Here is a 72,089-nt window from a genome sequence, read left to right as displayed (position 1 = left end):
TAAGTAGCTTGGGTAGCAGGATCTGCTGCTTGTTTTTTTACGAGTGGCAGGATCATTGCCTGTTTCCATATGCTAGGAACAGAAGCTTTTCTCAGTGAGGTATTGAGAATTTCATTTACCACTGGGTTAAGGATGGGTACATGATCACCCTTATCAATGAATACCCCTATGTATTTGTATTCTGTTGCTGATTCAAAACATGTTTTGCCCCAGAGCCAAACCAGTGGTTTACTGTACTTTTTGTCAATAGTCATGGTTTGTGTCTTCTCAATATTGATGTTTAGTCCATTCGCCTCAGAGTATTCTTGTTTTGTAGTGAGAAGATGCTGTAGGTCGACCTGTGTATGCCTGACCAGGACTATATTATCTACAGAGTGGAAATTCGACAGTACTAGGCCTCCTTGCCTTGGGGCATGAGAATTGCAGGCATTAAGTGACAGTACTAAGTCCTCCAAGAAGAGATTGAGGAGGGTCGGGGCCAAGACAGACCCCCGCTTGGGGCCCTTTCTCATTGGTATACGTCTTGATAAGAATGAGCCGTTACCTAGCTTTACCTGTACCCATGAATCTATATGGAGAGTGATTAGTAGGTTCAGCAGAGTCTGTGGAGTGCCCCAGCATGCCACTTTGCTCCAGAGTCTTCCATGATGCAGATAATTAAAGGCAGCCTTGAAGTCAATAAAGCATTGATGTAACATCATTTTTGATGCTTTTGCCTTATCAATTAGCAGTGACATAGCCAAAATGTTTGTACCAGCTGAATTTGAAAACAATGATTGATTAAGCGGATTTATTGATCTATTGTTGGCCCACAATGAGAGTTCCTCTAATAATGTTCCTGACAAGTATTTCATCTCATAGTCTATCAGGGCTAGATATTAGTTTTTTGGCAGGGACTTACCTCCACTTTTGAATATTGGTGAGATTATTGAGCTCCTTCAAGAAGGCTGAATTAAACCAAATTGCTTTATTTAAAAAAAAAAGAGTGACTTTACTGCTTCAGCCAAAAATTCTACGTTCTGTTTGAATAATGCCGGGGAGTCCTGTATGGCCCCAGGTCCCCCCTCCGGCCAACCTTGTCAATTTGCCATCTAATTACTGTGATGTTAGCTGCTGGAGGTGATTGGTTCTTACGTCTGTTAAAAGAGGTGCTGAGGAGTTGCCTTCTAAGTGGATGGCATGGAGGTTTTCAGTTAGATCCTTTTTTCCTTCTAGGTCTGAAGTTTGAGGGATACAATCCTGATGAAAGTGGTCCCCTAGGTACCTAACCCAAACTTCTTCAGAGATGTGAGAGGTAATGCCCACATGTGAAATGCGAGTTAGCGTGTTAATTGACCCCCAACATCTATTGTTGTCATTGTGCTTGATATTGGCTAAGAGCTTTGCCCAGACCTCTTCTTTGCATTGATTGTTGGTGGCTTATTTCATCTATTTAGAAGGACTTTTTGCTGAGGCAGTCGTGTCTGCAAAGCGTTGTCCATTGGGTTGTGGTTGAGAGACCTTAGCATATGATTTATCACTCTTTTGGTGTGCTTGATTTGGATCCATTGCAATTTTTCGGATGCTTCCCATTCCATTGGCAGTCTGAAGCACCTTTGGTTTGAGTGGAGTTGCGTAGGAACCCACCAGGTTGTTAGTGAAGGACTCCCATCTCTCTATTTCACTTGGTGTTGTTCCAGTCCATGCCTGAAAAAGAAAAGAGAAATAGCAGAATGCGAGAGGTGCCCGATTTTGCTTGTGCAAATTTAATCATCTTGTAGATGATAATAGACATCGACTTGGGTGTGGCCCGTGACAGCTCCAAAATGGGCATAGTTGTTTTTTATCAAAGTCTCTTGCAGGCGGTAGTTGCAGTCACCTTTGTCTCCTAGCTGAAATCAAACAACCTGTTTGAACAGTGAAAGTGAAACAAAGGTATAATCTATTGCTGTGCATGTTGTTGGAGAATATTAGTTGGTACCTGGATGGTTGTCTTCTGAGAACCTCCCATTGGAGGCTCTTAGATTGAGATACCTCCAGTACTGTTATGGTTAGGCGGCCCTGTGTCTTTTTTCCCTGCATGAGTATTTCCCACAATAAAGTTTGAGCAGCAACAGCATCTTCTGAAGAGGAGCCTAGCAGAAATAGATTCAGGTCACCAGTGAAGATGATGTCTGTTGTTTCCCTCTCGCTTGTATATGCCACCAGCTCATATCAGTTGCCATACTGCCTTGATTTTTCTTTTTGGGTGGACATGAGCATTGATGAATATTGATTCAGAAATCCTGTTTTGTGGTTATTTTTATTGCATTGATTGCTGATGAGGCACAGCGTAAAGAGTGAGCCGAGGCTGTGCAAGCAATGGAAACATAAGTACTCAATCCGATCTGCTAGGTGGCAAAATTCTGCTCCCCTGATAGCGGGTGTTTGAGAAACACAAAAATCTTTGGAGATGCGGTGGTTCTGTCAGCTACGTTTCCTGAAGCGCAATGACGTCAAAAGTAAGTAGATATTCAATAAAATCCGGGTCTGACAGCCTACTGGCTAGGCCATTAATATTCCAAGGGCACAGGGAAAGTAGATTGTTGCTTAGTGTAGCAACTACTGTTTTAACCACTCTTGCAATTGGCTTCCAGGTTGACTTTTAATTATTCTAGAAATCCACCTGAGGTCTTTATATGGATGGCAGAGATTGACTATCTCCTGATGATATCTGTTTGTGTCTTCAGAGGTCTTTGTTGTAGTTGTTAAATGCCCCTTTGCTCATATAGGGTTAAAACAAAGAGGGGCAACCCAATTACCTGAACCAAGGGTCAATGAAAATCATAATACTAACAAAGGTTCTGGTATATAATAACACAAAGCAATACAGTACAGTGAAAAATGTAATTACATATTAGAGAAAAAAATCATACGTCACAAAACAAAAAAGAAAAGCAATGATACCCATACAGAACATATATACCCTTTTTACTGAGACCGTAATACAAAATACAGTCATAAATTGAAGGTGCTCACAAAGTTACTCAAACATACTAAATCAGGAAACACAATTATAAGTGGAAGCAGAAAAAGTAATAGCAGAGGCAAATTAATTCACAAAAAACAATACTGAATGGATAAAACACAAAACCAGAAATGGCAATTTATGCATCCTCTTGAATAATTGCCAAGAATGCGCGTCGACACGGTTTCAACCAAATACAATTTAACTGGTCATCATCAGTTCAGACAACATTTGAAAGAGCATCCAACACAGAATTTTATATGAGGTCACCATCCAATGTTAAGGCTAGCCCATTAACACAAGAAAAATAACAGCTCGGAAAGAATCACAAGTCCAGTCTATAAATTACTGGATCCAAGCACAAGCAGGGACAGCACAGCAACTCAAGGTTCCTCGGTCAGCAGCTGGAGCAGACTCAATGGCCAGTATACAAATCAATAATTGAATTTCTAACCAAAACTCCAAAGCGGCATCTCTTTAGGACGCCATGCTCCTATAAGCACAGAGCCAGTGGTGTTATTCGAGCCAGCAGGAGGTTTGCTCCTACCCTGTGAGAGCAGGGGTGCAGGATAGCTAGATTTGTAAAAAGGGGTGATACTTATCCTCCAGTTCCCAGAGACAAAGCTTTCTGGCAAGACTTTCTGTGCAGTATTAGATGTTCTCTAAGTTATCTTTGTAACTTCTCCTGTCAGCAGGGTCTCAGAGCAGTTTAATTCTATCGAACTCAGGTCTGTTGAGGATAGGCCTGCCAAGGACGGAATGTTTGCTAACAGCTGAAGTATATTTCCTTGGTTCAGGACATCATATGTTCCTCTGGATTTATATTCTGGTCTAAAGATAAGAATGTTTGTGTTCCACTGTGAATTTACTACTGCCAAGGGCTGGTGTTTCGTAGTTTCAGAGGGGCAGCAAGCTGGGTTTTGCCCTTTTGATGATGTTAGGGTCCTTTCACCTGCCTTTCTTCCTTTGTCAGGTTAGTCAGGGGCATCATATTCCACTTGGGTCAGCTGAGCTGTGACACCCAGGGGCAGGGGCATAGTGCCACATCTGTGCCCTTCAGGCAGAGTTTGAGCTACCGCACCTGACCTTTGCTGGCTTGGCAGTGGTTTAGTGAGGTTCATGATATTTTCTTGCCGGCTTCCACTCTCATCAGCGGGGGCCAAGGTTGCCGATCTGTCACCCTTGGCTGGTGATGCCTGAGGTTCCATGTTGATTTGTTGTGATGTTGGGCCAGGAACTTGTTTGGTAGTTATCCGCGCCTGGTCCCATCCTTGTGGCGCTTGTTTCTGAGGCTTTTCCTACCATTTTGATTTTTTTGCTATCTAGCTCAGGGCGAACATCAGTCGGGTATGTGTAATCTCCTCTGCAGTCATGGGGGTGGCTTAATAGAAGGCACCTTCGATAAACTGATGACTCAGAGACATTACGGATTCCGATGATTGCCCAACCCTCTCAATGAGTTTGACCTGATACTGACCTTAAGAGGGGTAACGTCTGTCTGGTTTAGGGCAGGCTTTCTGTTCCCCCTTTTCCTTCTATGGGCCCTTCTTTGCCTTGCATTTGTTTTTATTTCTGAAGAATCTAGAGGCGAGATTGTTTACATCCTGGAGTCTGGAAACAGCCTCATAATCTGGATAGGCCATAGCTATTTTATGGCACACTTATTGATTGGGGCCGTGATCCGCCAAAGGCTTGCTGAGGGTTTGGTGCAGGCCGTTGGGAGGGCAAATTCCCAGGGACTCTTGCTCTGTGACCGGAGGCTGCTCCCTAGGAAGTGGGCTGTTGGTGCCCCAAACTTCTTTTTTGAGTTCCTTGCATAGATTGCTCAGCATTTAGGGGACAGAGGATAGTTTATCCAATATCGGACCACATCCACAGCTAGGTTGGACTTCGTAGGGCCCAATCCGTGCACGTTGAATAAGTAACTTTGAATCTATTTTGTCCAATTGGTTTTGAAAAGCCTCCACCAAGAGTTGTACTGTTTTTAAGAGAGATGCCCAAGCACTTTCTGTGTTGGTTTTTCCTTGGCCCGGCGAGCCAGCGGCCCCTGCCCTGTCCTGGTTTACGGCTGCTGCAGGATTGCTGCTCAAGGATGTGTCCTGAGTATCCTGTGTGTAAGCTGCTAACATATCTTCCCAATCCTGTGTGCTAAGATACAAGAGCTTCCCAGGAGCTTCTGGTTGGTGCCCTTGAGCTCCCTCCAGGGAAGGGAAACAAAGGAGACAAGTGACTTGGCATCTGACAGGTTGAAGGTGAAGAAAGTAAAGTGATGTAGTTTGGAGAGCTTGAGACTTAGAATCTTTGGAAGAATTTTGGTCCTGGTTCAGAGACATTGAGCTGTCCAACTGTAAAATGTATAGGCCCTTGTTTTTTTGCAGTTCTTCCTCCTAGTACTGATGTCATTTCTAGCCAGTGTATGAGATGGATCTGTGCTCCAGTTTTGAGCCCACTGTGGAGGGTGGGCTGGGACTGACCCACGATCATGCTTGTGAGCTGTAATCACCTCCATCTTTATCACCTGGGCCATGTGCCCTGTTTTCTGTAGTGTAGGTGCAGGATGGCCCTGTGGTGCTTGACCTATGGCAGAGACTTGATTGGTCCCTGGTCCTGTTTCGGATTTTAGAGCGGCTAACTGGAGACAATCTTCTTCCATATAACTACCACCTTCAGTTTGTTGAAGAAGAAATTGCAAGCCTTGAACCCCAGTGCCGCTTGAAAAGAGAGCAGAGCCTGCATCTTTTAAAAAACAAACTTGTGTATATACTTTTGGTTGGAAGAGAGTGGTGTAACTTTTTTTGGCATTGTCTTTTCTCACTCTTGTGATGCTGCTTTGTGGGTCCTCCTTGTCAGAGTCAATGAAGGGGAAATCTGGTTGGGGTTCTGGTTGTGGTTGAGTTGGCTGCATCTTTCTTTTGCTATTTTCCACTCTTTCTTTGGCAAGGAGGGCGCCTTGTTCACCCTGACCTCATTCTGAGATTGTGCTGGCCAAAGATGCCTAGCCATCCCTTATGATCTCTTCTTTGGCTCTAGGTTTGTGAATGTTGCCTTACAGTGGATGTAGATTCCAGTGGATAGTACCGCCTCACCCCGCCTGTTTGTTGTGCCTTATGATAGGGGATCACAAGCACACACATCCCTTAAACAGTCCTGTGGACAGTCCACTTCCTGAGTTCGTAGTTTGTGATGGTAGCTTTCCCATTGCTCTTTTGTGGCTTCTTTGTTGGCTTTTTGTTGGATGGCGTCATCGCTCGCCTACTCGTAGAGGTAGAGACTTAATGGAGGGGGCATGAACATGCACGTCTGACAGATGTTGCAGAGAAGAGTCCCACCCTACATGTGGCTTCTTGCTGCACATTATTCGCACATTAATGCACGACAAGGGAGGTTTCTATGTGCGCCGCCACACCCTTCTGTTTGGAGGCGGCACAAGCATGCTTTTACTTTTTACTGAACAATAGTGGTCCTGATGTCCAAGTGCTGAACAAAATCAAGTAACTGTAGATAAATGCAGGTAAGCCCAGATGTACCCCCTTAGGTTATTCCAAGGGACAGAGGTGGGAAGAGAATCTTAAATTTCAGTTTTCAAATTTCAAGTTTCATGTTTTTAATTTTCCCTCCCTGTCCTTGACCATTGCTACGGGATAGCAAGGTCACACTGTGGGCTGGTTGCAGGAAGGTGCGGGGGAGTAGTACCACCGATGAGACAAGCTGCACCGGCCTACCGCCGGCCGGTTCTGATCCAACGGGGGTACCAAAGCTCTTGCCTTATTCACTTACAGCTGTGATGCCCTCTTGTTGTTTATCTTCTAGCTTCCTCCTGGCTGTGTCTCTGTTGGAGAAGGAGAAAGAGAAAGAGAAGACGAAGGAGAAGGAGAAAGGAGTTTAGCCATTGGTGTTTGAGTTTGGGCCTGCGGAAGCAGGTATCGCAGCCTCAGTGGAGGGCAAAGGAAGTGGCATAATAGAGGCAGTGGGGCAATGAGGCGGTGGAGGTGATGAGAAGTGGAGGTGTCTGAGAATGGCTACCGTCAGGTTATCGGATTGCTCCCCAGCTGCACTCCGACTCCGTTGTCATCCAACTCCCACTCCGATTACGGTCCCGGCTCTCCACTTCACTCGGCACACTCGACTTATTGGGCTCTTCGGGCTGGGCCAGACAAAGAGGCTGTGCCACCCAGCTTTGCTTCCTTTCCCCTCACCTTGAGCATGTGACTTCACATGTGTTGTAGAGCAAACAGTAAACAGAGAGAACAGACAACAAAAAACAGTGAAATAGCTTTCTGAAAGCTCAGGAAGAAGAAACCTGTTGACAAGATTTTTTGACAACTCCATGGAATTCTGCATAGTGAAAAGCTCTGCCCAGGCCTACTCTTTAATAACTTTAGTGCCGATCGGCAAATTTTCTCAAAACTTTCTAAAACAAAAGCTCCTTCACTGCGGCTTCTTTATGGAAAATTTCATGCTGATCTGTCGGGTGGGGGCAAAAAAAATGGGGGTCTTAAAAGTGTGACTTCCCATTTTAATTCACATATGAGAGATTGCTCTCAGGTACACAAAATCTACGGAAGAAAATTACACCAATTTCATCCACACTTCGAACTTTAGTCAGTAAGTGCACTCTTTGTTATTTAGTGTTCATCGGCTAAACTCCTTTTGAGGAATTAACATGTAAAAAGTTTCTTAGCTGTGGATAAAGGGATTAATGATGGTGAAAAGTTCAAAACATCTGGATAGTCGGTGTCCACATATGCTCTGGTAGGTCCATTCAAAGCAGTTTGGCAGATCCTGTTTGACTGGCCACAACATGAAGAATATATTATGGCAGTCATTACAATCATTGTACTTTGTCTATTAATCCTGAAAAAAACAAAGGCCAATATGGTCACCAACTCACCCTCAGCGCCATTTGGGGGGACCCAAAGAGACCCTCCAATTGGTAAAATTAAAAAATATATAAATATTTTTTGTTACTGGCACTGCAGTATAAAGCAAGGTCTCCTTCCCACTGTGGTATCTTGGTACCAAACCGGCACTACGATACTTCAAAAGATAGGGCCATTCTGAAATCTTTTGACGTTAAAAATATTTAAAAACAATTAATAAAAAGAAAAAACAATTAATTATGAAGAAATGATGATGAGTCTGTGGTTCACGGATAATTGCTTACAGTATCTAGTATTTCTGGGCCGTCTTCTATCCAAGTAGTAACCAGGCTCACCTGACTTAGTTTCTGAAATACGATGAGATCAACCACACAGTGGCATAGCTAGGGGGCGGAGCACCCCAGGCTGCATGATCTTTTGGGGCAGCGGGTGGCCCCTACTCCCCCGCTCTTGCCTGCGGCAGTCGCATGTATCGCCAGCACCCCCTCTCTTCGATCAGGCTGCCGCTGGCAGCAACACGCAAGGGCCCCCACGAGCAGCGCAGGGCCTAGCTACGCCACTGCAACCAGATTGAGGGTGGCATGGCAGAAGTGAATGAAAACTGTCATTTCAGGCTTCCTATGCCGACACAGACAATGGCACACAGAGTGCTGCTTCTGCCACCCTTCGACAGTACCCATTTTCACACACCATCCTTTCTACACTTTTTGACACACCTCTCATATACTTGTTATAGACAACCAAAGCCAGGGACAGACCCTTCCTTGCACGCCTTTTATACTTGTTTCATTTAGTACATTGACACAAAGGCCCAGCCAGCACTCTTTTAGACCCCTATACTATTAGCTGCAGCAGCAGCAATGTATCGCAACCACAGCTGACTGCCAGCCCTGCTGCCCTGTGCTTGTAAAGAAAATAGGGATTTTCCTGGGTTACCAGTGGATTCTAAGCAACCAAAACAGTGACAATTAGCCATTATAGAATTACAGGCCCTTTGTTTGACCTTTTAAAAATGATGTAATAATATTAATGGTAACGAAATACATACATTTGGAAGGAAGAATAATGAGTATGCAGCAAACAACAAAATGCCTAGAGAATCGGGTAGTTCCAAGCCATCTTCTATGCAAGTACTAACCAGGACTGCCTTAAAGAATGTGTTCTTGGAATATGATCACAAAAACCCAGAACATCACTAAGAATTCAAAGGTAAAACTGTTGTTAGAGTTAGGAATGATAATAAAATCATAACATTAATTACAAAAACAGGAAAAATCTGAAAAAGACTAAAGGTTAAAGTGATGTCACATTTAGGAGACAAAGTAACACCAGAACCTACAGTTAAAAACTGATAAACCACTGAAATTCGCCAATTATCCATTAGTGAGTTAATTATAAATTGCAACCCATCATGCATTGCCTATGATCTCATATATTACAAAAGTACATTTTAGTAATAAACTTTCAGACAAAGGAAGCGATCAAAGAACATACATTAATCAATTCCTGAATCCTCTAAGCTTGTATAGATGGATGTTTATTGTGATTGTCTCTAGTCATTCATTAAATATATCAATACCTATGAAAAGTTGATTTGCTTGTAATTCTATACCTATGTAACCAAAATGTACACGCTCATAATTAAACTATATATGAAGTCCAACTAGGGAGGATATAAGTTATTGTTTTTAACCTTTACAGGGCCCAGTGCCTTCTTACCTTTAGAAGGACTCAACCCTTCTGTAACATTTAGATATTTAGGAAAACATTTTCTAACATTTGGCAAAATGCAACCCAGCAAAGCAACTTGAAGAGCACCACTGCATCAAATAAAGAGAGCAGGAAAGCTACACATTTCCTAAGATAAGGCACATTCTTGCACTCCCTGTACACATGCGCACTGAGTGCTACCTAGCACCATGGTGCAAGGATGTCTGCATTACATGCACAATTGTATTTGTACAGGAAGGGCCTTCCTGCACAAAAACTATTTTCAGAAGCATTTTCCTCTTTCTTTGTGTGCTGCAGAATGCAACACAGGTAGAAAGAGAAAACAAATGAGGAGAAATAAACTAACCTCCTTGTTACTTCTCTGTTGGGATGGCATAGCATTTTGATGCATTCCCAAGCTTTCCATTCCTAGTAAACCTGGAAATGTGCCAAAATCCCACACTTCACACATGAAACGCCTTCTCAACGCAGAGTAATGCAAGACAGTGACTTGGGCTGGCTTGCCTTACTCTAAATTTACTAAGACACATAGCTTCACACAAGGTAGCTTTGCATGACTTAGTAAATATTACTTAATGGCTTCCATTGCCTTGCATGGGCAAAGGAAGCCCTTAGTAAATCTGGGCCCTAGTTTACAGCCTAGTTACACAACTGCTGCTATTTTTAAATCTGCACTAGAAGGCATCCAGGTGCAAATTACATTGATGTTTTAGGTGAGAGATTATTAACTATTTTCTCATTACATTTGGTTTGCTTTACAGTGTTTGTGTTTGGTCTACAAGTTGTTGTACTTTTGACTGAACAAACTTAGCATTACTTATACATCTGGCCCGGTTTGTCATACAGAAACAGCAAATATGATTTATTTTTTAAGGAGTTAAAGTACTGAACTTAAAGAGAAAAACATAAAATTATGTTTCCCTTATGACATACAAAATAATTTGCACAAAACTTAACAATCTAATTCCTCTTCCTGGGACTGCATCATGCTCGAAAAGCGTTGCCATCTCTTGTGACTTCTGTTCTGTTTTATAACTAAGGGGCTTATTAGGATGCTGTTCGGATTGACTGCCCAACCACCATGTTGGTGGTTCGATTCCAACCACAGAGTCTGCGGTTTCTCCACCCACCGTATTATGATGTATGCAAGTCGAATCTCTGACTGTTGACTTCGCATGAATTGCAGTGGTGGATAAGGAGGCCGATAGAGATTCCGATACCGCCAAGGCTGTGGTTCCACCGCTGAGCAGATTATGATACATCCGATACCTTGGCAGTTCCATGTTGGTCCTCACAACCTATCACCAGTCTGCAGTATTACGGCAACCGCAAGGCACCACAGCACTACCCATTTTATGCAACACAGCTGATGTAAATCATCAAACGTTAACACACCTACTATTCAAACTATAAATCACACCCTGTCCCAGGCCATGATCTTTTTCCATCTCCCCTCAGCATAGCAGGACTGACCGTGTCTTTTTTTTCACAGCAGCCAGCCCTTTCACACATTCACACACCTGCATCGCACCATTGACTGCACATAACATTTTAAAGTCTTTTACCTGTAAATCACTTTAATTACTCTCTCACTCACTTTAAATCACACAATGTTACACAAAGAACAACCACATTTTTTGGACACCGAGTTGTCATTGTTGGTGAAAGAAAACATTTGAGTAGAGCCACAGATATATTGGAGCCCAAGTCCAACAAACTCCAGTCATTACAAAGAATCTGATGTGGATCAGTATGGTCAACAAAGTGAGTGCTGTAGGTACCACCCTGCGCACATAAGAGGACATCAGGAAGAGGTGGCAAGATCTGAAGGCTAGGTTCAAGATCCTGGCAAACAGGTACCAACTGGCCACCCAGAAGACTGGTGGTGGGACTCCCGGACTACCACTGCAACTCACAGCCTGGGAGGAGAAGGTGCATGCCATCCTGCATTCGGCGGGCTTGATAGGAATACCTGGTGGAATGGAATCTGGTAGGTAACATCACAACAACTGTAATAAAATAATAATGTCCCCTTAGCACCCATCACAGTTTCTGCCAAAGTGTTGTACATCTATTGCTTCAATATGCAGGAGCCAAAGTATCTAAGATGTGTGATTAATAGTGACAATCAGTAGGCCTGCACAGAAGATCACAATTATCAATACCAATTACATTTTCACATGTACAATTGTTGGCTGTAGGTGCATTATCATGAAATCATAATTGCAGGATCAAAAATATGCCGCTAATTACCAATAGTATGGCCAATCACAACTGCATTTAGCTAACAAGTGTGTAACACAAACCCATTTGTCAAGTGTTGAGAATTGTCAAATTAAAAGGACTACAGCTACCATCACCCCCTCTACCTCGACGTCTTAGCAAGAGGCCCCAGTGCTGTTTCTCCATACTCATTTTTCAGTCATGTCACCATTGACATTCAGTTCATAGCAAGGGATCCATTGGTCAAGTGAGTGGGGTGGAGTAAGGAGTGCTGGGAATGACTACAACTACCATCAGGCCCTTTACTTCTAACTCTGAGCATGAGGCACTTGTGTTGTTTCTCCATACTCACTTGTCAGCCATGTCACTATTGAGGTTCAGTTCACAGGCAGATAACCATTGGTCAAGTATGGGGGAGGAGTGTTGGAAATGACTACAACTAACTTCAGGACCCCTACTTCTAACTTTGAACAAGAAACACCTGTGTTGTTTTTCCATACTCACTTGTCAGCCATGTCACTATTGTGGTTCAGGTCACAGGCAGGGAAGCCATTGGTCAAGTGGGGATGGGGCAAGACGTGTTGGAAAAGACTACAACTACCATCAGGCCCTCTACTTCTAACTCTGAACATTAGGCACCTGTGTTGTTTCTCCATGCTCACTTGTCAGCCATGTCATTATTGAGGGTCAGTTCACAGGCAGGGAAGCCATTGTTCAAGTTGGGGGTGGAGGGAAGCAGTGTTGGAAATGACTACAACTACCATCAGGTCCTCTTTTTCTACCTCTGAACAAGAGACCTTGCTGCTATTTTTCCTTTCTCGCTTGTCAGCTATGTCACTACAGAGGGTCAGGACAAATGGAGTGGGCACTGTACACATAATGTTCTGCTCAGACTTATGTATGCCTACTTAGCCTGAACTTCCCTTGGTCTGCATGCCAAGTGTCTATATCAAATATCAATAACTCATGTAGGTCACCCAACTAGTTCAATTTGCCTGGGGATACTTTGACACTGCACAGCACACATGAATAGCAACAACAAAACTAATACCAAGTTGTGTGTTTGCCTGTACTAGACACAAATCAGACTTGTAATGTACTAATCCTCAAGTAACTTCTAAAGTGTGTTCGGTGCTAGTTACTGGGATTCAGTTTGTCTACCCCTCATTGTAAAATTAACCATATCAGTACAGCGACTGAGCAGGCCCATACCACCTTGGGTAATTGAGGTAATTGAGGTATAATAATGTCATGAAACTGAGTCAAACATAACGGGGATAGTTGCCAATATTTACCTCAACCCCTTTTTCTCTCCCAGGCATGAACCCACTGTGACCCAAATTATGTGGAAATAATCTCTGTCCCAACAGGTCGATCTGGGAAAACACCCAGCCAGAGTGAGGACACTCTCCTGTCTCAGACTCCACTGCAGAATCAAGCACCCAGCAATGCAGACTTTCCTAGAAATGTGGATGTGGAGGAGGAATCTTGCCCATCTGGAAAGCCTGGGCAGACGGCACCAGTGAGTCCAACTGGGTCCACACCTACATCTCTCACCAAATCTTCAACATCACAAATGATCCCTACCCAACAACCACAGATTCGAGCACAGACCGCAACATCTCCCACCCACTTCACACAAATCTGGAGGTGAGGAGCCAGAACCCGCTCACTGAAGATGGAGAAGCCAGTAGGAGGGAGCAGGCAGGACAAAAAAGCACATGCCCATGGGGGCAGGGGTGGTGGGAGGGCAACTGCAGGCCCACAACGTGAGGCTTCTGGTGCCACCGATGCCCAAGCCAACCTCGCCCTAGTCTGGGGACATATATGGGCAACCGGGAAGCAATGGGCCAGGTACTTGAGGAACTCCTGGACATTAAGCAACTGCAGAGGTCATTAGACAACAAGATGAAGAGACATAACAACTAAATGAACCAGGTCATTGGAGTGCTGTGGGAAATTAATACCACCCTCTGCAGGGCTTTTGCACAAAACCTACCCCTCCCTGTGGCACAACTACATCTGCTCCTTTTACATCTACTGTAGTCACAGGGAGGGACACCTATCATGGGGATGCTCCTCAGACACCGCAAACCCTGCAGTTGGTGACCCCCCACCTGACATAGGGTAGGACATCCTAGGAAATTTCCAGTAGGGTCAGGTGGCAAGGCACCTAACACTGCCAGTAAGAAATGGCACCCCTGACTTCCCCCCTTGTGTGCAATTCATTCACTTGGTTGACTCTTCCTGTACACTTTCCCACTTCTGATGGGAGGAGTGTGTTGGACTTTGGACTCCAGGCAATGTGGATCTAAGGCCAATGGATCTATCCACCAACACTGACAACTGCACCCCATAGTGTTCATTTTATGTATTATTTTGTTTCATAACTTGTACTCACCATGGGTACTGCAATAAATTCGCTAGCTCATTAACATCTAGCAAGCTATGTCTCAATTGCCATGTGATCCCTTAGATGAATGTGTAAGCTACTTAGTTAAGCATGTACATGTGTACTGTCAACATTGTGCTACACACTCAACCATACCATCCCGAGACAGACATACAAGTGTACACTTTCAGGACAACTTTATTCCACAGTCCCAAACATTAGGCTGTCACAAAGTAAAAAAATTTGTAAAACAAGATATATCACTAAATATCTGTGTCAGTGACCACAAACATCACATGCATTCTTCAAAAACCTGGTAAGAGGAGACACATCTGACAATGCCAAATAGAAGAGGCAACATACAATTGGTTCATATCATCAGCTGGAGCCACATCCACTACCTCGCAAAAGGTATCCCACATCATTAATATATATATACATATATATATATATTCAAGTTCCCAATTGCCCAAGCATAGGATGCACTCGTCCAACAGCAATAATATCAGGCTGCAGCACAAAGGCAAACTCAGTGTTCAATCAATAAAGCCTGACGCGTTTCAGACTTCCATCGTCCTTGTTCACAGGCAGAGTTCTCGTTAAAAAATGAAGCCAAACCACTGATTATTGCCCCAGTGGGCCTCCTGATAAAGCACTCTGCATTCTGGGATCGGTGGTTCAGAAATCGTTTCACAGTTCATAGTAAATACTGCTTACAATTAAAAATATCCAGTGCGATGCCTCTCACATATTTGAAATAATCCAGCCATTAGTGGGCTAACACTGAACTGTTGTTTGCGTGCAAATTCAATCTTACGCCATGCTGCTGGTCCGGAAAGAGCCTCGTACTCACAAGGCAACCGGCCCGCTGTTCAATCAAGCGATGGTGCAACCTCACGGCTGGACTGCCGTGTATAAATTCAAGTTCCCAATTGCCCAAGCATAGGATGCACGCGTCCAACAGCAATAATATCAGGCTGCAGCACAAACGCAAACTCAGTGTTCAATCAATAATGCCTGATGCGTTTCAGACTTCCATCGTCCTTGTTCACAGGCAGAGTTCTCGCTAAAAAATTAAGCCAAACCACTGATTAGTAACACCTCTGTATTTATTGCCCCAGCAGTATTTACTAAGAACTGTGAAACGATTACTGAACCACCGATCCCAGAATGCAGAGTGCTTTATCAGGAGGCCCACTGGGGCAATAAATACAGAGGTGTTACTAATCAGTGGTTTGGCTTCATTTTTTAGCGAGAACTCTGTAGTTATAGTTAGGACCAAGTTTCCATAGGAAGAATATTTTTTGTTTTGCTTATAACTTTGGCGGTGTTTGATGAATCTTCATGAAATTTTCCAAACAAATTATTTGTTCATATCAGCTCCTATGTTGAAGTTTGGGGGTTGAGTCATCAAGGGGGGACTGAGAAAAAAGGGGCATCCCAAAACATGTTTTCTCCATGTTAATTTCAATAGGAAACTTTAGACCAGGCTACAGGTCAAACGGGTGAACGGAATTGCCCCAAATTTGGCAGGGAGAAGGGGCTTGGTCCAGAAAGCACGCTTTTGTTTATTTGATGTAAATCCGTTCAGTAGTTTTGGAGAAATATTGAAATTTACAGATATCGATATTTGGGAATTCTGCCATCTGAGTGGCTGAGGCGTTACGAGCACGAGCTTGCTGCTTATTGGCTGCAAGCAGTGCAAGCGGTTGCAAACAGGAAGTGTTGGCAGCCATTTTGTGATTCTGTTGAAGTGAGTAAGGTGAAAAAAATAGGGAAGAGAAGGGTAGGAACACTGTAACCTCTGTGGGGTGTTTAGGGTGTGCTATACAGGGGTGCGAAGCGAACTACTCATCCCTACCGGGCTGAAAGTGCTGGGCTACGGAAATTAAGTGAGGTATTGCCTAGAGTCTGATGCTGCTAAGGTGAGCTGCTGCGGGACTCAGGGATTAAAGCGTGAGCCCAAACTGTGTGTCTTATGTTGTGAAGTCAGGTGCCCTCTCCATTGCACCACACCTGTGGAAGTAGTGTCAGCATGTGTTTATACCTACTAGGACAAACTACTGACCCCTACTGGTCTGAAAGTGCTGGGGTACGGAAAATATGTGAGGTATTGTCTAGAGTCTCATGCTGCTAAGCTGAGCTGCTGCCTGACTCGGGGATGAAAGCGTGAGTCCAAACTGTGTGTCAAATGCTGTGAAGTCATGTGCTCTGGCCGCTGTGCCACATCTGTGCAAGTAGTGTCAGCGTGTAGTTATACCTACTCGGAGGAACTTTTGTTTCGAACATTGTAACTTATGTAGGGTGCTTAGAGGGTGTTATACAGGGAGTGCGAAGGTAAATTAAGGTGTTTCAAATCAATTCGGTATTTGTAAAGTGCAAACTGCTCACTCGTACGGGTCTGATGGCGCTGGGGGCATAAGCTGAGCTGCTGCCGGACTCGGGATAAAGCCGCTGAACTACCGACCCCTACCGGTCAGAAAGTGTGGGGTACGGAAATTAAGTGAGGTATTGCCTAGAGTGTCATGCTGCTAAATTGAGCTGCTGGTGGACTCGGGGATGAAACCGTGAGCCCAAACTTGGTGTCCTTTGCTCAAAAGTGTTGAAAGAGAAAAGTAGAAGAAAAAGACTTGTGCATAGTACCAACTTTTGCAAAATCTTTAGTGGACATTGGAAACATACTTCTACTAGTGAGCCTTTTTTTAATGAGGAAAGTTACTTCCAGAAAAATAGTTTTCCAATTGCAGTTGATACTGGAGGTCGTTGCTACGAAGTTCAGGATGGTTGTCCCCTTCCAAAAGAGGAATTAGTTGGTAAAAGTGCAGAAGAGTTAATAGCTGAAGAAGTGCAAGGGAAACGTACACAAGCTCCTGTGTATAAGTGGGGTTGTAGCAGTATTTGTAGTATTCAACAGGAATTTATTGATATAATGCGAAATTTGCTATGATAATATACACAGAAAAGTATTAAACAGAAGATTAAGTTGTTACAAGGAATAGATCCATGTAATGTAAAAAAATATACTGAGAAGCATGGACATTCTCTGGCTTGTCTTTAAAAAAAAGTGTGTAAAAGTGTTTTTCATCACTTGAGGATGTTAGCAGTACACCATTCAGAAATGCGGAAGTTTGTAAGGAAACTGTACCATGTAAAAAGTCCTGCATTATGTTTAAGTGAACTGAATACCTGGTTCTTTATCAGCTGATCAAAAAAAGTGTGATGATATTGAAATGCGATATTTTGGTTCAGAAGAGCACTCCATAGAAAGTGAAAGTTTGACAATTACAGATGTTGAAGGAGATGGGAACGTAATTAGCACTGATCAGTTTGAAGAAGAAATTGGAAAGTTTAATGTAGTTGCTCTGAAATACCTGACTATGTTTGTGCTTGTTGTGGACGCACTCATTATAAAAGTCAAATTAGAAATGTTGATTTGTATTTGAAAAGTGAAAAGGAGAACAATAGTAAGTCGGAAGAATTTGCAACTTACTTGTTGGTGGAAGGTCGATTTGAGTTAGGTAGTGATCAACGTATATGTAAATATTGTTCCAACAAATTAGAAGAGAACAAAATGCCTGCTAGAGCAGTACATAATAACTTAGAGCTTAGTAGCTATTCCAGAGGAACTGGCAGAATTTAATACATATGAGTTGGTTCTAATTCAATCTGTTCATCCTTTTCAAACTATAATTCGGATGGAGCCTAAAACAAGTAAACTGCCACCAACAGACTTGCAAAGAGGGCTGAAAGGAAGAGTGGTGTACTTACCTTTGGATTTTATAAACAATATTGAAATTATTGATGGAGAGAAATAGGAAAATGAGGCAGTAGTCATTCCAGTAAATGGTGTACCAACAGAGAGTCGGAAAATAAGGCAAGAATTTGTGGATGTTAATAAAGTTGAAAAGGCTACCTTATATTTTATAGAGAACAATATTTATTACAAAACTGTAAACGTGGATGAACAGGTGATAAGTTTAGAAGATGAATGTGAAATTTCAAGTGGTCAAATAGAGAAAGTGGACAAGTCAAGGACTGAAGAGATTTATTAACATTACACAATATGTCCTTTGCATTCAAAAGAAGTAATAGGAAGTAGCATTGAGTTATTTCAAATGAAAAAAGCACAGGGAACTCCAATGAGTGTATAGGAGAAAAGCTTGGAAGCTCGTTGTTTTCCACAGGTGTTTCGTACTGGAGAAGGTGGACGATATGATGACCGACCTGTACGGATTCCAGCTTCAGAATATCGGTCAACAAGATTATATTCTGAAGATCCTAGATTTCGACAGTGCATTCCATACATATTTCACCTTTTGTTTGAAAGTGATCTATCTTCTCTGTCGTATGCAGTGAACCACATACTTAAAACTGGAGTTCATCAATCACTTCTTTCTGCAAAATAATTTGTGGAGAAAGTTCAAGAAACAGATGAAAATTTAGAAGCACAGTTAATCAATCTGATGGCATGTCAACGTGGAACAAATGAGTATTGGTATCGTCGTCATGGAGAACTCAAGTGTATGTTACGGAACTTAAAAACACCAACATGGTTTGTCACACTTAGCTGTGCAGAGTATGCATGGGAAGATTTGCTTGAATTTCTAAGGAAAGCGAAGTCCAATATAAAAAATGTTGAAATAAAGACTCCTGGTGAACTGTGTTCATTGGATCCTGTTAATGTGTGCAGATATTTTAATCATAGGTTTCAAGCTATGATGTCTTTTATCTGCAATCAAAAGAATCCACCTCTTGGAGAAGTTACTGATTTCTTTTGAAGAAAGGAGTACCAAGCAAGAGGTGCACCTCATATATGAAACAGTATTGTCTTTCATCAAACAGTGTGTGACATGTGAAATTCCAAGAGAAGAAGAAGATAGAAGGTTGAGACAGCAAGTTTTACGTTTCCAAAGTCACCATTGTGGAAAGTACTGCAGAAGAAAATACAAGTCTAAAAGAAAATTTTACACCAAATGTCGGTTTGATTTTCCACGTCCAGTCATTTGTAAAGGAAGAGTAAATTCTTTTTTTTCTTCTGTAAGGCCCACAATAACTCGAAAATTTCCAAAGAATACCTACAACTTAAAAAGAACAGAAGTGTCAAAGTATATCAATGAGTACAATACAGTCATTTTAAAAATGTGGAATGCGAACACGGACATCCAGTATGTTGCAGATAACTCAATTGCTATTGCACGTTATGTTACATCATACATATCAAAATTAAAAAAAACAGAGATGAAACAAATGTGGGAAGAAATTGCACAAGAGAAAAGCCTTAGCAAAAAATTGTACAGCTTTACTTTGAAAATGCTTTCCCACTGAGAAATTGGATCCTATGAATGTTCAGACCTCTTGTGCTCTTCAAGTTTATTATTCAAAGTCACGAGGAATCATTTGGGTAAGTTTAGGTCTTGCCTGCTCATGGAATAGAGTGTTGAAATCATTAGAAGAAATTGAATACTTAGCAGCAAAAGAACCAGACAGTACAAATATTCTTAAAACTAATATGTTGGACACATGCTATCCGAAACGGAGTTGACATCTGGAACAGCTATGTCTGTATGAAGTACTTCAACATTACAGCTTCAAAAGAAATGTTAAACAGAATTTAAAAGAAGGAAAATATGCAGTAGTTGGATGTCATGGTTGTTTAGTAAAACATACAAAGGGTAATCTTATAAACCACAAGAAACTCAGTTGTGAAACTCCAGATAAGCGAGAATTTTACTATTTAGCACTTCTCCACCTCTTTAAACCATGGCGTAGCGGAAGTGAATTACTTGGAGACTTTGACCCCCACGAAGATTCTTTTAATGCATGTAAAGATAGCATTGCATGTTCAATTTTCCCTATATATTTAATAATGTTGAATGATGAAGTTGAACAGGAAAATACCAATACAGCTGAAATAGCTAATGAAAGTTCTCAAGATAGTCAAAGTAGTGGTCAATGTAGTCAAGATCCTCTTGGACAACCAATACTGGAAAATGAAGCAGCGATTGCTATGCACGAAGTTGAAATTGCAATGCAACAAGCACACAAGGAGAATATTACATTGGAAAAGTTAGAAGAACAACTAAATGTTGAACAGAAAGAAATATATGTACAAATGAGAGAACAGATAGAACATGGTTTGTTGCATGAAAAAAAGAATGTGTGTGTTCATCTTTTAAACCTCTTCATTTGTACATCAGTGGTCAAGCTGGGACAGGTAAAAGTTTTTTAATTAAAGTTTTGACCAGTTATCTTAAAAAAACTACTGGTTCCCATTTATGTTTTGTGGTAACAGCTCCAACTGGATCAGCTGTACACAATGTTAAAGGAGTTACTTGCATAGATTACTGATGTTACCAGTTGAGCATGATAATAAATTACAATATCAGAAGTTGTCTGTAGAAGCTTCTCATGAAATGTTAAGAGTGCTGAAGAAAATGAAACTATTAATTATTGATGAGGTGAGCACGGTCTCAAACTTAATGCTTACTTTTGTACACTTAAGATTGCAACAGGTATTAAAAACAGATTATGACGTTCTCTTTGGAGGAAAACATTTAATTGTATTTGGAGATCTGTTACAACTAACCCCTGTAAAAGGAGAACAAGTGTTTAAAACTCTTCTACATGAAGACACAAAGAAATTGTTGTGAAGTATTGTAAATGTGAATCTGTGGTTAAATTTTGAATATAAAGAACTCACTCAGAATATGCGACAAGCAAGAGTTGAAGATTATGCAAATATACTAAGAGATGTAAGAATTGGTGTTCTAAGCAAACATGGTAAAGAAGCTTTTCAAAGTCGTCTACTAATGAACTTGTTTACAAATGAAAACACACCAGCGGAAGTAAAGTACAAGAAAATTAAAGAAAAAAACTCTATAGTTTGCTTAATGCCTACAGTGGAAGAGTGTTATACATTTAATAGAGAGCTTATGAAATTAGAAAATCAAGAAATAGTTGACATTGAAGCTATTGATAAAATCAAGCATCAAGGAATAACAATTCTTCTTTCAGAAAAACTACAGACTAAATTGGATTCTCTGGAAAAGTCTGCATCAAAAACTTCTAGCTTAGAAAAAAAATTAGATATATGTCTAAACTGTCCGGTAATTTTGAGGTGTAATCTGAATGTAGAAGAAATTTTAGTGAATGGAGTAATGGGGAAAGTTCTTGATTTTGTGGAATTGAATTCTTGATAGTTAAATTTGATCAGATTAAAGAGGTAAGACAGATTGCGCATTGGGCTGTACGTTTTTTGCTTGTAAAAGACATGTATGTTCGTAGAAAACAGTTTCCCTTCTGTTTAGCATATGCACAGAGCTTCACGGATGATGTCAGAGGTTTTGGCCGTGCCCCACTAACGCAGGAGTCGCTGAGCGTACGGACTTCCCGTCAGCTGAGGCAGAGACAAGGTGTGGCTGGAGAGGTAGGCGGAGTCGGACGTAGACCGCACGGTTGGGCTCGGTGAGCAAGGCTGCAGCGCGGAGAGCAGAGTGAGCGAGGGAGCGAGATCTTGGAGGCACCCGGTGGCAGTAGTGGCGGCAGCGGTACGCCGAGAAAGTACCGGTAAGTCGGCGGAACCAGGGGTTTGGTTGAGGAGGCTACCAAAGGTGGGGCTGTTTTGGGAGCTTCGGCAGGCTGGCTGGTGTGGTGGGAAACCTTGAGCCATCAGCCATGAGCCATAAGCCATAATCTCACCCCCCCCCCCCGGAGTCGCACAGCGTCACGGCATGCTGCTTGTTGCTGCTCATTTAGATCTTGCCCATCTCTCCAGTAGTCCACAGCACCCGCTTTGCTAAGCTTCCATAAGCTAACTCCTCTGCTCTGCTCTGCTCTTACAAGTTTGCCTTGCCTAGCCTTGTTGCCTTTTTGTAATTTTTGTACCTGTGGTCCGCCCATTCTCCCTTGCTCTACCCACCAATTGCCTAGCTGCCTAGCTGCGTGCGTGCGGGGGCGAAGCAGCTCTGTTCAGCTCTGGGGCTGCTCCTCCCGCTCTGTTTCCCCCCCTGTGAGGCCGCCGTCGCGGCCAACGCTCTCGCAGCCTATTGTGGCCATTGGCTGGTGAGGCTATTGTCAGCCTCATTATCAGTGTGACCCCTCTTGAGGGGAATAACACAGAGGTGAGGTCTGGCCTAGTCTCCCGGTCTCCCGCCTGAGCGGTGCGGTGAGCGGGCGGCCGCGGGTCGGTCGATAGGGGTGGGGGTTATATAAATGTGCGGGGGGGTGCCACGAGTAAGGTTCCAAGACAAGCCTGCGCAATCTTATTGAAGTGCCAAAAGCGCCAAAGAAAGACAACAAAAAAAAACGCCACCTTCAACCGACTTGGTAGCTTTTGTTATACAAATCAAACTTGCAAGACAGCACAAAATACAAGCACAGGACAATAACCACAATATCCACTTGCCAGACAGCATTGCTGGAATCTTTAGAACACCAGATCTTCAGTTCTCCAACAGCTTGGCAGAGCAACTCTGGTGGATCTCCGGAGGACCTCTGGCAAGGGCATTTGTATTAGTTGATCTCTAACAAGTATTTCAATTAACATAAGCCATGAGATCTGGGAAAGTCAGGAAAACTGCAGCGGCTCCTAAGAGGAGGAAACCTAAACAGTTGTCATCTGACGAGGAGCCTGACCAAGCAAGTCATGGATCCCTAAGGGCTTGCAAGGATACAGTGAACGTAGTAAAACTAATGCCTAATAGCAACGATATTAATAGTCTTGGCCATAACGGCAAGAGTAAGGTCTCGTCAAATACTCCGAAAACTTTGAAGCTGCTGGACTATTTTAAAAAGATTCCATCTATGGCGAAGACTCCCTTACACTCACAATCACTGGAGGTAATCAATCTCGGAGTATCGGACCAAAAGGCCGAAACACTCATGCTCCCCCCACAACCTCCTCCCCCACAACAGCCACTGAAGAATACGACCAGCAAAAACCTGGCTCAACTCCCGGAAGTTTTTATGTTTGGATCCGCACATAATGCTGTAACCCCAGCTCAGCCAGAGGGGGTAACTTTAATACAAAATCCTCAACTTGATCACTCTTTACAATCACAATCAGGACAAACTCCCTTACCAACGGTCACGTGTAAGCAAGAAGCAGGTCTGCTGCACTCTTTTCTGCTGAGCCCTCTACAAAATTCAGGCCCCTTTATAGACCACGCGCAGAACATAGAACCATCAGCACCATCGCCAAGTCAAGATTTTGTCGTATTAAAGGAACCCATAATGGCTCCTCATAGTCACCTAATTTTCCCTCAAATCCATGCGCAAAATACCCATCTTTGTAACAAAAAATTACCATTAGTTGAATTGCCTCAAACTATCAGTACACCAAAGGATTATTTGGATGCCACAAGCCCCAAATACACTGTATTCACACCAACAACAGCAATAACAATACCATTACCACAATCACCTAAAAAACCAGTTCAAGATGACCAGTTTTTAGCGGACTTGTCATTTTTTCTGAAAAATACTCAAAATTCTCCTAAACATATGCCAAACGTAACGTCCAACTTAGAGGACCCCACAGCAATTGGTGTCTGGCCTCAACTTCTTCAAACTTTTCAACAAACAGTTAATGCCTTAAACTACCACTCTGATAAACTGGGTGTGCAGATAGACATTTTGAACACCTTAGCACTGTTCACAGCAGGTATTGACAATAAATTGGACAAATTGAATAATCTAATAATAGGAGCGCAATCCTCTGCAAAGCTCGTTCAGGCAGTTTGTTGCTGTTCCCCAATCATAGACTCACTTTCGTCGCTCCCAGTATTTCTATCTAAAGTTATAGATGAAGTTAAGCTGCTGAAGGGAGGCAACTCATTAACAACCCCTAGCCCGCAATCGCAAATATTGCCAAATATGCCCCAAAACAAGCTAAACCTTGGATCACAACAAACCAAGATACTAAACTGAGGGAGGAAATAGTTTCCTCCCCAAATCAGATAAACGAGCAGCCACCCTTTGACCGACCCCAAACTACCACTCTGATAAACTGGATGTGCAGATAGACATTTTGAACACCTTAGCACTGTTCACAGCAGGTATTGACAATAAATTGGACAAATTGAATAATCTAATAATAGGAGCGCAATCCTCTGCAAAGCTCGTTCAGGCAGTTTGTTGCTGTTCCCCAATCATAGACTCACTTTCGTCGCTCCCAGTATTTCTATCTAAAGTTATAGATGAAGTTAAGCTGCTGAAGGGAGGCAACTCATTAACAACCCCTAGCCCGCAATTGCAAATATTGCCAAATATGCCCCAAAACAAGCTAAACCTTGGATCACAACAAACCAAGATACTAAACTGAGGGAGGAAATAGTTTCCTCCTCAAATCAGATAAACGAGCAGCCACCCTTTGACCGACCCCAAAGTGGAACAATGGGCCCCGACCTGACCGAAGCAAAGATCAAAAATGCTCGGTCTCCAAGCGGGCGTTCAATTTGCGCAGCCAAAATTGAGCAAGAGATAGCAACCAGTTCAGTAGACCAAATATCCTTGACCTCGGAAGGGTAGCCAGCCCCTTTACCACTTTGTAGCAAGAGAGAGCGCAAACGCCAGCACAAAAATAGAAATAAAGCAAGGATTAAAACAACTGCTGCCCAGACAATTTTTTTTCCTGTCTTTGCAATAGCCTCTAATAAAAAAGTCTTTAGTGAAACTGACGCCCCATCACCGTCAGCACACCCAAGTGCAAATGATAAGAAAGGGGACCTACCTGAAACAGTTACCCAATGGACTCTGGGTAGTAACCAAGATTCAACTAAGTCAGCCACAGGAATAGTGATTGACGATTCTAGTGCTATTAAAGAAAAGCTAAAGGTGAAAATTAATGAATCAAGCCTATTAGAGTCCTCATCCGTGGGAAAACCAATAGAAGACTCTAGTACAGCTAAAGCAAAACCAAGGGTGAAAAGTAATGAACCAAGCTTGTCAGAATCTACAGCGATTGTAATTAATTCCAATTCAGTGCCAGCTTCAATCTCACCCCGGTCAGACAAGTTAACGACTAAACCATATTTAACAAAAATAATCTACAATCATAAAAAACTTTTGCCTATTAATAGTCAGTCTTTGAGGAAGGCCCCCAATCAACAGTCTGAACAGGAGCAAGATCCCGATGCAGGCCCGTCACTCAATAAAACTAATAAGCCAAGTCAAAGTCCATGTAGTAAAAAGGTCAAAAGGGACTTAAAACTTTTACACATCATACTAGCTCCTGACTATAAATCAAAAGGCCGGCATGACATTCTCAATAGATCTAATATAATCAAACTAGTAGATGGCACTCCGGGGTTTGCAGGCCTTGTAACGGATGACATCGAATCCATCGTATTCCTCCCACCAAGAGGCACACAACCATCTGAGGTAACACTGGTAACATTCAAGTCGGCCTATTGGGCAGTGGTATTTTTGGATCACAAGGCCACCCTGAGGGACTGGGGCATTCGAGTTTATCCATACTCCAGCCCAGGGTACCCCCCAGCACTATTAAACCAGCAAACGCCACCTAAAAAAGCCGGAACCCTTCAACCTGTGTCTCACCCCAGACCATACTCAATTTTAAAAAATGCGTCTGGTCCTGAAGTATGTAACAACCAGACTTCAAATGTGGTCACTAATGACGATTTACATCAAGGCTGGAGTTGGCTCCCAGCTATCTTATCAACAAAAAGATCAAAATGACCACAAGGCACAGAGTCTACTGGTGAAACAATCAAAACTCTGGAAAATATAAGACCTCGAGCATCCGTATTACCAATGGGGCACAACCCGCAAGCAGATTCCACATTCTTAATTTGCTCCTGGAACATCAGCGGACTTCAACAGAAAATTACAAACCCAGATTTGCACTCTTTTATTTGTAAACACGCTGTAATAGCCCTGCAGGAAACTTGGGCTTCACAAGGCTGCCCTGTCATTGGTTACATCGATCTATGGAAACCAGCACTGAGGGACAGCCGGTATGGTCACTCAAAAGATGGCATGTCAATATATATATCAACCAACTTAAAAGGTCCAATAATTCAACTAAAACTGGAGGAAGACTGGTTGCTGGGGGTCAAAATCAACTCATGGCGGGAACACCGTTCACTCATTTTCTTAAACGTATGTATCAATCCAAATACACGTACAAAAAAAGCACACCTGGTACGATTAACAGAAATTATGAGTGACTTAGCCGTGGAGTACTCTGACTCAGACTGCATTGTTACTGGGGATTTTAATACCAATTTATTTCAGGGGCTAACAGAAACTGAAGGGCCCTTTTTATTCTCCTTGAATGAGGCAGCGTTACAATCCAAACCGGCAAATCAAGCCTACTGTGGCCTGGGTCACCTCTGTGTGATGCGCTTTTACAGCGCAGGTTACCTGGTTATAAATGGAAGGTCGGAGGGCGATATCCCCTCCAATTGGACTTGGACAAATGGAAAGAAACGATCCTATCTGGACTATTCCATTTGTAACTCAGCCTTGCTCCAATGCCTGGTTAGCTTTTGCATTCACCCTCGAACCGAAAGTGATCATCGACCTCAGATCGTAGCCTTCAAAACAAATCCAGTGAAGCATAAATCCGCCCCCTTAACCAGCAGGGGAATATACTCCAAAAACCTAAAGCGCCTCAGATGGAGTGAAGATATCAGTCCAAAGATCCTATTAGTAAGCACGGAGCTCATAAGAGGTGGAACTGATCATGAAACCTCCCCGATAGCGTCATGGACGATGCTCTGCTCACATCTGATTAATCTTTTCCCAAACAAACAGCATTCCCAAGGAGATCCCTTCCGCGCCAGTTTGCACTTTCACAACAGTTGAAGCTACTTAAGAATGCCAGAAACAAAGCCTTACGACTACTGGTAAAAGCTCCAGGGAATAGTGAATGCTTAAAACAGTATCAAGCAGCCCAAAAGTCACTTAGGCAGGGGATCACTATAGACAAACGAATACATGATAACCAATTCTGGTGTAAGTTAGTGTATGAGAGTAAGAGCCGAAATTCACAAAAATTTTGGGCCCTAATCAATCAGTCCAACTCGAGCACATTGAGCCTGGGATCTGCCAACATCCAAGAATCAGACTGGGCTACCTTCCTCACCGACCATTTTAGATCTCCAGAATGTCTAGGCGATACAGGAACCAGCCCCGCAAGAGAGATTGTAACAGATTTTAATAACACGCAGAGCATTCTTATAGAGTGCTCACATACCGATAATGAGGACCGTCAGATGTCTCAAGAAAGGGTCGCCACTGCTGTGTCAAGAGCTAGATCAGATGGAGCTCCAGGCCCAAATGGCCTTCCACAGAATCTGTTTAAAACTGATGTGGCTCTCTGGTCAGGTTCACTGACAAATCTCTTTAACTTTGCTCTGAGAACTGCAACAATCCCAGACTCATGGCGGGGTGCAATAATCCAACCTATTTACAAATCAGGTTCTCGGGCCTCTCCCAATAATTATAGACTTATCGCACTGCTGGACATTGAGGAAAAGTATTATGCGGGTCTCCTGTTGGAGGAGTTGAGGCTATGGGTAAAGGACCACAATTTGATACCAATTAATCAAACAGGCTTTATTGCCAACTCTGGGACGATGACCAATCTATTAGCACTGTCAACCATTGTCGACAAAGCTCTTTCCACACCTAGATCAGTGTTCTGTTGCTTTGTCGACTTTAAAGCAGCGTTTGACAGGGTTCCGAGGGCTGCTTTATGGGAAAAGTTGAAGAAATGGGGGATCCCGGATAAACTCTTGGAGGCAATTATACAACTCCACTCCAGCACGGGTCAGGGTGAAGTTGGGGTCCGGCACGCATCTCTCGCGGAAAATCCCGACATCAAGAGGCATGAAGCAAGGATGCGTGCTGGCCCCCATGCTCTTTAATCTGTTTATAGCAGATTTGTCAACTTTACTGGACGACACTAACAGTCACCCCCCAAAGGTAGGAGGCACGACATTTAGTAATCTTTTATACGCCGACGACCTGGTCCTTTTTAGCCTTACTAGGGTTGGGCTGCAAATACTCCTGTATAAACTGTACACTTATACGACAATGAACCTACTAGAGGTTAACCTAAAGAAAACACAAGTTGTCCCATTTGGTCGGAAACGGCACCCTGTTGGTGGATGGTCATATAACAACATAAGTCTTGCTGTAGGACACTCGTACAAGTACCTAGGTATCCATTTGGACTCTAGGGGTAATCTTAGTAAACATCAGAACGAGATTGCAGTTAAAGCTATGACCCTTGCGGTGTCATTAGCAAAGCTCTCGAAAAATATCTCTGGCCCAACTCTCTTACCACTCTTAGAAGTCATGAGAGCAAAAATTGGCCCTACTTTCTCATACGGCATAGAGATATTTAGAGGGAAGCTGAATACTGCCTTAAACCAACATACGACCAAAATTTACAAAAAGGTACTCCATCTGCCAAACTCTGCATCCCCAGCTCAGGTAAGATTAGAGCTGGGGATACTGAATTATGAAATGTCCAACATGGGTACATATTTAAACATCTGCCATAAATTGAGGCAAGCGGATTCAGGCACATTAGAATCTCTAGTCTGGTTGGAAATTATCCAGAAAAACCCTGGAGGTACGTTTGGTTGCCTTTTCAAGGACCATATCCTTCAAATGTCGACGAGTGACCTATGGGCCCTTAACCCCAGTCCGGCAGTATTTAAAACTGCCATTAAAAAATGTGTGAGAATGACTTCTCTCATAATGGATAAGGCACTACTTGCTAAACGCAGTCATGCTTGGGCCCTCGTAAACTCATACAGACGGCTAGCCCCTGCCACTTACTTATCCTGCACATATTCACTGTATCTAAAGCGTAGTTTTATGACAATTAGAATGGGCGACTGGCGTTTCCTGCAAGATTTGCCCCCCTGGCAACGCACGGTGGAAAACGTAATCTGTAGAGGGTGTGGCAAGACTGCTGAAACTCTGCTACATGTAGTTTGTCTTTGCCCAGCTTTTAATTCTCAACGCAGGTTAAAACTCAAAGCAGACTGGAATAGGCTGGGTGTTCGTACATGTAGGCAAGCCATTATTGCGGCCCTGAACCCCGAAAATACAGATTTAAACCTGGGTTTAACAACTTTTATTCAGCAAGCATATCTCAATTTTCATGTAAAATAGGCCTTGCTAACAAAAATTTTAGGGAAGATGAAATGAAAAGACTATTATGCTCTGCAATCTAATAGATCATCACTCGTTTTTAATATGTATGTTGTATTTTTATAGTCAGCGTAACAAGTAATGTCTGAACAGTTTTTTACATTATTTTTTAAACGCTTGCTATTATGCAAGTATCATTGAATCAGGCGGTTTAGGACGTAGAAAATTCTTACTTCTAGTGTGGCTACTGATCTGTTGCTCGTTTTCTCCATTTTAAAACAGTTGGTTTTTAATGTGAAATTTTGTAATTTTGTAATCTCTTTTAAAGATATCTGTGTTATATCTAAATAAAGATTATTATTAACATATGCAATAACTATTCATAAATCTCAAGGTTTAAGTGTAGATAATGCTTTGGTGAATGTAGGAAGAACTATGTTTAAAGAGGGAATGGTATATGTTGCATTATCTCGAGTTAGAACGTTGTCTGGTTTGAATTTAATTGATTTTGATGAGAACAAGGTTAGTGCTGATTTTAATTGTGTAAGAGAATATAATCGTTTGAGAAGGCTTTATGCTCCAAGTTTAGGTGAGTATCCTGTTCATGAGAAACGTGTTGTGTGTTCAAAACGGAAACATGTTGAAGAATCAACTATGGTTGGAAAGCAGAAACAAAATCAAGAGAAAAAAAAGATGTAAAGAAACAGAAAATACAAACAAGTGATGATGTTGTCGGATACCAATTAGAAAATGCTTCTGGTGTCAACTGCTATGGTAATGTTAATCTAAACGTTATATTTTATCTTGAAGAAGTTTATGGTGAAATTATGGAAAGTCAGGAAAAAAGGTTATGTTCGGCACTTTATACTTTATTTCAAGAATTGAGAACTGATAGAAGTAAGATCCATTCTGCTTCTGGTATTCGCAAACTGTTGTTTACATGTACTGGATCTTTAACGTTCAGTGCTGATATACAACAAGATGCACAAGAATTTCTGATGGTTATGGTTGGAGTACTAGAAGATGAAGGAATTCAGATTGAGAGTTTATTTGGACTCAGTTACAAATGTGAACATAAATGTGAACAGTGTTCATTAACTTCAAGCACTATAGTTGATGGAGAACAATTTCTATATTTGACAATACCTGACTGCAAATCTGTACCATTTTCCAAATTAGTAAAAGAAGCTGATCACAAGAAGATCTGTTCTCATTGTAAATCAGCAATGCTATCTACATTATGCCTACAAAGATATGGAAAATATTTGATTATAATGCTGCAACGCTGTAGATCAAATGGAAAAAAAGTGGAAACCAAAATTAAAATTTTTGTTGCTAGTCAAGTATCTATTTATGGAAGAACTTTTGCAACAGTTGCTATTGTTTTAAGTACTACCACAAGTGGACATTATACAGTTTATTTAAAGTGTAATAATGGTTGGAGTCACTGCAACGATACACACTTGGAAATGAAACCGAGATTGCCTTATGAATTACCCAACTCATACTTGATATTTCTGAAACAAAGATTTAAGATAAATCATTCAGCCTAGTGGGAAGGTGAAAAGATACTTTAAGGAATTCATACTGGATGATTTCAAAGCGAAATTTTTGATACATTATTTGGCGTATTGGAAAATGTGAACAGAAACTACAGAGTAAAGGTAAGATTTGAAGATTGGAAATAGTATTGGATGTGTTATTTGTGTTGATTTTGTATTATATTTGTGAGAATTAGGGATTTGTTTTTTTTAACAATCTAATTGATTGTTTTTTTCCCTGCTGTTTATGATGAAACTACACTGACATCACTGTGAATAGTGAAGTTAAGTAGAAGCTGATGACAGCAAACAGGGAGAAAAATTGTTTTGTGAATGTTAAAGTATTTTGTATTATTTAAAAACTCACTGTAATTTGTGAAATATATTACATTAAATAGCAGTTTTGCAGTTTATTTTATGTAGTTGAAAAGTTAGAAAAAACAGTACTAATGACAAATAGCACAATAGTAGTTCAATATTTAAAAAACCTTTGAAATTCACTGAAAACACCATAGGTTTTACAGACGTTATAGTTAGGAATTAGCATTTAAAAAACCTTTGAAATTTACTGAAAAAACCATAGGTTTTACAGACGTTATAGTTAGGAATTAGCATTTAAAAACCTTTGAAATTCACCGAAAAAAACATAGGTTTCAGGGACGTTATAGTTAGGAATTAGCCTTTAAAAAAAAATTAGAAATTCACTGAAAAAACCATAGGTTTCAGAGACGTTATAGTTAGTTGGACATTTGACTCATAGAAAACCAGAGAAATGTACGTGTTATAGTTAGTTGAGCTAACTATAACTCGCGCGCCCGCAATGCACTGGTGATGACATCACATATTACATCACTCATGACATGGTCAGTGACATCACTCATGACATCACTGATGACATCTCAAATGACATTACTGATGGCATCACTGATGACATCATCCACGTGATAGTCTGACACACCTCCTCGCACTCTAATATAAACTTTGAGACACGTTCTCTAAAATACAGACTACCATTTTCGCAACCATAGACACACCAATACCAGATACTAGATACCCATCCAATGATTCCTATCTATATATTGTGAGCTGGACATACACTCATAGAGTCACTCATACATGCTGTCACTCATCATTACATCAGTATAATATCCACTCAGACACCTATAAATACATTCACACAGTGCTACTGATCCATAGAGTTACTCACACATCTACTCAGTCATGCCAAAAATCAATCATACCCATGTACTCACCTATGCAGATATATACACACCACCTGACTTATTTATACACACACCACCTTCTTTATTTATATAGATACTATCACATACTTACTCTCTTATACAATCACTAATACAAGTACACATTCATGTATGTAGACACTCTTGCAATCACCCTCTCTCGCGTATAGTCAATTATACACCCCAACACTCACATATACTGTCTAAAAACTTATATAGTTACTCACATATATAAAACTGAGACATCAATTCACTAATCAACACACCTGTACACACAGTCAGCTACCCATACAGCCCTTCCGAGATGCACTTTTGAATCTATACAACCAGTGAATCAGCCATTTAAACATGTATGCACATAGTCAGACACCCCCCACCCACCCACATAGACACTCGGACACCCATACAGATACTCATACAATCAATCAATAACCCATATAGACACTGATGTAGCTACTCACCAATCAATGCACCTGCTTACATACCAACTGAGAGACTAATATAGACATACACACAGTTTAGTCACTAACCCATGCATTCAGTAACATACGTTCAAACAGTGACTTATACAGTCAGTCATGCATCTACTAAATAATCCATTCAGGCACTTCTACATCCACTCATCCTTCAATAGACCTTGGCATAGATATATATGAAAAATATTTAAACTTTACAGAAACACACATTCACTGGATGATGTCATCAGTGATGTCATCAGTGATGTCATTTGAGATGTCATCAGTGATGTCATGAGTGATGTTACTGACCATGTCATGAGTGATGCAATATGTGACATCATCACCAGTGCATTGCGGGCGCGCGAGTTATAGTTAGCTCAACTAACTATAACGGGCAAATTTTTCTGGTTTTATATGAGTCAAATGTCCAACTAAGTAGAATGTCTCTGAAACCTATGGTTTTTTCAGTGAATTTCAAAGGTTTTTTAAATGCTAATTCTTATATATTATATATATACACATGGCAGTAGTACAGTTTCTGAGCACAGGTTCATTCCAATCCAGTCTTGCTGCATCTGGTGGAATGTCACAAACATGTCAGTGGTGTGCCATAAGACCAGTGGGAGACAATGATGAGACACATCAAAAGCCACATCCAGTTCATACACATGGAGGACTTAGCCAATGTGAAGGAGGATTAGCATGTTTTGGACCCACAAGCACATTGTGTTGGAGCACATGATGGCACACAGATTGCAAGAGGGCCACCATGCGACAGGGAACAAGTCCAATGGAGTAGCAGCAACTTACATCCTATTGCTGTGCAAGCAGGCTTTGTACCAGGTCTGTACACCCAAAGTCTGTGACATACATTGCCAGGAACAATCCATGACCACATCACACTTAAACACTGCATCATATACCTGTTAATGTCACAAAACTGAATTTTCCAAATGAGGATGAAATGGTGATGGTACCTAATACATAAAAAATAATGAACAGCTTAGCAAAGAAAGCCTACATATGACAACAATCTCTGTCACTTCTACTGTACACAGTACATAGGTAAATGTCACTTATGCTAAGTAAAATCAACAAACTCTGCATGTTTCAAGACCTTACTCCACAAACATCCGTGCACAGAGTTTAACACACCTGTCAAGACCTAACATGTATCCATACACATACTCCTCACAGCCACACAACAACATCACTGTAATGGACAAACATCCCACAGCATACTTACACTCATGAGAAGAAGTTGTTGGAGCATGTCAAGTCCTTCCTTTTCACCACTATCGTCATCATCATTTGACATTTCTGGATCCTAACCGGGTGGCTCCCGCTGATCTCCATCCTCTTCAATAAGATGGAAGTTCCGTCACAGTGCGAGGTTGTGGAGCATTCAGCAGGCTACGGTGATCTGACACACATTCCCGGGTGAGCAGAGGAGAGCTCCACTGATCTTGTCCAGACAGCGAAATCCAGCCTTCAGGAGACCAAAAGCCCGCTCCACTGGCTGCCGTCTTCTTCAATGGGCCTCATTGAAGCGGACGTCTCCTGGAGTTGCTGGATTATTCAGTGGTGTCAACAACCATGGGTGGTTGGGGTACACTGAACCTCCTAGATGGAAGATAGAGAGAAGTGCAATAAATAGTAATACGTTTGCAGAACAACTGAAATGAAAACACACATACAAAGGTTGGCTACATTATACTCACCAACAAGCCAGGCCCTCTCTGGTAGTAGTGGTAACATCAATTGGGATTGAATGATATCACGCAGTACGGAGTCATTGGCTGAACCTGGGAATCTGGCACAGACATGTGAGATGTTCAAATCTGCTAAACAAATCACTTGCACATTGATCAAATGGAAGTGCTTCCTGCTTCTATAGACCTGTATAGTGGCTTGCCATGGTATGAAAGCAATATGTGTACCATCAGTAGCTCCAAAAACATGTGGGATGAGACCAAATCCATAAAAGTCACCATTCAAATTGGTCAAATCTTCACGATTGGAGAACTGAATGTAGATGTCCATGTGTCTCATCAATGCTGATAAAATATCACAATGTACTATGCTGAACATAGGTTATGACATTCCACCAGATGTAGCCACAGTATACTGTAAGGAGCCTGTGGCCAGGAAATGCAGTACTGTCATCACTTTAACTATGGATGTCAGAGATGTGGGATAGTTCCTATGCAGATGTATAAGAGGCTGGAGTAAAATGACAGTTATATACATTTCCACCAGTGACAACAGGCTTAGGAGTACCCATTCTAGGCAGTAGACAGTCAAAATAGTAACATACGTTTTAATGATATATACAGGAGTCTCCATGGTGAATATGGTCAATTTCCATTACTGAAAGTTCCACCTATTAACCCCATTCTTGACTCCACAAATGTCTGTAACTGCACTCTGCACATCATACACACAATCTTTGCATGGTGGTAACGTCATGTCGTTCAGGCTGCACTGCACATACAATAAGAGTTATCACTGGTGTACACTGCACATTGTTAATGGTGTGTACATGCCCATTCAATTACAACAGTGACATACCTGCCAACTTACAAATTCATGCCTCCATGTGTGGAGGGGGTGGGGCCTCATGGCAAAAAGGCACTCTGCTCCACATCAAGCCCCCCCCACTCCCACAAATGGTTATTTATGCTGTCACCGATGTCCTGGGGTGTTTTCATACCTCTTAATGGACATCGGCTGATTATAGCCTCCAAAGCGAGCTGTAAATCTACTGTTTACCGTGGTCTTAAGCTGGTTTTTCCTGCCTCCATGTGATTTTGGCTCCTCATCAGTTGACTGAATGAAGAGAGCCGGAATCGTGTGACACACGGTGGCACTGTGTGAGTTGACAGGTATGCAGTGACATGTGAGTGATAGGATATACTGAGGAATGGTGTCGTACATCAGCTAACACCTTACAACAGATAAATGTTAAAGGGGAGACGCACTGAGAAGGTAATTTTGCACATAGAGTATTAACCCTGACATGGTGGAGGCCAGACATTTACCAATTGTAAATGCAGGACCGCTGGCCTCAGCCAATTTCAAATGTCACGGTATGCGGTTTCGACCATGCGTGACAGAGCCATATGCTGATGGTTGTGATTGTGACAATCCAGGGATGTGTCCACCTACAGAGGAGACCACCTATGTGGAGGTCTGGCCTCACCAAGGGAACATGCAGGATCGCTGACTGTCATCTAGTTAGAACTGTGTGGTGGGTGTAGTCTCACACAGCAGTCACAACCATTGACCAAAGTTGAAAAATGCAACCGCCCAGGCCAATGTTTTTAATCGTCAACACAGAAGACCACCTATGCAGTCTACTTACATGTTGTGAGTTTGAAATCAAGTTACTTGCCTCCAGAAATTGCTGCTTTGTACACCTCCTCATCTATCTGTTGCTGTTTACCACCTCTGTGAGCTGCAATGACACGCTGTACAAGGAGCAGCTCCCCTGCCTTCACTCTAGAGAAGCTGGAGACCCCGGTCGACGTGATCATCCTCCTGCATCTCTATCTCTATGGCCCACCAGAGGAGCTGGCGAGTACTTTTTATACAGTATGTACTCAGCAACATTTTAGCTATATATACACATGTGCCAGAATCTGGCAATGCGACCCAGACAGGCATTACAGTTATCTATTTCAGAGAGTGTGGATGGAAAATAAAAACATATGTTCTGGTGTATGTGGCACTGTACTTTTTGGTCTTCACATAATAATACTGATGTGTATACATTCCTATACCATCACCCATTTAATGCACATAGAAAGCCATTGCTGCCAGTAAAGAATGTGCAAAGATTTTGATGCTAGATGTGCTGGAAGATTTATAGGTATTTATAGCCAAATTGTGACTGGGTCCTGTGAGTTGCATGTGAGATATGTGTACAGTGACACCAACCACTCAACACACATGAAGCCACACTAACCTGCTGTCAGGGATATACCAACACCTCACAGGCCCCTTCACAATGAAAAACTACAGCCATCTTATATGTAGGATGGCCACCAGATTTAAAGGTAGGTATGGGAAATGTGTCCATATGATAGTCATGTCTGAACAGTAGGCTTTGCATGCAGAGAGCAAACACTGACAATGATTTGTGCAGTGTATGGTCCATGACCCAGGCTGTAGCACAGTTATCTTGAATACTTAAGAATAGAGTACCCCCCTGTATATCTGTTGATCCTCAGATGTGGCCTTATTAGGTTTAACAGGTCTATGATTTTGTTGGAATGCTCCTAGTGTAACAACATTTGTAATGGTGCATGATGTGAGCCCAAGAACCAGGAGTCCTTTCCATGGACTCATTTTGACAATGTGTGTAATTGCCTAAGGACAGGCACCTTACTCACACATGCTTGCAGTCAGACTGTCATATCAGTGATGCTACCGTTGTACTGGTACAATTATCATGTGAAACATGTAAACTACAGGTAGTTAGTTACATCTGCAGTGAAGTTCCTAAGTGCATCACCTGCTGTGTTACAATGTGCCATTATTCAATATGCACAATGGTTTGTTGATGTCATCCCATACACACTGCCACATATGGCATATGGTGCGTTCTGTGAAGTCTGGATTTCCAAACACGTGCAGACATAGTATAATGTCCAAATTAGTTAATCACGTGTCCACTACTACTCAGAGTGGAATTTTGAAGTTACACACATGGCAGCCCTTTTATTTGTCACACCATACTTTGCTATCACCTAAAATCATGGTAGCAGTGATTATCTTGGACAGCGTGGATCAATTAAGTTGTCCAACTGTTCTAGTGTCTGTCCAGGGCTGAACTGCTACTGTAGCCATCAGGAAGACACAATTGTGTACTGTGTTAACTGGTAACACCTTACTGAGCTTCTGTGGTGTGATCCCAGGTTACCTGATGTCAGTGGCCTGGCATACTCTATATATGCATGGTCAGGATGGAGTGTGGTAATTATAGGACTTTGACATTTAGCAGTAATGCTTTTTGAATTGATCAGTGTGTGCACTCAAAACACCTTATGGCTGCATTCTTGTAAGATGACTATGCTAGCTGTGTACTACCTCTGTGTCACCCTAGAAGATGATTTACTCCTTGCATATCCCCTAAGTTTCTTAATCTATTGCATCCATACAGGACAACGCCCATCAGAAGGTGTTGCTGTGAAAGTCCATTACCTGGAAGGTGCGGACCTGGTGGTCTGTTGTCGGCACAATGTCCACTGCAGATAAAAGTGGGAGGACCACCTGAGATGCTGGACCCGGAAGATTGTTGAGATCCGGCTGGGGCTGTCCTCCCAAGGCAAAAGGGGTGCATGCCAGCCCCTGGCCCCACTAATGACCTGCATACTGGCAGTGGCCTACCCAGACCTTGATGGGCAGTTGAGAGCCCAATAGCAGCAATGCGAGGTAAGTATCGGCCTGAGTGTAACATTGTGCATGGCCATCTATCTTTGGTTTCAGGCAGTGATTTTTACTTCAAGCTTGAAGATGACTCATGTCCCACACAGTGGGAGAATTGGTGCATGTGTAGGTATGTTAGTAGGTGCATGGTAATGACAAGTGACTATTGTCCATGTGAGCAGAAACTAAGCAGGGTACTGTCAAATGTTAGTTACCATAGTTGAACAGCCACATGGCTGCATAATGTCTCAGATGACATACATTATCTTTTGATGCCATGTGTGACAGTGGTCCCAAACAGACCACTTGTCATCCTAGTATTTGTATGGAGGCCCGCTCAATTCTATGTGTCATGTGATTGCGTACCACTTGCTTGTGACATGGGATACAATCCACTCTGGATGCAAACACTGTGCAATGCATTCCCTTGGTAAGTGGGGAATATACAGTATAATGAGAGGGCTTACACCACTAGTGACATCTGTTGTGCTGAGTAGATGTTGGCATGTGTAACTTGAATGTGTTTCGTACCTGATCTGGGGGTCTACAAGCATTCTATCTGAACAATCATATTTGCATGTGTTGGGCTATGTGTATATGGCAATACATGTCTGTGATGGGCATACAGAGTAGATGTTGCCACAAATAGTTAAGTATAGACATGGGTTGGAGAGTCATGCATACCCAATGGCATTAATGGGTTTCATAAGCCAGGTCAACATGTTGAAAAAATACTTACATAGGTGGACCACTTACTGAACTTTCTGAAAATGCAACTCTTCATGCCATTGAGAAGGATGTATTCTATCAGGTGGGATGCATATGTGCATCTGTGGAAGGTCAATATATGGATAGTGACATGCATAAGGGAGGGGTATCCTGACAAGTTTGGGTGATATGTGTGTATCTGAAATCAGTACTAGCTTGTATTTTGTGTTTGCATAAGATGGAAGGTACCATGAATCCACTTCTGTTGTGGACACATTTAAGGGCTGTTTACAGACTCAATATCTTGTATGCCTCATGTCTTTTCAGTATTCTAATGGCAATGACATTGGCTATGTGATTAATGTGGGCGCACATGCACCTATGTTGACTGGGGATATTCCTAGGCAGACTCATGTACAGGAGTTCTCTGTGCCTAGATTGCACACCACTTGGAGCCACATTTTTGCCTTTAAAGTCTTCTTTAATATATGTAACACCTAGCTAAGCTACTCATGTGCAACTTTCAACCGCGTCAACTGTCAGTGGACAGATGTGAAGTGTGAACAGTGTGGAATCAGGATTTCCATGTCACCTTCTTCTTGGTAGTGACATCTGGCAGTAACTTAGCTGTAGCAGGTACCCAGCAGTTCTACATATTGTGGGTTAGGGGCACCTGGCCATTTGCTGATTTCAGGTCCTTGTCTGGACTGCTGGTAATGCATTCCATGTTGAAATTCCCATAGATGACATGAGGTAACTATGATATGCTACAAGGGCCTAGGTTACCTGGGTGAAGATATCTCCTACTACACAGGAGGTTAGTTTTGGAATAAGATCACACATGCAGTTGTAGCAGACAGTGGCCATGATACCATTATGTATGAATGTGTATAGGTCTTGCAACTTTGGCGCATGTCTTCATGCCAATGTTGAAACCAACGTAGTCATCCCAGTACATATTGTGATCTATTGAATTGTGTAATGTGTTGCGTTATGATCTGTTTTGCCAGTGTGTTAATGCAATAACAATTAACCCATTTAGATTATGTTCTTCAGCATCAACTCAGGGCAGTGTAGGAGATAGGACCTAAACCATAGGGGAAGCAGCAGGCCACAGTGGTCCCTGTTCCAGTAGTGACACAGAGGGATCCAGTGGCCCAAGTGGTGAGGGGAGTGCCGCAGAGGAGCAAGCTGACATGACTGGATTGTCATCTTCATCTGGGCCGACCTCCAGTGAACACTCCCAGGTGCTTATGAGTCCCCTGGACCTGCGTCCACAACATCTAAGTCCACACCTTCGTTCCATCTCCACCATCCCTCCTGCTCCTCAGACAGCTGTCTGGGCCTGCTCCCCTGGGAAGGAGGGATTCTCCTTTGAGCCAGGCAACTCACCCCATGCCTCTGTTTCCTCTGCTGCCTCTGTGTGGAGGCCATTGACATCCTGAGGCAGATCTCTGTGGGTCAGACAGCAGTGCTAAATGCATTTGAGGTGCAGAGCCATCAGCAAACACAGATGGTGCCATACCTGGAGTGCATTCACTCTGACAGGTCTTCCCTACAGAGATCATTTCAGGCTCTAGCTTCTACGCTCATGGCAGCCTTTCACCATTTCCAGCTTTCCAGCCCCCGCCTCTTCCCCATCCAAAATCCCTATTCCCATACCTACCCAAAGGACATGCTAACATCAACATGCATCCACCTCAATATCTACATGCAGCACAAGAACATAAGACAAAAGACAGACACATACCCACTCAGCAGGCAACAAACCCCCTTACTACCACATCCATTGACATACAGGCAGACACCACACCCACTGCACCACATACCTCCACTATAGACAAACGGACAGACAGCACACCAACAGACACAGCCACTATAGACACCATACTCACAAACACCTGACCAGCAGACACAGACACATCACAGACATCACATCAAAGACATCACATCTCTCTACCTCCAAAACTCCAACCCATGTCTCACCTCCTCCCCAGTCTAACCAAAAAGTCTGATGATTACCCTTGACCTCTTCCCTACCCCACCTGTCCCGACCCCTTCCAAACCCAAAAAGAGTTCTTTGCCACCCCTACCCTACCCTTCTATGTCCACCCCTGAAAAACTAGCCCACACACCTACTAAAGCTTGACCTATCCCACAAGGCAATATAAAAAGGAAGTCTACCCATCCTGCCACCACCCCACCCCCTCCCAAAACCAAAAGGATCTCTTCCTCAACCCATTCCAGCTCTTCTAAGGGGAAGAAAAGTAAGGGAAAACCAGTACCCCATCATACACTTCGCTACCCTTCCTAGGATGTTTCTATGGCACTGCAATATGCTGTCCCAGAAGACTGATACTTGGACTGGTCATTGTCCTTTATGTTTGAACACCCATTTGATCCAGATAATAAAACAGTTACTTGGTTTTGTACTCCTTTGTCCAGCCATTGCTACTGATGCTAAATGTTGTTCTTGTATTATTTGGGATATGTAACCACAGTTGTGTTTGCTTTACCATGATAGCTGATCCTTTTTCATTAGGTAAGTATATTCTTACATTGAGAAAAGTTATAGAGTTAGAGAGGCTGAGGGTAAATGTTCACTGTATATGTGGGATGAGTTCCAACTGGAGCAGACATTTCATTAGATGGTCTATGCTACGATAACTATTGCAGCTTGCTTTGGCTAATGGTCATATCTTTAAGCGTGCAGTACTCCCTGAGATCTACGGTGCGTATGCATTTAATGTGTACAAAGTAGGTATTTGTTCCTGCACACATGGGGGGGGGGGTGTTGTTATACCTAATAAGTACTTTGGATGCACATATACCCTTTTTTCATCTGTGTGTTTTTAAATTACTTTTACTGAATATGTGACAACTGCTGTTGCTGTTGTGTTCATTGTTAGGAACTTGCAAATACACATTAGCCACATGCGCATGCCAGTTTGTGACATATTTTGTTAGTCCCAGATATGATTAATTCCAGAGGTCCTGTCCACATGGAGACTCAGAGGCAGGTGCTATATGGACTGTGGCCCTGTATGCTTCCAGAAGTCCCCCTGGTTTTGGGAACCCTTATCTGCAGTGAGTCTTTACACTGTAGATGTCTGTAGTTTTACAACTTGCTTTGTGGGAATTCTATTTATCTGACTTGCCTTTTTCATGTGTGTGATGTGTGTGGGCCCATCACAGTCCTTTAGGAGTGAAGCTGTGTTTTCTTACCTGAAAGTTCCATACTGAGGTATGTTGGATGTCACAACAGGACCTAGGTTATGGACAATGGACCTAGGACCTAGGTTATGGACAATGTACGTGTGTCAAAGAAAATGATTGCAATGTCAATCATGGGGTGGTGCTGTTTTGTAACACTTAATTGCACACATCTGTACAGCAGCTTCTGAAATGTTGTCGCAATTAGAGTTTGTGAGAGAGTGCCTGTACATTGTCAGTGACCTGGACTTAGAGAGCATCATGCAGATGGGAACATACATTCTGTGTTGTTACATACATGGGCGCACAAGATTTGTTTCAACCAGGGATAGGATACCCCTATCCTTTATCAGGATCTCCTGACTCCAGGGGGTGTGTATGTTGTGTCATAAGTCTATGAATGAGGTAACATGTGGAACATACTGGCCTAGGAGTGGTTTGAGTCAGGTGAAGTGGAGTGTGTGTATATGTTCAGCTGGGATGTATTACCTACAAACACTGACAAATGCACACAATCTCTGTATTCTGTGTTGTGGTGTACTAGGACACTGTTGTAATTTTGTGTTTGAAAGATTTTTTCTTGTTCACCCCAACTGGAGTTTGAGTAGATTAAGTTTACTGGGTAGTAGGGGGGTCTCACAGGGGTGTGTTGATTGTCCATGAGGGCGCCTTTTACAGACACATAAGCCACATATTTGCGATTGCCATGCTATCCAATACATATGTTAAGTCACTATTTCTGGCATTGCACAACATTCCAGATTTGTATTAGGACACATTACAGTGCACCTGATATGGCAAAACTATTGTTTTGCCAATGGACGTTAGTTGCTATAAATCTTGCACCAACAACTGTGGCTTTTTGCATAGGTGCTTATTGTTGCTTCAGTTCAGACATGAGGAGAGTGTGAATGGTCCTACGAGTAACCCTGAAGTTGCATCTGAGGTAGTGGTGTGTGAAACTTCTGCGATGTAAACTTTGTGTCTTACCCTGAGGGTGTGGGCCTAAATGGTGAGTTGGATGGAACCCTTCTGAGCAACTGCATTTTTGGCCTGCTGATGCTATGCACTCACAAGGAAATGATGGATGAAGCGCTGAAACATTTCAGACGCTCACCCCCATTCACAGACCTGGGTTGAATCCATCTTTGTTTTTAGCTCACTCGCCACCCCAGTTCAGACCCAGTTATTTGCAATTCAGTCTTGACTCTGTGCCTCATGGGAAGAGTCCAGCCTGAACTGCCAAGCCAATTCTTCCTGGGACTGGTTTTGGGTTAACACCCCTCATCAGCCAGGCTAGCTTGATTCCAGTGGCAAAGTGAGCAAAGTGAAGAAAGGACCCATGTCTGGGCATACCCTGCCAACTTAGGGCAAATAAAGCAAACACAAAGAGATGATGGACGGAGCCTTGACACTTTTCAGACACTCACCCCCAGTTACAGAGCAAAAGAAGAATGGTTTTAACCCAGATCTCTTGACTTGACTGAATGTTTGATTTGCTCTGCATTCCATCCATCATCTGTGTGTCTTTTGCTTTCTCGCCCTGAGAGGGCTAGTTATGCCCAGACGTGGGGGATGCCCTAAACCAGTCCCAGGATGCTTGTTTCCGGTTCAGGGAGGATCTGGCTTGGCAGTTTAGGCTGGACTGTTTCCATGGGGCGCAGGGTCAAGACTGATTTGCTGGGTCTAAACAAAGGTGCATGCTGAGCAAAAGAACAATGGATTCAACCCAGATCTCTTGACTGGGAGTGTATGTTTGATTTGCTCGGCATTCCGCCAATCATTTGTGTGTCCGATGCTATCAACTAGCATGCCGCGAACCACTTTTTGGCCTGGTACAGATCTGTCAGTATCGTTCTTTCCACTGCCCATATCTGACACCTGATGTCCTGCTTCTCAAGATATATGTATTAAACCGGATGCTGTACTGCAACATTCTCCTTCAGACAGCACAGTAGGAACTCAGCTGGACGTCAGTTTTTGATCTCAGCATAGGTGAGGAGGGTATTGGGGGCATTGAGGAAGTCCTGTGTGGGTGTTTGGATTTCAGTGGCACACACTGTTTGTGTGTGTATAATATATATATATATATTATTCACCAACTATCCATCAAGGATTTCACCGCACACCGAGGAACTTTTCGGTAAGTTTAATTTTCAAAAACGTGCAAATTAACCCATGACCACCACCTATGCGTTTCAACCCTGCCGGGTCTTGTTCACGGTAAATGTGAGTCCATCCTTTGTCTCTATATATATAGTCTTTGCCCATATTAGCACATTATGATGCATTATGGGAATTGTAGTGCTTTTGGTTAACATTTCAAACATGTTGACAGTTACAGTCTTATTTTTCTTTGTTTGTAAGGTGATTAATATTTCACAGTTAGTCTCCCTTGTGGTCATTTTGATTTCTGTCAGCCATTGAGTTATTGGTTGTATTTATATCCATATCAGAATGCGTGCCTCATGTTTGGTCTTAGTCCTCATGTTGTTTTATCTGAATTTGATAAGATGATAGAGCTGTGCCTATGAAACAATATATTCTTGTTCAACAATCAAATATACTCCCAAATGGGAGTTTCCTTCTCTCCAAGCTATGCGAATCTCACCATGGGGTGGTGGGAGAAAAACATAGCTTGGGGAGAAGAAAACGAAGAATATACATCTAAAATCGGAGTATGATTCCGATTTATAGAGGATCTGTTTCTAATCTGGAATGGAGGCAAAGAAGAGTTCAGTGAATACATGAATATTCTGAACAATAATACCATGGGTCTACAGTTCACATACTACATCTGTGACAAAGAAGTACAATTCTTAGATGTCACAGTATACATTGAAAAAAGTCATATTGAAACAAAAATCTTTAGGAAACCAACGGCAACGAATAGTATCCTTCACGGGGAAAGTTTCCACCCACAACAACTGAAGAGAAGCATCCCCTATGGGGAATTCATAAGAATAAAAAGAAACTGCTCCAATGGTTTGGAAATGGAAAAAACCTTTCAAGAGATAGAAATTATATTTCTCCAAAGAGGATACAAATTTAGAGATGTGGTAAATGGGAAAGAAAAAGCCAAACAACTATCTAGGAGGACCCTACTCATCGGCCAAGAAAAGGATCAGGAGAAGCAAGAGCAAGATGACACCATTCAACTAATCTTGATGTATAGTGAGGAAAATCACAAAATAATAGAGATTCTGGATAGACATTGGAACATTCTTAAAAAAGACCTGGACACTGGGAACATAATTGGAGAAAGACCAAATATAACATACAGAAAAGTTCCATCACTAAGGTGCCGATTCGGATCCGGGTCGGAAAGCACTCCGACCGAGCCGGATCCGGAGTGTTTTCTGACCGAGCCAAAGTCCTGCAGTCCGACCAAGCGAGTATGATGCGGCCGTATGCTGCCGGACTCAGTTCGGTCGGACTCCCATAGAAGTCAATGGGAGCCGGTCGTACGAAGCGTACATGAGCTCCCATTGACTGAATGGGTACGCCTCGTGCAAGGGCGCCAGCTACAGTGGATACGGGTTGGTGCCATCCACACCGTACATGCCTGTGTTTGGGGGACCTTTGGGTCTCCCCCTGTGTCCGAGTCATTGGGCTGCGGGTGACAGGGGGTCTGACGCAGACCCCCAAAGGCAACCACCCAGACTTTTTGCGAGCCGGACACTCCGGCTAGCACAGGCTGTCCGATGCATGCATCGTACTGGCTCGGTTGTAAATCGCATCCATTGCACGCCACAGTTAGCTTGCGACCGGTGAATTTCACGTAGCTCGCATCATACTTGCTCGCTCGTACAGCTGTACGAGTCGGGCCGAAAACACACCTACAGCTTGTAGTTTTTCCCGCCGTATCGCTTTCGGTGCCCTTCCGACCTGGATCGGAATCGGACCCTAAGAGACAAACTAGTGAAAAGCCATTTCACTGCAAATGTGAATAAGAACTGGCTCACGGATCAACAGAATGGTTTTGTACATTGTACAAAGTGCAAAGCCTGTAAGAAAGGCAAAAACGTCAAAGAAGTGAGTGACTTAAAAGAGAATGTCTTTAAAGTCGATGAAAAAATAACATGTGAATTCACGTATGTAGTATATGTGATCGAATGCCACTGCGGAACGAGATATATAGGCAGCACAATTTGCCCCCTGAGGAAGAGAATTTTGGAACACTTAAGAGCCGTACAAAATGAGGATCCATCATATGCTATTGCTAAACATATGGCTAACCATAGAAAGGAAGACCGACAGAACATCAAATATTTTGGACTGGTCACCTTTTCCAAAACACGAAAGAGGAGGAAACAGAACTCTCAAACTGAGAAGATTGGAGTCAAGAATGATTATTAGATTCAGGACAAAGACCCTGCATGGATTAAACGGCGATGAAGAAATGTTTATACATTTATAAAATCTAAAGGACATACAGGGATTATACATATGAAAACAGTTAGAAGTGTAAGGAATAATGACATCGAAACCACGGAATGAAGTGCGTAAAGAATTCATTGAAATAACAATAGAAGGTCCCTCAATATATCAAGATAAATAAATAGGAAAATGCTTCTTGAAAGAATGTCCATTCAACTGATTAAGAAAATCAAATGAGACTTAGGCACTTAGCCATGATGATAGAAAAAAATACAATATTGAAACAAATAATCATAATAATAATAAAAAAATAAAATGATCTTTCAACAGTACTAAACTGTAAATGAGTTGCGATGAGTCATCAAATTTAGATAAAACAATATGAGGACTAAGACCAAACATGAGGCGAACATTCTGATATGGATATAAATACTACCAAGAACTCAATGGGTGACAGAAATGAAAATGACCACAAGGGAGACTAACTGTGAAATATTAATCACCTTAGAAACAAAGAAAAATAAGACTGTAACTGTCAACATGTTGTAAGAATTATACTTCTTTGTCACTGATGTAGTATGTGAACTGTAGACCCATGGTATTATTGTTCAGAATATTCATGTATTCACTGAACTCTTCTTTGCCTCCATTCCAGATTAGAAACAGATCATCTATAAATCGGAACCATACTCTGATTTTAGATGTATATTCTTCGTTTTCTTCTCCCCAAGCTATGTTTTTCTCCCACCACCCCATGGTGAGATTTGTATAGCTTGGAGAGAAGGAAACTCCCATTTGGGAGTATATTTGATTGTTGAACAAAAATATATTGTTTCTTAGGCACAGCTCTATCATCTTATCAAATTCAGATAAAACAACATGAGGACTAAGACCAAACATGAGGCGCGCATTCTGATATGGATATAAATACTACCAATAACTCAATGGCTGACAGAAATCAAAATGACCACAAGGGAGACTAACTGTGAAAAATTAATCACCTTACAAACAAAGAAAAATAAGACTGTAACTGTCAACATGTTTGAAATGTTAACCAACAGCACTATAATTCCCATAATGCATCATAATGTGCTAATATGGGCAAAGACTATATATATAGAGATAAAGGATGGACTCACATTTACCGTTAACAAGATCCGACAGGGTTGAAATGTGTAGGTGGTGGTCGTGAGTTAATTTGCATGTTTTTGAAAATAAAACTTATGGAAAAGTTCCTTGGTGTGCGGTGAAATCCTTGATGGATAGTTGGTGAATAATAATTACGAGGAGCAGTTCACCCTCGACACCGGCACCTTCTGTGAAATAGAACGCGTCATTACGAACTGTTTGATGAAAGATATATATATATATATATTTTTTTTTTCCACACTTAGCGGGATGCAGAGACAAGCAAATCCACGAGCTCACTCGATCATGTTAAGGATTTTATTGTTCTTTCACAAAAAGACGCGTTTCAACCACGTCCGTGGTCTTGATCACCTGGGTCATGTCCTATTTCAGTATTGTCTTTGTGGTCAAACATACCATGTGACACCTTAGTAAACATATAACAAATATTTACAACTTTTGTGTGAATAAAAAAACATAAATGTGCATTGCGTGGATTGCATTTGTTTAGATATATATATATATATATATATATATATATATAAGGCATGTGACACATATAGAAGTAAAGGACTAAAAGTGCACATATATTTGTATATTTGAATATGCACACTTTTAGTCCTAGTCCTGTGTTGGGCCAGTCACAATTCTAGATTTTCAGACTCTGGTCCCCCTATGCTGACACCCTCATACTGACCATGCTACGGCACAGATTCTCAATGGCATACCCTTGACTTGCTATTGATCCAATGTCCATGGGTAGGTGTGTCACTTACCTGCGGGTGCGTCCACAAAGGTTTTGATTTTGGCAGTCTGCATTGGACATCAGAAGTTGTGTAGAGGTGATTTTTGGATTTCTCTCCCTTTCTTTCCGCCAGCTCTGATCAGCTGGTTGGACTGCCACCAACGGCTCATTGGAAATACGCATCATAAATCGGCGGACGGTTTGTAAGGCGGTCTGCTCTTTGACTGGCCCCATTGGTCCTTCCGACACCACAGTGGTCAGAATTTCCTGTCGAAGTCAGAGGAACTGTGGCGGTCATAAATCCATGTATTCCAATACATCGTAATCCTGGTGGTCGGAGCAACCACTTCAGACGATAGTGCGGAGGCCTGACCACCTCTGACAGGACCGCGAAGTCGGTCAGATGGCATCATAATGAGGGACTACATGTCTTTTAATTGTCAGTGCCTGCAGGACTTACATTCATACAATTGAGCATATTTGAGCTGCATTAGCCGCTTAATTAAAGAATCATCATCCAAATAGTTCACATGTTGTTATGGTTTATAATGTAAAGCAAGATTTGTAATCAATGAACGAAATCGCTCTTCCTAAACAGTAACAACCAAAGGGCGTGTGGTTTGCAAGAAAATTAATTGATGTAAATGTTAGAACATATGGCAATTGTGATACCTAGGAGGATATGAGGGAAGCATGCAATTCTCTGCGGAAGTAATTTTTTCAGTGTTAACATAATATGACAATGTCACCGAATGTTTCTTACAGAAAGCTACAAGGAGAACAGCAGTCAAACAACTTTAAAATATAAAGTATTCAGTCACTTTTTCCTCCTCTATAAATGTAATGTACTTTGCGAATCAATATATACTAGTCAATTTTAAATATTTTTTCTGAGGCGTTTGGATAAGCTTACCCCAAGCTCTGTTCTGTTTGCAAGCATTACAGCACTCCTGGGTTCATGGTTTGTAGCGCTTAGAGACCGTTGGTGATTTGGCGCTTTACAAATATAAACTAACATAACATAACATATCATCATTAATATTTTAATGTCTGCAATAATGTAAGGTAAAAAAACACGAAATAAGTGTCCACCCTTATATTAAACTATTCATCATGAGCCTAATGTTTAAAACCTCACATGGCACTATAACAAACGTGTTGCTTACAGGATTATCTTGCTTTATCAAAATCCCTATTGTTTGCACAGATGTCCAGAAATTAAGAGAACATGTTTTGCAAAGAACATGTCAACCAGCCATGATAACAGACCTAACATTTTGATGGTGAATTTAGAGTTAAATCCTCATGCAAGAATTTGCTTCAAGAATCCTGTTAGAAACTGGGGGGCATATTTACAAGAGAATGCTGGAGCGTGGAGCTGCACCAAAATTGGCAGCACGCGCTCCGACATTTTCAAAACACAGGGATGTACCGTATTCACAGGAATACGGTGCACCTGTGTGTTTTACCTAGCGCTGTGTTAAATTTAGCTACCTAGCGCCAACGCAAGCACCCTTGCACCATAGTGCAAGGGTGCCTGCATTGCAGGAAATTATTCTATATGTGCGGGAAGGAGTCCCTTTCTGCACATAAACAATAATTAAATTGTGATGTATTACTTCTATGTGTGCTGCAGAATAGAGTAGACATAGAAAAAGAAAAAACAAGGACAAATAGTATTTCTCCTGGATTTGCCATTCTAACACCTACTCATGCATGGTGTTAGATTTTGGCGCTGCCTCAGATTTACACCTACTTGTAAATCTGGAGCAAAACCAAAGGGGATGATGGACGGAGTGTTGAACAATGCAAGCCCCCACCCCCAGTCAACTGATCTGGGTTTAATCCATCATCATTCTTTAGCTCACTCTGCCACCCCAGTTCAGACATGGCCCTATGCAAATCAGTCTGACCCTGTACCTCATTGGAACAGTCCAGCCTGAACTGCCAAGCCATGTTATCCCTGGACCAGAAACAAGCATCCTGGGACTGGTTTCTGGCTAATCAGTCGTCATCAGCCAGGCTAGCTTGAATCCAGTGGCAAAGTGAGCAAGGGACCCACGTCTGGGCATACCCTGCCAACTTAGGGCGAACAAAGCAAAACCAAAGGGGATGATGGACGGAGTGTTGAACAATGCAAGCACTCACCCCCAGTCAACTGATCTGGGTTTAATCCATCATCATTCTTTAGTTCACTTCGCCAACCCAGTTCAGACATGGCCATATGCAAATCAGTCTGACACTGTGCCTCATGGGAACAGTCCAGCCCGAACTACCAAGCCATGTCTTCCCTGGACCGAAAACATGCATCCTGGGACCGGTTTCTGGCTAATCAGCCGTCATCAGTCAGGCTAGCTTCAATCCAGTGGCAAAGTGAGCAAGGGACCCACGTCTGGGCATACCCTGCCAACTTAGGTTGAACAAAGCAACACCAAAGGGGATGATGGACGGAGGGTTGAACAATGCAAGCACTCACCTCCAGTCAACTGATCTGGGTTTAATCCATCATCATTCTTTAGCTCACTCCTCCACCCCAGTTCAGACATGGCCATATGCAAATCAGTCTGACACTGTGCCTCATGGGAACAGTCCAGCCCGAACTGCCAAGCCATGTCTTCCCTGGAAAGGAAACAAGCATCAAAGGGAGTTAAAGAATGATGATGGATTCAACCCAGGTCTGGGACTGGGGGTGAGTTTTTGCAATGTTCTGCACTCCGTCCATCATCTCCTTGTGCTTGCTTTGTTCGCCCTAAGTTGGCAGGCTATGCCCAGACGTGGGTCCCTTGATCACTTTGCCACTGGATTCAAGCCAGCCTGGCTGATGACGGCTGTTAGCCAGAAACCGGTCCCAGGATGCTTGTTTCCGGTCCAGGGAAGACATGACTTGGCAGTTCGGTCTGGACTGTTCCCATGAGGCACAGGGTCAAGACTGATTTGCATATAGCTGTGTCTGAACTGGGGTGACAAAGGGAGCTAAAGAACAATGATGGATTCAACTCAGATCTGTGACTGGCGGTGAGTTTTTGCAATGTTCAGCACTCCGTCCATCATCTCCTTGTGTTAGCTTTGTTCGTCCTAAGTTGGCAGGGTATGCCCAGACATGGGTCCCTTGCTCACTTTGCCACTGGATTCAAGCTAGCCTGGCTGATGACAGCTGTTAGCCAGAAACCGGTCCCAGGATGTTTGTTTCCGGTCCAGGGAAGACATGGCTTGGCAGTTCGGTCTGGAATGTTCCCATGAGGCAGAGGGTCAAGACCGATTTGCATATAGCTGTGTCTGAACTGGGCTGGCAAAGGGAGCTAAAGAACGATGATGGATTCAACCCAGATCTGTCGCTGGGGGTCAGTTTTTGCAGTGTTCAGCACTCCGTCCATCATCTCCTTGTGTTTGCTTTGTTCACCCTAAGTTGGCAGGGTATGCCCAGACGTAGGTCCCTCGCTCACTTTGCCACTGGATTCAAGCTATACTGCCTGATGTCGGCTGTTAGCCAGAAACCGGTCCCAGGATGCGTCTTTCCGGTCCAGGGAAGACATGGCTTGGCAGTTCAGTCTGGACTGTTCGCATGAGGCACAGGGTCAAGACTGCTTTGCATATAGCTGTGTCTGAACTGGGGTGGCAAAAGGAGCTAAAGAACGATGATGGATTCAACCCAGATCTGTGACTGGGAGTGAGTTTTTGCAATGTTCAGCACTCCCTCCATCATCTCCTTGTGTTTGCTTTGTTCGCCCTAAGTTGGCAGGGTTCGACCAGACGTGGGTCCCTTGCTCACTTTGCCACTGGATTCAAGCTAGCCTGGCTGATGAAGGCAGTTAGCCGGAAACCGGTCCCAGGATGCTTGTTTCCGGTCCAGGGAAGCCATGGCTTGGCAGTTCGGCCTGGACTGTTCCCATGAGGCACAGGGTCAAGACTGATTTGCATATAGCTGTGTCTGAACTGGGGTGTCAAAGGGAGCTAAAGAACGATGATGGATTCAACCCAGATCTGTGACTGGGGGTGAGTTTTTGCAATGTTCAGCACTCCGTCCATCATCTCCTCCTTGTGTTTGCTTTGTAAATCTGTGGCAGCATCAAAAGCAATGGGTGCTGCGATGCAGCAGCCACTAAAACACCCATTGGAAGCCCCTCTCACGCTGTGATGTGTAAAGGGGCCTTATTTACAAGGCAGCATTAGGCCACATAATGTGGCTTAATGCTGGTTTGTAAATATGGTGAAGGGCATATCGCCACCAGAACGTGCTAAAAGTGGTGGCGATATCCCCTTGTAAACATGCCCCCAGGTTAGTAGTTGGGAGCGGTGAGAACTCATTTCAAATAATAATCACAATCTTTGTCATGGTGAACCCACAAACTCACCAAATAAAACTGGGCTCAACTCTACAATAGCTATGACACCAAGCAGACATGATAAACTTTAGAGGCATTGAGTAAAATATTTATGCAGTACTTAAACAGGAAAATTCCCAAACCAATTTGAAAAAATAGAAAAAGTTTTAATAAATAAAATGACAACAAAATGACAAAAATCTATTAAAGGGAACTGGAGATATGAATGTTAACAACTTGATTTTAAATATTGCTTGATACCATTAAGTGCCAAGGTGCTAGGTGTGAGCTACATCTGTCTGTGACAGGGTAGGCCTCCTTTGAAGTTAACCAAGAGCATGGACAAAGCACTCAGGTCATCCCAACAAGGGAAAGACAATACCTCCCCATGCTCAAGGCCCATTTTGCCTATCTTGGGAGCAATTCACACTACACTGCACTGGAGCCATCAGCTGCCAGGTGACAGTTTGAATACTTACAGAAAAGGTCTTAAATTCTTTAGGCAACGAGAAGGTATTTTTTCTAAAATACCTTTTCCTTAATAGTTGGATCAAATTTTACATTACCATTAAAATGGATTTTGTCTAACTAGTAACTAGACTCATTCAACTAGCTGTAAGTAATTCAAAATTATCATTATAAGGTGGAGTAGTTTAATGTAATGTGGACTAATGTAATCCGGGGTTTTCCTATGGAGACAGCCAACCTTGCTACAGTAAAAATTGCTTTTAGGCTTTTTTACTGTAAGGACATATGTAACAATATTTTCTATCATGTCCCACTTTTGTTTTTATATATCTTTATTTCTAAATTCCAGAAAATACAATTACAAATAATCATCAGTAGAATTTTAATCCCATGGCAGTGGTGCAAATGAAAGCCATACACAGTAAATACTTGAAAGAAACAAACCCCTCATGACAGTCAAACCAGCCACAATCGATAAAAAAAATAAAAACTGGCATCCGTGCAATGTAGCAGGGTAGTGTGACTGAAGCACATTAGGATCGAGCAATAATGGACGTGAAGAAAGAATGAAAAAAAATATAATAAAATAAAATAGGGAAAAAGAGAAAAAGAGACAGGGGAGTGAAAGAAATATATCCAAGGACCCGTCTACCATTTCTACTTGAACACCAATAATCGTGGCAGGAATCGGAAAGGGTGTTGAATCGGACAGATCAGGAGGGCCATTTACGGTGACCCAGCTGGGTCACAAACATTGCGAAACGACTAAAGAGAAGAGTAGGGCACAGGTGCTAAAAGGGGGAGAGGAGAAGGGAATAAACTAGCACCGTTAATGGTTTTTGAGGTGCAGGCATCAGTAACAGTACTTGTGTATTTCAGGAGTAAGAGTTAGTGACAAAAAAAGATGACCTGGTCTATCAGTAGCTTTCAGATTTATCCTGCACTCTACAGATGAGCCTCTCATACTAGGATGTCTTATACATTTCTGCTAGCCATTAATCATGGGTGAGAATTTGGTGATATCTACCAGTGTTGGACGATCTTTGCCATGGTGAGCGCATGTCCTACTTTTAAATACTATGCACCTTGCCCTAGGGGTGACAAAATAATATTTAAATGGAAAGTTTAGGCCTGTCAAAAGGACTTACTTGCACACGTTGACTTGCCAAATATAAACTGCACTGCCAGGCTACAATGGTAGGCATGGGGTCAGGTTTGCTGTGTCACTGTTGTGGTTAGCACAATGGGTGCTGCAGCCCACTGGTGACGTCCTGGGAACACTATGTACCATATATTAGGAACTGATAGGTAAGTTAAATGTGCCAATCAGAGGTATATCAATGTATTCATGTTTAAGGGGCAAAAACAAGCACTTTACCACTGGTTAGCAAATGTAAAATGCACACAGTTTTACGACCACCAAAGACAGTCAACCCAAAAATCTGGGGAAATAATTACTATGCAAAAGGTGGTCTTTTGGAACAGTTCTACTAAAGACTTTCACATAAGGAAAATATTTTCAGAATTATGAGTGACAAGGATCTAGATAAAGAGTGACCATTTAAAAATGTTGTGTAACATTCACAAAGATTTTTGTGGATTAGCACAGTTTAGTCCTAAATCGCACTTGTGTTCCTCTGGAAACTGCACGAGAACATCAAACCTGCTGATGGAAGAACGTTTTGTGAATTGGTCCTATTACAGTTTACAGAAGGAGATTTCTTCAGACATGAGCTTTTTGTAAGCTGGTCTCCAAGTCAACTGACAGTCTTGGTAGAAGAATGTGAGGTTTCTATTAATTGTCGCATTAGCCTTCAACATACTTGGAGTCCATGCTCATCCAAGGGGTATCTGAGGAGGATGCAATGTTTACAGCTGTAATGCACATAATGGTCTTACTAAAAGCCTATATTCCTGCAGATAGAGAAAAAAAATTCACTCCATAAGTTGATTCAGAGTTTGGCGGTTAACAATTGTTGAAACATTAATAGTTACAGATGATCGAAGTGTTTCAGTGGTTAAGTGAAAAAGTACTGAATGTAAACAAATGATTAGTGATAGCAGAACAACATTACCATTTTCCCATGATGTTCATGACACATTACTCACAGTGGTGTAATGAAAAGGGATGCCCCTGTGTAGAGATGAAGAGGGGCCCCTGTGTCCACCATATCCCATTGGACATGGGCTGAAATGGAGCCATCTGATGGGATTGGGACCTCACTGTGCCTCAGGGAATGCAGGGGCCTGCATTACACTCCTGTTCATTCACATTTGGCATCAGTGCAGAAAAATGTAAGCAAGTAATGAACCCTGGTGCTAATGCTTGGCAGTCCAGTTTAAAATCTCATAAATGCTTACCCAATAGCTATATACCAGAACAGCAGAAGGAGGCATATTCCTTTTGCTCACTGTGAGGGTTTGGGTGTACTATATGATATGGCTGTGGGGCCTTATTATGCAGTACACTTGCAAATATCTTCTTGGGACAAGTCAGTCTCGTTTACTTAATCTTAGCTCAACCCTTGGTAGTGGTAGCTGCAAGCAGAAAGGCTTGGCAAAGGAATTTAGTATCAGTGTTTAACATCAATAGACAATGAAAAAACAAAGTCACACAACAGGTAAAAGACACAACTACAATTTCTGAGGATAGTGCATATTTTTATGAATTTTTAAAGACCCTTGATCTTCAAAATCCTCTGGAGGATTCTGGAGATACAGATTTGAGATGTTTTTATCACTTTAAAATGCAACCACAAACAGGCATTGGTCAGTAAAATGTTTGTAAACTTTTCAAAAATTTGAAAGAGTTAGTGCAGGTACTGTAGTCTGGCAGGAAAAAGGTCTAGGGGGGCAGAGATGATACTTTAGACAATCACTAGGCCACCTGAGCATTTTCAAGGCAAGTTGCAAACTTTGCAGGGAAACCACTACAGACATCAATGCAGTGGTCCTGATGTTGAGGATACAGGCATAAGATGGTCAAAGGATGCTCCAGTTGAGATGCGGTCAATGGGCGGTGTCTTTGCGGTTGTCCCTTGGTTCACGGGTGATGTGAGGCGATTTTGGCCACAGAGATTGGGGTCCTTAGAAGTCCTCTACTTTGCAGTAGTAGGCCAGCCAATCCTGCGTTGCTGGTCTCCTTGCACCACATTGGGGGCAAACTCCTTAGGTGGTGGTTAGTGTCCCTTCAGTATAAAAAATCTGGACTTTGATAGCACTCCCGGGTCCGGCAGACATGGGTGCAACTTTTGGCTATCTCTTGTTTGTCCTTGTTGTGTGCCTGGTAGTGGCAAAACGTCTGCAGTGGCTACCAACTTGTCGGTTTGGGTTTGGGCTTCTTCAGCTCTTGTGTACCTAGAGCTGGTTCCAGGTGATCATCAAACTGATCCGTGGAGTTACTGCTATAGGTGGGGGCTGGGAATCAACTCTTCCCCGAGCCAAGATCCAAACTTAGGCAGCCCACAGTACAGCAGGTGCTGTCCTTCTGATGGTGCAGCCTGTCTTTCTGCACTTTCAAGGGCAGCAGGGCAGTCCTTCTTTGGTCCTCCCTCTGATTCCACCATAATCTGAGGGGCAGGGTGCCAGGGGTTTCACATTTATCTGAGGGAAGAGCCCAGAGAGGATCATGCGGTCCTTAGCCAATGGGCTCCTGGGTCCCCTCCACTCCTTCCCAGTGATGTGATTCCTGTAATGTGTTGCATATTGCTATCCCAGAGAGCCCCTTTCACAATGGCACAACCCTTCCTTGGTCATCGGCAGCACAGTAGCCCACCCTAGAGGTGTGGCTACCAGTGGTTAACATGCCCACGGAAAAACTAATTTGGGGACGGGGTTTCCCTCTCTGGCTTCTGGTTAGAATTAAGATCGGGGACGGCTCAAGACTGTCTCGCCAGATTTCGACAGAAAAAGGCCTCAAACAGGGATGTGTCTTGGCCCCAATACTTTTCAATCTATTCCTAGCCGACCTTCCCGAAGTTCTCAATAAGGTCAATTCCCACGCTCCTAAATTATCCGGTTTGCCGCTGACAAACCTATTATATGCTGATGTCGTGGTACTGTTAAGTAAAACAAAGATCGGAATGCAAAGACTTCTGGATGCTATTTCCGACTACTCCAACAATAATGAGCTTCGCATTAACAACAGGAAGACGAAAATTCTAGCGGTGCATTCAAGGAAAGCAAAGAAGCTGTCTTGGGCTCTGAATAACGAACGCATTGTCGAATCCAACTGCCAAAGGTACCTTGGTGTCACTTTTAACAACAACGGAAAATACAAATCCCAACTAGAAGAGCAAAAAAGGAAGGGCACGGCACTTGCCTTTGCAATCGGTATAATTCAAAAGAAACTTCAAGGCCCTACTCTTGCACCCACACTTCAGGTGGCTCAGGCAAAAATCATTCCCACTCTAACTTATGGCAGTGAAGCTTTAAAAGGATTGGACAGTGACCATCTGGATAAAATAATCACTAATATCTACAGGTCCGTGTTTAAATTACCAAACCACACATCACCTGCACAAATCAGGTTGGAATTTGGCATCTGCAAACAACGACTGGCTAGAGCCATGTCCTTCCTCGTGTGCTGTCACAAGTTGAGGTTATCAAAGGAGGGAAGTTTAGGTTACCATTTGTGGGCCTGCATTGATAACAACTTATGGCGAGCAGGACACGACTATTGGTCAAAAGGCTTAAAAACTCTGTGCCTAAATGACCTCTGGATCCTGCATGCCAGTCAGAAGGAATTCAAAAGGCTAGCGAAAATCAGCACTAAACAATTGTCAAGAGTGGAAGACAAAGCCAGCCTCGCAAAAAGAAGTCATGGGTGGATGACCCTTCAATCCTATGCCTTACTAATCCCACAGCCGTACCTTACCACATTGTTTAGTGCTCGGACGAAACTAAGTTTTTTAAAACGGAGACTGGGAGTCATCAATCTGTTGACACATCGGCCAAAATGGAAAAGAGAACATGGAAAAGTACAGTGCCGACTTTGTGGGTCTCCCAAAGAAGACATTATACACATCATATGCCTGTGTCCTCTACTATTGAAAGAGAGACGGGCTTTACTCAAGCATCACTGGAATAGAAACATGATTAGAAGCTGTAGAGCAGCAGTTTTGGCGTGTTTCGATCCTAGGAACACTAAACTAAATTGTGCCCTATTAAGATTTATGGAGTGCGCTGCAAAAAAACATACTGAGCTGTCCAGAGTCTGCGATCCCCCATTGGAATAATGCTGCTAAATCCTCACTTGCTGCTTCTGGCTCCTTTGAATATGACTTTTTAAACTGAAGTTTTACCTTATTATCCATACATATCAACTTTTTATGAAATTATCGTCTTAAATTAACCTTGAATTTTAAATGTTTGTATTTGCAATGGTTTACTTTTAATTCACGCAATAAAGTTTATATAGCTCTCTGGCTCTGTCTCCAAATTATCTGCAGGAACAAAAGGAATCCTGTTGAAGGTTGTTGTCACAGTCTGTCCTTCAAATGCAGCTTCCCCTTTGACACCTGGCTTTTGGGCTAACACCCTGAGTGGCTATCTTGGAGAGGAGGTCTCACCTTGCTCAGTATCAACTCCTGTTTTTCCTGGGCCAGAGAGTCGTTCACATGTCTCTGCAGGCAGTAAGAAACCTGTCTGTGTGCCAAGGCCTTTGTGAGGCCACTGGAGTAGCTGGAGTGCAGAGTGGTGGCTTTCTAAAGGTTACTAACTTCAATAGTTGACCTTAAGTTGACCTTAAATTCAACTTGACCATCAGGTCGGGTTTAATGCCATGATTACCTTGATACCTTTCTTGACCCTGTTAGGTAGTCCCATTCCGAGGTTTCACAAGCTCAGATGGCAGTCGGTAACTTTGCGTTAGCCAATGGGGATACTAACCTTTCCATTGCAAAATGACAATTTAGAAGTGTTGTTGTTAAGACATATCAAAAAATGCATGTCCTACTTGTTAATATATAGCTCACTGCCATATGACTCCATAGACCTTCCTTAGGGGAAACCTACCTATATCTTTAGTGGAAGTAGGGGCTTTGCCATTAGTTGTAATGGCAAAGTCGAACTAGGAGTGTAAACACTGCTCTTTCAGCCTGCAGTGGCAAGCTGGTGTCAATGTTGTCCTTGTCACTTTCAGGGTGGCACAACCAGTGCTGCAGCTCTGGGTGAACCCTCTGTCTTACATGTCCTATGTACACTGAATGTCATAGACTAGGTACTTATAAGTAAGTGAGTGCTTACCAATTGGGTGTATCCAATTTAACATCTCTTTTAAATAGGGCTAGAACACTGCCACTGAGGTCTGGATAGCAGGCCTCGGTGCACCAGAGTTGATAGAACAGCAGCATCAGTCCACAAGATGTGGGGTGAACATACAAAAAGAGGCATTTCCTTAAACTGACACAAAATGCCCACCTGCCTGCAGAAAATACAAAAGAAGAAACAGCTGTTTGAAATTGCAGACAAGGCAATGGGTGCAAAGAGCAATGTCAACCATGCCATTCTCCTTCAGCTTGCATTGCAGACCTAATGTTAGTGTAAGCATTTCTCGTACAGCAACTCCGTTCTGATGTAAACCTTTTTAAGCCTGTTTCCACTGTGACGTTAATTATTGCTTCATATTTACTTCTGCACCTTAAGCTCGAAGGCTAGGGGGACATTGTTTTTAAGGTCTTATGTTGTTTTTAAGGGTACATATTACTGTGGATTTTTTTGTTTGCTCACTGCTTTCGATCCTCGGTGGCATCTCCCCTGATTCTCTGGTCTACTGCCTGGTCTTTTCCAGTTGGCATGGAGAGAGCCAGGAGGAGGTCTCCACGCCCCGTCACTCCCGACCCACTCCAGTGCCGGCCGCCATCTTGCGGGCTGGTGCTCTAGTCTTTTTCATTCCCCCAGCCATTAATGCTGGAGAGGGACCGGGCGCGCAGTGGATCAACTCCGTTCTGAGGCAGGCCTTTTTAAGCTGGTTTCCACTGTGACGCTAATTAGCGCTGAATATCTACTTCTGCACCTAAAGCTTGAAAGCTGGGCTGGACATTTTCTTTTTAAGGTCTTGTTGTTTATCAGGGTACATTTTACTGTGGATTGTATTGTTTGCTCACCGCTCTCGATCCTCTGTGGCTTCTCCCCTGACTCTCTGGTCCACCACCCAGTCTTTTCCAGTTTGCATGGAGAGAGCCAGGAGGAGGTCTCCACGCCCCCGTCACTCCCGACCCACTGCAGGGCCGGCCGCCATCTTGCGGGCTGGTGCTCTAGTCTTTGTCATTCCCCCAGCCATTAATACTGTAGAGGGACCTGGCGCGCAGTGGATCAACTCCGTTCTGAGGCAAGCCTTTTTAAGCCTGTTTCCACTGTGACGCTAATTAGCGCTGCATACCTACTTCGGCACCTAAAGCTGGAAGGCTGGGGGGGATATTGTTTTTAAGGTCTTAAGTTGTTTTTAAGGGTACATTTTACTGGGGTTTTTATTGTTTGCTCACAGCTCTCGATCTCCTGTGGCATCTCCCCTGACTCTCTGTTCCACCACCCGTTTTTTTCTGTTTTGCGTTGAGAGAGCCAGGAGGAAGTCTCCATGCCCCCTTCACTCCTGACCCACTTCTTGGCCGGCCGCCATCTTGGGGGTTGGCGCTCTAGTGTTTTTCACTCCCCCAGCCAGAAATGCTGGAGAGGGACCGGGCGTGGCCAAAGGCAAGCCTGTCTACACCCGTCTGCGCTTGGACAGCACCAGGCCACAGGAACCCTGCTCTGCTGACCAGCTATACGAGGAGTGAACTCCTTGCTCTACAACATATCGGTACCAAAAACCACTGCCTCCCTCATGACTGGTGCTGCAGCTCAAGCAAATGCAGATGTCATATGTGTTGTTACTCCCCTAGCGCAGGCGTCTGGACCAGGTATGTTCCCACTAGAGCCCCCATCAAAGAAACAACTAACAGGCAAACTGCTGCAAAGGCACACTACTGTATTCTCCTGAACACTGAATCTCTTATCAAGAACAAACATGAATTTGCAGATCTCGTGGCCCACATTGATCCCAACATTTCTTTACTTACTGAGACCTGGGCAGATAGCATGTCTGATCAGACATCAAGGCTGCTGTCCCGTGCGGTTCCATGATTGAAAGGTTAGATAGAACGGATAAAAGGGGGGGCTAGCAATTGTTTATCACAACTCGCTTGATGCTAGTTTCACACCAGTGCCTCATCTAGATTATGAAGTACTTAGGTTCAGTATTAATCTGAACAAATCCTATACATTTCAAGGGCTGCTAGTCTATCGGCCTCCCGGCCCAAAAATGGGCTCTTTTGACAAAATCCAATCCTTTATGGAATCCGGCATAACATATGCAAACTTTACGCTGGTAGGGGACTTTAACTTTCAATTAGAGTTGTCCTTGAATGCAGATACAGGACACTTGGTCGACACTCTCAATAGCATCAACCGACACCAACAAACTGAAGTGCCCACTCACACAACTAACCATACACTGGTTGGTATCTTCACAAATATTGCAGAACTAGAGATAGATAAGATCCTTCCAGTCCTATCGTCGGACCATAAGGCCATTTTCTTTTCAATCACGACCCAGTGCAATAGAGCTGAATTGAACAGCACAGCTAGAATTATCAAGTACAGGCATTGGAAGGATACCACGGTGGATGCTCTACAGGAGGCTCTTCACAAATCCGTTCCCGCTCTCGCCAAGGACGTTGACGGTGCAGCAATTAGCTATACTCACTGGCTGGACATGACATGCATCAAAGTGGTGCCTGAGAAAACGCTAAAGAACCGTAGGAAAAATCGATCTGCTCAATGGTTCTCACTGGCTTGAGAGCAGTACAGCTTAAATGCAGGCGCAAAGAGCGCATTTGGAGGTTAGACTGTTCTCCTGGGAAAAAAGATATATATAAAAAAACTCTTGTGGAGTATAAAGAGCTCATTAAACCCCCAAAAATTACATTTTCTGTGAATCAGCCCCAACGTTTTCATCTTTCCATTCAACACTGGCACTTTACACTAAACTTTGCAGGAGCCTCTTTGGGTGCCATGAAGTCTGTTGATAAATCAGGGAGTTACTGTGATCCCCTGTTTCTGGATTCGCTCTTAAAATTGAGCATAACTGGGTTCAATAGTTTATATGTCTGTTTAATTTTGCTGGTATATCCTCTATTTTTAGAACTCATACTAAGTGAAGTGGAAACAATATGAAAAATTGATGCAAGGTAAACCTGTTAACACACCTTGTCAAAAGCAGAACGGTAAGAAACATTGACACAAACCCAAAAGTGCCCAATTTTAATGCCACCTTTGGGCCTAATGCAGCAATTGGCCCTTTTTTAAGAAATGTTCTCCTGTGGTTCATACAAGTCACTGTGAAACCGGCATGGCATTCACCAGGCTTATGATTCCGATTGCTGTGGTAGACAACCAGTGCTCAGCCGTCTTCTAGGCATGGGTGGTGTTTACGGTGTTTCACTTGTTTTTGTTTTTTATCAATGCCAAAGGTAAATTTTACTCTTGCTTGAGAGGCTTTCCACAGTGGAGTTCCAAGACATAGATTGATGCAATTTTCACACCTTCTTATTTAAAGGGGTTGGATTTCCAAAACCCTATCTAGAGCTTCTGTCCTGTGTCAGGCAGTCTGAATTCAGCAGAAGCACTGGACCTAGGTAGTCAACCAGTGCTGCAAATGGCTCCATCTTGACCCGGGGATGTTAGTATTGTCAAGAACGCATGAGATTCTTCTCTTAATTGTCAAACTGGTTCTTAAATCCCAAAACAACTACATTTTAGGATCTCAAACAGGCACACTATTAGTGGAATTTGAAGTTGTGAGTGGCATTACTTCTGCTCCTCCTGATCAGAACTAATCGACCGTCTCTTTAAAGGGCACCAAGCAAACTGGGGATGGCAGCAGCCAAAATAAAAAAGTCTAAGCTTTCTTCTAACTAGTATGGTGTTTTCCCTTCACCAAGTTCCTAGCAGTAGCTTTAGCAGCCACGCAGGACTCATGAGAAAAGAAGCAAGGTAACTCAGTGTTACCTCCTCAGGATATTCAACATGAATCTGATCACACTCGAATTTTAATTACATGCTATTTTGTCATAGGCCATAAAATGCTTCTGGTTTACAATTCCGTAAGCGAAATGTTTTCTTGTCTCCAGTGATTTATTATCTTACCTTAGCTGTAGCTTAAACAAGAATGTTTATGTTCAATCAATAGGAAATGGGAGTTACTTTCCTTTAATGCACATAAGAACGGACATTTTGCTTGATTTGTTGAGGATATCAGCGGAGGTCTGCATTACAAACTGTTGGCTTACCTATCATTTACTTGGCGCCCCACCACCACTCGGCGCACCCGCTTCGCGGGTGCCCCTTCGCCCGTCCAGAGGAGAGGTCCGTAATTGACGCGTGGGAGGAGTCCTGAGGCGCTACAGCGGCATCAGGCGTGGTTGCAGCGGGGCTGCGAGCGTGCGGGGACTTCATTTCCCAGAAGTCCCTGCCAGACCGACGACGAGCTTCCGGTCCGCTCTCCCTGCTGCCCCGCCCCCCGCCCCCCGCCCTCCTGAGGCTTTAAAACACCTGATTGCCTTGAAACAAGCGGGACATTTTGCTTGATTTGTTGAGGATATCAGCGGAGGTCTGCATTACAAACTGTTGGCTTACCTATCATTTACTTGGCGCCCCACCACCACTCGGCGCACCCGCTTCGCGGGTGCCCCTTCGCCCGTCCAGAGGAGAGGTCCGTAATTGACGCGTGGGAGGAGTCCTGAGGCGCTACAGCGGCATCAGGCGTGGTTGCAGCGGGGCTGCGAGCGTGCGGGGACTTCATTTCCCAGAAGTCCCTGCCAGACCGACGACGAGCTTCCGGTCCGCTCTCCCTGCTGCCCCGCCCCCCGCCCTCCTGAGGCTTTAAAACACCTGATTGCCTTGAAACAAGCGGGACATTTTGCTTGATTTGTTGAGGATATCAGCGGAGGTCTGCATTACAAACTGTTGGCTTACCTATCATTTACTTGGCGCCCCACCACCACTCGGCGCACCCGCTTCGCGGGTGCCCCTTCGCCCGTCCAGAGGAGAGGTCCGTAATTGACGCGTGGGAGGAGTCCTGAGGCGCTACAGCGGCATCAGGCGTGGTTGCAGCGGGGCTGCGAGCGTGCGGGGACTTCATTTCCCAGAAGTCCCTGCCAGACCGACGACGAGCTTCCGGTCCGCTCTCCCTGCTGCCCCGCCCCCCGCCCTCCTGAGGCTTTAAAACACCTGATTGCCTTGAAACAAGCGGGACATTTTGCTTGATTTGTTGAGGATATCAGCGGAGGTCTGCATTACAAACTGTTGGCTTACCTATCATTTACTTGGCGCCCCACCACCACTCGGCGCACCCGCTTCGCGGGTGCCCCTTCGCCCGTCCAGAGGAGAGGTCCGTAATTGACGCGTGGGAGGAGTCCTGAGGCGCTACAGCGGCATCAGGCGTGGTTGCAGCGGGGCTGCGAGCGTGCGGGGACTTCATTTCCCAGAAGTCCCTGCCAGACCGACGACGAGCTTCCGGTCCGCTCTCCCTGCTGCCCCGCCCCCCGCCCTCCTGAGGCTTTAAAACACCTGATTGCCTTGAAACAAGCGGGACATTTTGCTTGATTTGTTGAGGATATCAGCGGAGGTCTGCATTACAAACTGTTGGCTTACCTATCATTTACTTGGCGCCCCACCACCACTCGGCGCACCCGCTTCGCGGGTGCCCCTTCGCCCGTCCAGAGGAGAGGTCCGTAATTGACGCGTGGGAGGAGTCCTGAGGCGCTACAGCGGCATCAGGCGTGGTTGCAGCGGGGCTGCGAGCGTGCGGGGACTTCATTTCCCAGAAGTCCCTGCCAGACCGACGACGAGCTTCCGGTCCGCTCTCCCTGCTGCCCCGCCCCCCGCCCTCCTGAGGCTTTAAATCTACATTTTACTCCCGCAGCGCGGGACGCAGCCCGGGCGAAGACTGGGCAAAGACAGGGCCGTTTGAGGCCGTTCGAGGTCTGTGAGGTCTGGTCTGGGCTACCCCCTTATGTATTGTTCAAACTAGGCTGTGCGAGTGTAAGTGTTATACAGTTTATTATTATCATATCCACACAGTAAGGTTGGGGGTTGCCCCTGTTGGTTGTTGAGCTATGTCTAACAGGTTAACACGGAGCAAGGCCCCAATTGGTGGTCTTCCTATCAATGGTCCTATGGACGATTTTATTACTCGTACCAATACAGCCATAGACCATGAAATTTCCAAACTCCAGACTCGTGTTTCCCTGGAATTGGCGTCCGCTAGGAGATTGTCCCAGGTAATTGATTTATCGAAAAAATCTTCCCTGGGCAATATAGCCACTGCGGTTACCCCGCCACGTCCAGCTATCCCCCATTGTGTAGTTACACATGTTGATGTCCACCACACTCCGGCTTTCTCTGTACTACCCCCCACATTGGAGCCACCGATTCAGGATAGTGCTGCGAACCTGTCCATAACCCCTCTTAAGCAAGATACTGGTTCTAATAATCCTACCTCGGCAATGTTCTCCTCTAGGCACACTCTTAGTAGAGCCCATCAAGCTAAAAGAAAATGCACCTCTCGGTCTGCTTACCGTCGTAAGAAGGCCAAAATTGTGATTACTGAACATCTGAATGCGACTAGTGCTCCGGTCTCAAATCCCATAGGAGGGGGTGTGACCGGGGAACATTCACATTTCGAGGGGGTTAAAGATGAGCCAGCTCCTGCTTCCTTGACCACCTCCTTGGTTATTGAGGCAGGAGAAGAGGGCATACATGTTGAGAGCGGGGACAGGAACGAAGGGGAATTTATAAGTTTAGTTTGGGAAACCCTTAAGAAACTTCTTTCTCCTCTTGATCTTAGACTCTCACGCATTGAGAACCATTTACTCGAGTTGGAAAAGAGCATTATTGCTCTGGCCACTCTCGGTCTGAGAAGTCTAGAAAACCAGGGTTTTCCTGTTGCTGAGCCTCTTCCCCATGACAAGATCCCTCAAGTTCCACAACCTTCCCCTCCTCTACCAGTTGTCGCACGATCGGTGCCTACATCGGGGCCTGCGGCTGGGCATCATAGCTCAACCGCCTCTATACCTAAAGCTCCTAAATGTCCCACCCCCCAACCAGTAGTCAAACCTAATATAGGTGTGTTACATAGACCCCCTCCTAGGGAAGCGGTGCTCCAATCAACCAAGAGCCCTCCTGCTAAGAATAACTTTAGAGGGGGTTTTATCGATCTCCCTCCAGAGGCTAATGAGTATGTGGTTGTGCTGACGAATGTCCCCCAGTTAGGAAATGGCCAATACGAGAACCATTGGTCTCTGAAGAATAAGACAATCCATTGGCTCAATGCGAATAGACCAATCCCTAATGGCCAGAGAAGTAGAATTTTAATGGTACGTAGAACCCCCTGGGTGGGCCCCTCAAGGAAATCTAGCACTGGGGATTGCATAGTGGTGACCTTTGAAGATCCTTTCATGGTACACCACATCTGTTCCTGGCCCATTGGCGAAGGTTCTCTCGTTATACCTAGGCCTTTGTCCTTCTTTTATCCACCGTGTCTTAGATCTACACGTGATGAGGACTGGTCTCTAGTACACCACCGCAACTGGAGGAGCCACCCCAATAAATCCCAAGTTTTCCCCTTAAATTGGAATGTTTTTTCCACTTCTAATCGGTTTACTGGGCTTGAGGAGGTAGATTGACTGGCATGTCAACCTGTTCCCCAGGATCCTTTACCACTGGTACTAGGGCACAATGAACTATCTTCCTCTCCTTGTGTGACCGAACCCTCGGCTGTTAGCCCACCAACTTCAGAGGGAATGCTGTCTGTTCCATCTATGGAGGCGGCCCCGATTACGCTGTATTCTTCTGATCCTCAACCTGTAATGGACCAACCGGCCCTACCTTGCCCGTTTCCCACGATTTCAATCCAGCATGTTCCTTTAGCTAGGAAGCTGACTGATGTAACAATGGCTCCCTATCACCATCAGATTGAGCCATTATCTAGGCCAAATAGATCTGCTGCGGGGGGGGCAGGTCCTGTGATTAAATTGGCCACATTAGATGACCCTCCAAGACAGACTACCTCTGCCGACCCCTTGATAAAGATCATATGTTGCAATGTGGCAGGGCTCGCCCGTAACTTCGAAATTCCAGAATGGAATGCCTTTCTGGCCCCCTACAACATCTGTCTTTTGCAGGAAACCTGGTGTCTTGAGCCTAGGCATAGAGTGGGCTTCACGACTTACTTTGTTCCAGCTTCCCACCAAAATGGAGGTAAAGGTCGCCCGTCAGGTGGCCTTCTCATATGGGTTAATATTGCTCTAGGTCTAAGTGTCACTCAAAAACCCACGCATTCTCCTGATCTCCAGAGGATAACCATTCTATGCCCAGGGGGTAGGAAGTTGGAAGTCTTCAACCTTTATCTAAGGGGGGCCAGGGGCGGGTCATCCACATTATCCTCTACAGGTCTGGGCAGCGATTTAGCCGCCTGCAGTATCGACTCTTATGTTCTTCTGGCAGGCGACTTTAATTGCTGTTTTGAGCCATTGGCTGTGGAGGATATATGGGATACTTGGGATGAGGACACAAGGAGAGGTATTCCCATCCTGACCCTAGATCCGATTCCCAAGTGGACCCAGAGTGCGGTGGACATCAATGCGCTGTGTATGGAACATGACTTAAGACCAACTAACGGCCGATCTAAATCGGATATCCTGGGTGCGCACACTTACAACCGGATAGGCCGTACCTCCAGAATAGACTATGTTGTGCTGAATTATAATTTGTGGGCATTCCATTATGATATGGAGGTCATTGCGTCTTGTGATAGTGACCACAATCCTCTCTCCTTATCATTGATTCCGCCCTGGCAGGTGGGAAATCAAAATAAGTTTCCCTATAAGTGGAAAACCTCCCATGAGCTTGTCCCCTCGGCCTGTGGTAGGCGCCTAAAATGGGCTAAAGTAGAAGCGGATGAGGGAAGGATGGCACAGGCAGGGACCGCAATGTTAGCGGCAGGGCAGCGCCTGGATGCCCTGGGTGTCTCCAGCCAATCTGTTTTACCTTTATTCACAGAAACCATTGTGGTGCTAAGCGATTTGTTTATTATACCTCAATCCAGCGCAAAGGTTTCTGTGAAGGGTGCTCCCAGGGCAAGAAATAAATGGTATTCTTCAAAATGTCGGGTTGCCAAGGGGGAACTTATTACCGCAGTTAAAAACAAGGATCCAGGCACTATCAGATTGGCGAGGAATCTCTATAAAAAAGTTGTGGCAGAGGCGAAGGAGGCCCATGACTTTAGCTTTTGGTGGGATTTAGCGGAGGCAAGTACCAGAAAAGACTCCAAAGGGTTCTGGGATCTGCTAAGAGCCAGGGACAAACCCCTTGACTCGCAGTTCACTTGCAATATTCCTGGCGATCTCTGGTTTGCCCACTTTTCCAAATTGTACTCTGTTCAAAGTGGGGTACCCATCCTTAAAACGGGCCTTCATGCCAGCCTACCACCTGAGATTTCTACCAATGCCTCCCCCTTCAGCATAGAGGAAGTTGAAGGGGCAATCAGTCGTATTGTTTCTAGTAAGGCTGCTGGTCCCGATGGAATTCCGGGGGACTTGTTGAAGAAATATCCATCATTGTGGAGTAGATTAATTGCCGCTCTTCTGAATGAGGCGGTGTTGGGTGGTTCTCTTCCTGACTCATGGAGTGGTGCTGAGGTCGTCCCCATTTTTAAGAAAGGCAGTCGGGACGACCCAGCTAATTATCGCCCTATTAGCCTGCTTGATTCAACGCAAAAGGTTGCGGGCAAAGTGGTTCTAGGTAGGATCCTGCAGTGGGTTGAAGAAAACCAGGTTTTATCAGATTTCCAGGCAGGTTTCAGATCTGGGATGGGTACTATCGAGCAGACGTTCCGTCTCTTAATGATTTACTGGAAGGTGGTTGTGCTGGGTGGGGGCAGCTTGTACTTGGTCTTTATAGACTTGCGAACTGCCTTCGACCTGGTCCCTCGAGCCCATCTATGGAATGTCTTAGATAGGTTGGGTATACCTCCCTATTTGCTGGCCTTGCTTATAAAGTTTCATGAAAGCAACTTTGCCCAGATTAGATGGGGTACCCAGGGGGACAAAACATCTCGTATCTCCGTAGACAGGGGCGTCCGCCAGGGTTGCGTGCTCGCCCCCACTCTGTTTTCTCTATACGTTAACGGAGTGGTGGAGCATCTGCTTCAACAGCCGTCAGATGCACCATCCTTGGCTGGTAGGAAAGTTCCTACGCTCCTGTTTGCGGATGATACCCTCCTAATTTCTAAGTCACCAGTAGGTATCCAAAAGTTGCTTTCTAGCTTCAAGGCCTTTTGTGATACCAAGGGCCTGTCTATAAACATAAGCAAGACCAAATTCCTCGTTCTTAATCCTCCCAGGAAAACGGTTGTTCCCCCTACCTTGGACTCTGTTCCTTTGGATAGAGTCAATGAATTTGACTACCTTGGTATTCGTTTGTGTGCCAACATGAGTTGGAAGGCGCACCACCAGAAGGTGTTTCTGACACACAAGAGAGTCTCAGGGGCCCTGCTCAAGGAACATCGTGCCTCAGCTTTAAAACCTATAGGGGCACTGCTTGATATCTATAGGGCAAGGGTGGTGAGTGCAGCATTGTATGGTGCGGAACTGTGGGGTATACAGAGTGTTGACACCTTGACATACCTCGAAAACAATTTCCACAAAGATCTTATGAGGTTACCCCATAGCACCCCTACTATTCCTCTTTTGTTAGACGCAGGCACACGCCCAATTTGTGAGCAAGCTAGGCTACGTCCTCTCTTATTATGGGCCAGGATATGGAATGTCCCTGAACTGAGTAGTTATGCAGATGCCCTTAGCGAAATTCTATCCTTATCTGGCTGGCATAAGGTTACCTGGCTCAGGGAGGTTAAGCGTCTCCTTTTGGACCTGGGATTAGGAGATGCCTGGGCAAATAGAACAGCACCCTCAAAACAATTGCTTAAGAAGATCTATTGGCTCTGGGTGGATAATGAGAGGTTGTGTAACCCTAACCATTGTAAATCTGTCGCCCAGTTTTTCTTGGTTAAGGAGATCCCTTGTAGAGAACCCTACTTGGATTCAATCCTTAACCCGGGTGACAGAGCATTATACTTTAAATTTAGGGTGGGCGTTCTTCCATTAGGTCTGTTCACGTCTACTTGGAAACCTCCATACCAAACTATACCCTATTGCCCCTTTTGTGATTCTAGGGTCGAGTCTACAGCCCATTTGTTATTTGAGTGCTATGCTTATTCTGTGCCCAGGTCGAGATGGTTAAAGCCCTTATGTAGGTCTCTAGGCACAAGATCCTGTCTGGAAGCTTTACGCATATTACGTTCAGACGCCCGTCCCTTCTATGCCTGTTGCTTGGCTAAATTTTTGGGGTGGGCTTGGAGGATAAGATCTGTAAGAAAACAGTTGTTACAGTAATGTACTCTTCTTAATTTTTTTAGATATTAGACAGTCATGGAATTTAATAACTTTTTACCTTGTAATTGTATATGTGTTATTTATTGATTGTTATGTGTTGTATTGTTGTGCTTTTATGACAAACTGTCGAAATAAAGCTTTGTGATGATGATAAGAACGGCATAGTCATATTGATGTTGCACTGCAAGATAAATTCCCTAAAGTCAACATTTTGTACTTTGAGATGTATTTATTCATTGCAATGAGCCTAATAAGAGTCAAACATTTAGCACAACAGTCACATTGCTCCTGAAATCCCATATTCATCTCTTGCTCACTGTGACATAAGTGTCCTGGCAGACTAAAATCCACCATCTATAATGACTCCATTTAATGTGAGGGCGCAAAGTTGAGTTGCAAATACAGGCCAAGGGGGGTCCTGCGATTATTTTTAATATCAGCTATAATGAATGTCTTGGGGGAACTGTAGACACCCTTTGAAGTCATGGGGCCCGATTCACAGAACAAACTTAAGGCAAAATCCTAAACTTACTACAATTTTGGTATTCACAGAATGCACTTACTACTTCTGGTATTCACAGAATGCACTTACTACTTCTGGCATTCACAGAATGAACTTCCTACTTTTGCTATTCACAGAATGGATTCACGATTAATAACTTTACGTCCGCACTCGGGCCGGAATTTCCGCCTCCGAAGCGGAAGTTCCGCACCCGGAGCGGGAAGTCCGCTTGCGGGCCAGAAGCTCCGATTTTGGGCCGGAAACTCCGCTCCCGGGGTGGAAAGTCCGCTCTCGGGCCGGAAGCTCAGATTTGGGGCCAGAATACATTAACTGTGGCCATTGATCATTTGAGCCAAGGGTAAAATCCTGTCAAAGTCCCTACCATCCCCCACCATGCATCAGCTGACACACTACAGCCAATCCCAGCCAACAGCTCCAGTTTGCCATGATGTTGCAAGTGCCTACCATCCCCCACCATGCTCCAGCTGAAGCCAATTAACACTAATTGACCAGCAGCAAAAAACATTTAAAAGCAGAACACAGTGAAGGAACAGGTTTGGCCACATAGAGTTTGTGTTCACAACGCTGACACTGGCAGAGAACAATGGAGCTATTGAGGAGGAAGAGGAATTTCACTGCAGAGGAGATCACCATGCTTGTGGAGTTTATAGTGAGGCACCACAAACGCCTCTATGGACTCCCACCCTACTGCACCAGTGGGACACAGACGGCAGCCTTATGGCAGCAAATAGCCACTGCTGCCACAGCATTGGGGGAGGAGAGGCGCACAGTCCAGGACATCAAGAAAAAGTGGCAGGATGAGAGGCAGAGGGTGAAGGAGAAATACTCCCGAATCAAATTAAATCGGATCCTCCCTGCTGCATACTCTGGACCCCGCATCTGCCTCACCCCACTGGAGGAGGATATCCTGACCCCCCCACTTGGTCCATGGGCTGCCTGTTAGTGACGTCCGCTATGTTGTACCAGGTAAGTGGGATGAAAAGAAAAAGCGCATGAAAAGATTGTCTGTGTTGCACTGTCATTGTGAATAAGGAAGTAGTCCAAAGTGTATATAAAAATTATAGTCAGTCAGAGACTCATGTGTCACCCTCTGTAT

Source organism: Triturus cristatus, chromosome 6 (assembly GCF_964204655.1).
Source record: "Triturus cristatus chromosome 6, aTriCri1.1, whole genome shotgun sequence".
NCBI classification, from domain to species: Eukaryota; Metazoa; Chordata; class Amphibia; order Caudata; family Salamandridae; genus Triturus; species Triturus cristatus.
This window is presented reverse-complemented; position numbering follows the sequence as displayed.